The 68,317-nt window shown below is 47.6% G+C and overlaps 4 protein-coding genes across 5 annotated transcripts; 2 read left to right on the plus strand and 2 right to left on the minus strand.

The window, feature by feature from the left end:
• Nucleotides 1-2,642: 2,642 nt before the first annotated feature.
• Nucleotides 2,643-27,278, plus strand: GUCA1A (guanylate cyclase activator 1A). Of its 2 annotated transcripts, XM_030795864.1 has the most exons (6): nucleotides 2,643-2,859; nucleotides 10,717-11,264; nucleotides 21,359-21,833; nucleotides 25,203-25,352; nucleotides 26,020-26,113; nucleotides 26,465-27,278. In XM_030795864.1, exons 3-6 carry the CDS (start codon nucleotides 21,633-21,635, stop codon nucleotides 26,623-26,625), a joined length of 606 nt encoding a protein of 201 aa, XP_030651724.1. In that variant the 5' UTR covers nucleotides 2,643-2,859; nucleotides 10,717-11,264; nucleotides 21,359-21,632; the 3' UTR covers nucleotides 26,626-27,278. The 2 variants fall into 2 exon arrangements, with proteins under 2 accessions (XP_030651724.1, XP_003266317.1); XM_003266269.4 differs by lacking the exon at nucleotides 10,717-11,264.
• Nucleotides 2,672-11,216, plus strand: LOC115830859 (uncharacterized protein 114841037). Its single transcript, XM_030795865.1, has 2 exons — nucleotides 2,672-2,859; nucleotides 10,717-11,216. Exons 1-2 carry the CDS (start codon nucleotides 2,806-2,808, stop codon nucleotides 11,044-11,046), a joined length of 384 nt encoding a protein of 127 aa, XP_030651725.1. The 5' UTR covers nucleotides 2,672-2,805; the 3' UTR covers nucleotides 11,047-11,216.
• Nucleotides 27,279-30,817: 3,539 nt separating the features above from the next.
• GUCA1B (guanylate cyclase activator 1B) lies at nucleotides 30,818-42,522 on the minus strand. Its single transcript, XM_030796365.1, has 4 exons — nucleotides 42,235-42,522; nucleotides 35,826-35,975; nucleotides 32,895-33,012; nucleotides 30,818-32,157 (listed from the first exon to the last, which is right to left on the minus strand). The coding sequence occupies exons 1-4, from the start codon at nucleotides 42,439-42,441 to the stop codon at nucleotides 32,030-32,032; spliced, it is 603 nt and encodes a 200-aa protein (XP_030652225.1). The 5' UTR covers nucleotides 42,442-42,522; the 3' UTR covers nucleotides 30,818-32,029.
• Nucleotides 42,523-56,116: 13,594 nt separating this feature from the next.
• On the minus strand, nucleotides 56,117-67,442 carry MRPS10 (mitochondrial ribosomal protein S10). Its single transcript, XM_003266267.4, has 7 exons — nucleotides 67,360-67,442; nucleotides 62,501-62,565; nucleotides 62,342-62,414; nucleotides 60,000-60,136; nucleotides 58,689-58,797; nucleotides 56,932-57,021; nucleotides 56,117-56,446 (listed from the first exon to the last, which is right to left on the minus strand). The coding sequence occupies exons 1-7, from the start codon at nucleotides 67,405-67,407 to the stop codon at nucleotides 56,363-56,365; spliced, it is 606 nt and encodes a 201-aa protein (XP_003266315.1). The 5' UTR covers nucleotides 67,408-67,442; the 3' UTR covers nucleotides 56,117-56,362.
• Between the last annotated feature and the right edge of the window lie 875 nt (nucleotides 67,443-68,317).

Raw genomic sequence — 68,317 nt, forward strand, 5'->3', positions numbered from 1 at the left:
TGATGATGCATAAAATGAGATCATCCCTGGAGTTGGCAGGAAAGTCAGAGAAGGAGGTGCCCCAGGAGGCAGGATTAAATCAAGAGTTATCAGGGTTTAGAAATTATAACATAAATCACCTGCACCTACCAGGTAGTAGGCACTGCTCTAAGCTCACAAAGTCCTCATGAGCCTTCCAGGTAAATTCTATTATCATCTCCATTTTGCAGATTAGGAATTGAGGCACAGAGAGGTTAGGTAATTTGTGCAAGTCACACAGCTGAGAAATAGCAGAACTGGGATTTGAAACCCAGGCAGAGTGGGTCTGGAGGTCATCATCTTAACCATTACTCAATTTACCAATGAAATAAGGCAGACATGGCTCATCTGGCCAGGACTTCCTAAAGGCGATCTCCCCAGCCACTGCCTCCTCTTGAGCTCCGCACAGTGAGGCTGACATGGCCTGGGCTGGGTACACTGCTGGCAGGGGCCTCCCACCAAATTCAACGCCTCCTGCCCCACACAAGTTCTCCCCACCTTGGACATCAAGTATCTAAGGTGGAGGGACCTAATGTCCTCATGATACACATAAGACACTGAGCCTGGAGAGGGGACAGGACTTGTCTCAGGTCACCCAGTTCTCCTGGTTATCAGCCCAGCACCCCACCCCACTTTGGCTGAGACAAAGTGCAATGTGTGCGAAGCTGTGGCTCCCCCAAACCCACACCCAGACCCTGGGCTCCCTCCCGATAGCTCCTTCAGGCCATTTTCCGCCAGATGCAGAGATGCTGGCGTCTCTGCCCAGAATGCCATGTCCCCAGCCTCCCTTCCAAACAAGACTCCACCCTCCTCAGAGGGCTTGGAGATTGCCGGTCAGAGGCTCTGGCAGGGGAATCCCGATTAATGCTCTGCTGCTCCTTCTCCTTCTCTCCTGGTCCCTCCCAGCCTCCTTAGAAATTAGGGGTCATTACCATCAGGGTGTGAGATCTAGGGACAGCACACAAGTCATCAACACCCCAATTTCCAGTCTGCCTTCGGCCCCAAAGTCCATCTTGTCAGCGTTGACTCAGGGACAGGAAGAAAACAAATAATTCCGGGCCCAGCCCAAGCTGGTGTGGCAGGAAGGCACCCAGTAGCTCTATCTACCTCCCCCTGGAACTCTCTCCTTCCCCTCAACCCAGGGAGAAGCCCATGTCACTCCTACATGTGGGATTTCTGACATTACTCCTGGGAGCTGCCTGCCAAGCGTGGTATTGGAGAGACAGGACCCTAGGGAGGTAGGGGAGCTGATTTTTGAAGATGGGGACAGGACAGCCCATTCAGCCACCCACCCATCAATCCAATTACCCACCCACACATAATCATAGCTGATGTTTACTCAATGCTTGCTCTGTACCAGGCACTGTCCTAAGTGCTTTGCCCAACTCTATTAGGTAGGGACTTTACCCATTTTACAGATGAGAAAACAGAAGCATAGAAATGTCAATTAATTTTCCCAAAGTTACACACTAGTAAAATAGTGCAGCCAGGATTCAAGCTCAGGCATTCTTTTTTTTTTTGAGACGGAGTCTTTCTCTGTCCCCCAGGCTGGAGTGCAGTGGCGCGATCTTGGCTCACTGCACGCTCCGCCTCCCGGGTTCACGCCATTCTCCTGCCTCAGCCTCCCGAGGAGCTGGGACTACAGGCGCCCACCAACACACCCGGCTAATGTTTTGTATTTTTAGTAGAGACGGGGTTTCACCGTGTTAGCCAGGATGGTCTCGATCTCCTGACCTCGTGATCCGCCCGCCTCGGCCTCTCAAAGTGCTGGGATTACAGGCTTGAGCCACCACGCCCAGCCCAAGCTCAGGCATTCTAACTCCCGGACCTGCAATCCTCTATACCACAGCCATCACCATCTGTCCATTTACTGACCATCCATCCATCCACTCACACATGGTCACTCCTATTCAGCCAACTGTCTATCCACCTGTTCATCCATCCCTTTATGTCCCAACCCAGTTCAAAGCAGTCCATGAGAAGGAATGGCATATGCAGAGGCTCAGAGGGGAGAGAGTGGGGCATGTCTAAGAAACTAGCTACTGCATAGAGAGTGAGGGAAAGATAGCAAGAGATGAGGCTAAGGAGATGAGCAGGGCTCAAATCACAAGGGTTGGCCCAACCGCCATCTATCTGCCAACCCAGTCCATCCACCTGTCCATCCACCCTCCCACTCTGGTCCACCCATCCATTCATCCACTCATCTCTGTAATTTGGAAGGCAGACAGATGATAGATAGATGTTAAATAGATGATTGATAGATGGTAGATGATAGATAGATAGATAGATAGATAGATAGATAGATAGATAGATAGATGATAGATAGATAGAATGAAGAGTTGCCAGGGTACATTTCCTTCCTGACAGTGATATTGGGACATGGGGGGATATTAGGACTTCTGGAGGCACCTTGATAATTAGGATGATCTCTTTCCATACACCTCCTGCCCACAGTTTTAGAGTTCTATGGGTTTGTGGGAAGAGGGAATAGCATAGTGGGCCAGTGTCAAGGTTAAAAGACCCTTCCAGGTCCTGAAATGTCAGTCCCCAGCCCTGGCCTCATGTCTCCTTGGGAAGACAGAAGGAATTGTGTTGTAAAGAGGTGTCACAATGCCCCCTGCCCCATACAAGTTCTCCCCACCTTGGCACTCTCAGTATCCTGCCAAGAGTCCTCCCTGACCACCAGAAGTTCCACCTCACCATCAAGAAAGGCCCTGGTCCAGGATGTGCAAGGTGTGATGAAATCACAGGGCTGGGGAAGGTCAGCTCGGGGTCACAAGAAGCCTGATGGACAGGAAAGAGCATGAAAGCCCCAGCCAGCCTCACCTGTGTGGCTGGGAGGTGGGTCCTCTTACAAAAGGCTTAGTTGGGTGCTGGTGCCACTGCCTGCCTTGTACTCCCCAGCTGTCCTCTGCTATCTCCCTGGCGAGATGGAGAGAGGGAACAGGACACCCTCCATCTTGCTTCCTCTGCCCCTTCACTGCTGCAAAATGTGTCCTGGACTGTTTGGTTCGTGTTACCCCATCTCCAAGGCAAACTTGAGATAAGTAATAATTGTAGCTAAAGTTTGAATGCTTAAGAGCTCTAGGCACCTTACATGGACTAGCCCATTAAGTCCTCACATTAACCCTATGAGGTAGAGCTCTTGTTATTCCCACATCGTACCTGGGAAAATTGAGGTACAGAGATTATAATTTGCCTAAGGATGAGGCAGCTAGTGAGTGAGAGGGCTGGAATTTTTTTTTTTTTTTTTTTTTGAGACTCGCTTTGTTGCCCAGGCTGGAGTGCAGTGGCACAATCTCGGCTCAGTGCAACCTCTGCCTCCTATGTTCAAATGATTCCCCCGCCTCACCCTCCCAAGTAGCTGGGATTACAGGCGTGTGCCACCATGCCCAGCTAATATTTTTGTATTTTTAGTACAGACGGGGTTTCACCATGTTGACCAGGCTGGTCCCGAACTCCTGACCTCAAGTGATCCTCCTGTCTCTGCCTCCCAAAGTGCTGGGATTACAGGCGTGAGCCACTGTGCTCAGCCATTTTTTTTTTTTTTTTTTAAATTGAGGCGGAGTCTCGCTCTTTCTCCCAGGCCGGACTGCAGTGGCACTATCTCGGCTCACTGCAAGCCCCACCTCCCGGGTTCACACCATTCTCCTGCCTCAGCCTCCTGAGTAGCTGCGATTACAGGCGCCTGCCACCGAGCCCAGCTAATTTTTTTTTGTATTTTTAGTAGAGACGGGGTTTCACCATGTTAGCCAAGATGGTCTCAATCTCCTGACCTTGTGATCCGCCCACCTTGGCCTCCCAAAGCGCTGGGATTACAGGAGTGAGCCACTGCGCCCAGCCTTTACTTTTTTGTAAAATAGAGATGAGGTCTCTCCATGTTGCCCAGGCTGGTCTTGAACTTTGGAGCTCAAGCAATCCTCCCACCTTGACCTCCCACGAGATTACAGGTGTGAGCCACTGGGCCCTGCAGGGAACTGGAATTTGAACTGGGGTAGCTGGCTCCAGGCTCCCATGCTACCCAGCCACATGAGGAAGCTGAGGCCTACCCCCAGCCTCCCTAACCGCTCCCTTCAAAGCCTCTGTGCTCCCCCAAATGGAAATGTGCTCTCCCATAGGTTCAGACCGGTGTGTGTGTGAAACCACAGTGTAACTGCCCGAGGGGCTGATAGTAATGACTGTTTGCACTGTGGCTTTACCGTTCCCAGCACTCACGGCACCCCACCACAAGCTGGTGAATTAGATAGCCTTATTATCCCCATTTTGCAGATGAGGCCCCTGAAGCTCAAAGAGGCTCAGCAACTTGCGGAAGGTCGCCTGACCTGTAAGGGCAGGGTCAGGCCCAGAGCTCAGACCTTCAAACACCAAAGCCAAGGCACATTCCACAGCACCAGGTGCCCCTGGGGGCCCTCACCAGCCTTCACACCCAAGTGCTATTTGCATTTCAATAAGGCACAAGGCCTTCCCCCAGAGTGAGGAGACTACAGGTGGAATTTCTCACTGGGCAAGGCCATGTGCCTATGGTCCTGGAGGATTTGAGAGGACAGGGTGCCTTCCTAGAAAACCTGTAGTAATATCACAGATGAGATCTTCTTGCCCTACTCAGAAAGCCCCACTCTTGAGTCACGCACTTCCCCACTCTAAACCCCGGCACAAGGGACAAACACATATTAGTATATATGTACATATTAATACATGAGTACTGTGCATCTAAGAGGCCTTTGTGGGGTCTGCCTGTGGGGATGGGGGTTATGAAGGGATATTTCTTTTTTCTGAGACAAGGTCTCACTCTGTCACCCAGGCTGGAGTGCAGTGGCGTGATCTCAGCTCTCTGTAACCTCCTCCTCCCTGATTCAAGTGATTCTGCCGCCTCAGCCTCCCAAGTAGCTGGGATTACAGGTGTGCGCCACCACACCCAGATAATTTTTTTGTATTTTTAGTAGAGACAGGGTTTTGCCACATTGCCCAGGCTGGTCTCAAACTCCTGGGCTCAAGTGATCTGCTCACTCAGCCTCCCAATGTGCTGGGATTACAGGCATGAGCCACGGTGCCGGCTCTTTTTTTTTTTCTTTTTTTTTAATAGAGATGGGGTCTCACTATGTTGGCCAGGTTAGTCTTGAACTCTTGGCCTCAAGCAATCCTCCTGCCTTGGCCTCCCAAAGTGCTAGGATTATAGGCGTGAGCCACCACGCTGGCCCAGTGAGGGATAATTCTATCTAGATTCCTTCTTTTGGCTTTAGCTTAGAACCCAAATGAAAATAGGATCATGGGATTCCCAAGGGAGGGGAGGGGCTGGTGAGAATCTCTACTTGTCCTGTAACTTCATCACTCCCTGTAGAATGGAAACAAGGGAAGCAGGTAGGGGAGATGGGGCTTCTTCCTCAACCCTCTAAACCAGGGTTTCTCAACCTTGGCGCTTTTGACATCGGACGCTGATGATTCTTTGTTGCGGGGGCTGTCCATTGTAGGATACGTAGCAGCATCCCTGGCTCCTACCCGCTGGAAGGCAGTAGCACCCACCCCACATTGTGTGACAACCCAAAATGTCTCCAAACATGACAAATGTCCTCTGGAGGAAGAATCACCCCTGGCTGAGAACCAATGATCTAAAGTCACATACACAGTGTGTGCACACCCAGCACACTTGACAAGGAGCACGTGAGCAAAGAATAGCCAGTTAAAATAAACCAATGTTAACCTGGAAAGTATGCAGTCAGGCCCCACCCTCAGCCAAAGCTGGCTGTGCTAGGCCCTGGGGGAGGTAATGGGGTGTCCTCAGCCCTCTGAGGTTAGTCTCTTGGAGGCTGGCTTGGCCCCTAGAAAGGGCAGGGGAAGGCTAGTGCTGCCTGATTCCCTCTTCCTCCTCCTCCACCTCTTCCCCTGGACTGTCTCTGTCCCAGTTTTTGTGAGGGCTTCATCCCTGGATGTTCCAGGGACCCTGGCTGTCCCCTACCCCTGCTGCCCCAGAGTCCTGTATATTGCAGCAGCAGCATCCTACACACAGCTGAGGTGTGGACCCAGGGCAGGTGGGCCCAAGCCAGGGCCTGGGCTAGGGCAGAAAGGGAGGAGAGAGTTTGAATCCTGCTTCCCACACTAACCAGTTGTGGGACTTCTGCAAGTTACTTACATGCTATTCTACAAACTGTGAACTCAGACAAATGCTTCGCTGCCTCTGAGCCTCAGTTTCCTTATCTGAAAAATGGAGGCAACGTCTCAAATGGCTCTTAGGAGCTTTTGCAGAGCTGAGTGGCTAATGCCTGACATTTGGCAGATCCTCAATCCTGTGAGTAAAGAGTGCCACCCTTCCATCTGTGGGCTGCTCTCTTCAGTTCCCCAGCCATTCCGAAAGCACCTGCCTCTGTCACCCCTGGCCCCAGCCCCATAAGCCCAAGATGGCCAAGAGGCTGATGCAGCCTTGGGGCTGAAGGGTTAGTGGGGAGCAGGGATGGGGGATGGGGTCTCTGCAGCTGCCTCATCTTCATGGCCCTTCTGTGGTGTCAGGAGGACAAAACCCACAAGCAAAGCCGGGCGCGGTGGCTCACGCCTGTAATCCCAGCACTTTGGGAGGCCGAGGCGGGTGGATCACGAGGTCAGGAGATCGAGACCATCCTGGCTAACATGGTGAAACCCCGTCTGTACTAAAAAAATACAAAAAATTAGCCGGCTGTGGTGGCGGGCGCCTGTAGTCCCAGCTACTCGGGAGGCTGAGGTAGGAGAATGGCGTGAACCCAGGAAGCAGAGTTTGCAGTGAGCCAAGATCGCGCCACTGCACTCCAGCCTGGGCGACAGAGTGAGACTCCGTCTCAAAAAAAAAAACTCGCAAGCTTAGACTCATCCTTAACACGAAGAAACCTAAGCCACTTCTTGCAGCCCAGGAAAGGGAGCATTCTCTGGGCCAGGATGTCAGCCTCTACCAAGGATAAAGAGATTGCCATGGGTCCTATGGCACTGATTGTCACTGCCCTCGGGGGACATTGGGCAATGACTGGAGACATTTTTGTTGTCACGACTGGGAGAGGGTGCTACTGGCATCTGGTGGGTAGAAGCCACCACTGTAATCCTGCAAGATACAGGACAAACCCTCTAACAAAGATCATCCAGCCCAAAGGGTCAGAGGTACCCAGGCTGAGCCACTGTACTCCACAGGGACCCTCTTGTGCTCAGGCGTGGTGTCTTTGTCACCTTCACACCAAGAGCCTGGCATCCAAGAGGTGCCCAGGAATGGTTGCGAATGAATGAATGAAGCAACTCATGTCCTATCCTCAGCTCTGCTAAGAGATGGTGATTCATGGCATAGACCTCACACTTCCCAGTGTGTTGTTCTGTCCATGCAAGGCCCAAGAACCCAGAACCCAAATCCAGCAGTCAAAACCCCACAGTGTTCTTGCCAGACTGGGAAATCTGGCTGCCCCGCCCTCCAGTGAGCTGGAAGCTGTGCAGGGCAGCCTTGGCTAACACCTGCCACCCAGCACACCTGGCAGGAGCTCAGTGGGTTGACGGAATGAGGACAGAAAGAAATAGAAGATGCACAGGCCCCTGGCAGGCCCTGCTCACATAGAGCAGTGGGCACAAGACATGTCATGGAGCACAGGGTGTGGAAAGACCTGGGTTCAAATCCCAGCCTTGCTCCTTACCAGTCATGTGACCCTGGACATGGGACTGACCTCTTCAGTTTTTTTCAATTACAAGTGGGGCTAAGAATAGTAACACCTTCCTCAAAGGGTTAATGTGAGGATTAGAAGAGGTAATCCACTGACAGGGTTTGGTGTGGTGCTACAAACTGAAGTGGAAAAGAATCTTTTTTTTTTTGAGATGGGGTCATGATCTGTCACCCAGGCTGGAGTACAGTGGTGTGATCACAGCTCACTGCAGCCTCGACCTCCTGGGTTTAAGCCATCCTCCTGCCTCAACCTCCCGAATGGCTAGGACCATAGGTGCATGCCACCATGCCTGGCTACTTTTTAATTTTTTTTATACAGACAAGGTCTCCCTATGTTGCCCAGGCTGGTCTTGAACTCTGGGCCTCAAGTGATCCTCCCACTTCAGCCTCTCATGGTGTTGGGATTACAGGTGTGATCCACTGCACCTGGCTAGAAAACAATCTTTGATGGCCACTATCGCGGTTCATTTCCAGTGCTTGCCCCTCTGCCTGTAAGCCCCTGTGCCCTGGGGCTGAGCCTGGAAGAGTCTGGGAAGGCTGTAGAACACTTGCTCATTTCCTGTGGCTGTGCACCAGCACTGGGGTAGGCTCTAGGGACAAAGAGATGCATAGGACGCAGTCCTGACTGCTGGAGTCATTTACAGCCTATTGGGACTTTAGCAAAGGACTATGTTGGGACTAAGATGAGACAAGACTGCAGCAAGTGGTCCTAGTGCACTTGTAGGACTCTGAATGACGACGTCTTCAAAACGTGTGTGCCTGACTCATCTTAGTCCCTCCAGCAAAGGAGCACATCCTGAGAGGGGTCCAGAAGGCACAGAAGAGGACAAGTTGGGACAGGGGCTGCAGGAGGCTTCAGGGGTTCCTGGAGAAGGTTTCAAGTCTGCTGCTGAACTTGGAAGAATAGGAAGAATTTCGAAAACTGCAAATTTGCAAAAACATATATACCTGGGTAGGAACCAATAGGAACAAAGCCTGCTTTGGAGGAAAGCCCTGGACAAGTTTGGGCTGGACAGATAGTTTGTAAATTAAACCCAGAGGAGGCCAGATGAGGTGGCTCATGCCTGTAATCCCAGCACTTTGGGAGGCTGAGGCGGGCGGATCACCTGAGGTTGGGAGTTTGAAACCATCCTGACAAACGTGGAGGAAACCCATCTCTACTGAAAATACAAAATTAGCCAGGCGTGGTGGTGCATGCCTGTAATCCCACCTACTTGGGAGGGTAAGGCAGGAGAATTGCTTGAACCCAGGAGGTAGAGATTGCAGTGAGCTGAGATTGCACCCTTGCACTTCAGCCTGGGTAACAAGAGCGAAACTCCATCTCAAAAAACAAAAAACAAAACAAAACAAAACACAGAGGAAATACATCATGATTTGAGCAAAGGAGACTTCTTTTGTAAGAGGGCAGGAGCTCAACTTCTACTAACCCTGTACCTAGGGGTTCTCTCACAGTGCCTAGAGGCTGGAGGGCTGTGAGGCTGGGGGAGAAGAAATGGATTCCCCTGACCGCTGAAGCCTGGGGGAGCAGAACAGATCCAGCCTGACACACACACAGGTTGGATGGTTGCCTACAGATGCCTCATCCTTTGGTGGTGCTGTCACGGTGAGGACAGTCCCTAGTAAAATGTACAGCTGGTACCTGAAACATGGTGTGGGGATTCGAAGGTGAACAGGATAGCTTGGTCACAGGAAGGGTAGTGACAGAGGAATAAATAAATGTCAATGTGATATGCTAAATGTGGCAATGGGGGCCTCCTAGAGATTGGGCAGACCCCAATAAGTAATCAACCAAGAGTGGTGGTTAGGACGAGGTAGGTATGGGTGAGTAGGAGACACATTTGGTAACAATGAGATATGTTCTAAAATAGAATGGGCTGGCTGGCTGGAAAGTGAGTGGGTACCCCTTACTAGAATTCAGTTCAATTGATCCAACATTTATCAAGCTTTCTCTAAATGCATTCGTCTGGAGTAAAACAGTAAATAGGATTTTGGAGGCTGTTATGTCAAGGGTAAGAGTATGAGGTAGTTGCCCTTAAGGAGCTGAAGCTCTAACGGGAAAGACAGAATTTCCCTAATGCACAGAAGGGAGGGCATGCAAGGCTGGGGAACACCTGAGCCAAGGTACAGGCTCTGGAAGTACTGGATGTGAGCAGGGAACAAGAGGTAGACTGTGTGGCTGAAATGCAGGGTGGGTGGAGGGATGGAGGGACTGGAGAGTGGAAGCCACATTCTTTTTTTTTGAGACAGAGTAGGCTGGACGCAGTGGCTCACGCCTGTTATCCCAGCACTTTGGGAGGCTGAGGCAGGTGGATCACCCGAGGTCAGGAGTTTGAGACCAGCCTGGCCAACATAGTGAAACTCCGTCTGTACTAAAAATACAAAAATTAGCCAGGCATGGTGGCGGGTGCCTGTAATCCCAGCTTACTCAGGAGCTGAGGCAGAAGAATCGCTCGAACCCAGGAGGCAGAGGTTGCAATGAGCCGAGATCGTGCCATTGTACTCCAGCCTGGGCGACAAGAGCAAAACTCTCTCTCTCTCTTTTTTTTTTTTTTTGAGATGGAGTCTCACTCTGTGAGTGTGAAGCACAGCGTGACCAAGCAGGAGGGTGGGAGACAGGAAGCCCTGGTGGAAGGCAAGCTGGAGGGGCCCCACAGGATAGAGAGGTCAAAGGCCTGACGGAGCGGTGGCAGAGAAGAGGGAGGAGAGGGCCACACAGGAGCCATACGAAGGACATGGACAGACGATTGGATGCGGGGAAAGGGGGTGGGGAGGGACTGAAGACGATCCCCAGGTTCCCAGCCTCTGGGAGCTGGCAGTTGCCTCTGGTAGGTAGACAGAGTTCTGCAGCAGCAGGGGGCCAGGGGACCCTGATGGCTCTCCCCTGCTCTGGAGGTCCCTGGCTCCATGGTCAGCAGTGCTCCAGAGCGGCTCTGGAGGCTTCTGAGCAGCGGCTCCTTCTCCTCCCTTCTGCCCCTGGCATAGCAGTTGAAGTCCCAGTGTCCAATGCCTCAGCTCTCCCCTTCTTTCCCCCCTCCCAGGACTCACAGAAACCCTCTGTACCCAATCATGGGCCAAAGACACCGTCATGCAAGGGGGTGAAGGCTCCACACCTGTCCCTGTCCCGGGCGTGGAAGCAGGACCGTGAGCAGTCTCTGGCAGCAGCCTATGTGCCGGTCGTGGTGGACTCTAAGGGGCAGAATCCGGACAAGCTCAGATTCAATTTCTACACCTCCCAGTACTCCAACTCCCTGAACCCCTTCTACACTTTGCAGAAGCCTACCTGTGGCTACCTGTACCGCCGGGACACTGACCACACCCGCAAGCGCTTTGATGTGCCTCCTGCCAACTCGGTCTTGTGGCGCTCCTAGGCCTGAGCCAAATAGAAGCCCCCCGACCCTTCACCCTCACCCCTGTGACCTCAGGTCCCCAAGGGGAAAGGCTGCTCACTGCAGGAGGAGCGACCTGTATTCGGGATAAGACAGCTGTGCCATGCCCACCTATCGACAATGATAAAGGGAGGTCTCTCTTCCCAGCAGCAGTTAAAGTTTGTCCTTCCTTTCCCTGGCATCTGAATGGGTGGCTGTGGGTGGGTAAACAGGCCATGGGGACGTTATACAATAAGGTTATGTCTGGAGGTTCCTGAAGACTTGGAAGGACTTGATTTTCAGTTCCCTAACCCCAGAAGTAAAGTCCCAAGCAAAGCCCATCTTAGCTCCAGCCTCCCGATGGTCCAGGCTTGGACCCCTCCAAAAATAAGGAAGAGAGGGTGGGTGTGGTGGCTCACACCTGTAATCCCAGCACTTCAGGAGGCCAAGGTGGGCAGATCACCTGAGGTCAGGAGTTCGAGACCAGCCTGGCCAACATGGTGAAACCCCGTCTCTACAAAAATTAGCCAGGCATGATGGTGGGTGCCTATAATCCCAGCTACTCGGGAGGCTGAGGAATGAGAATCGCTTGAAGCCGGGAGGCAGAGGTTACGGTGAACCGAAGTCACGCCATTGCACTCTAGCCTGGAGACAGAGTGAGACTCCATCAAAAAAAAAAAAAAATTAATTAAAAAAAAAGAAGAGATCCATCAACTGGCCATGACTCCTGCTGTCTTACAAGGTCATCTTACCCTGGTTGGAGCAGCTGCTGCAGAATGAAGAAGAATGCAAGGAATGAACACAGTCTCCAGGTCCCCGCCCAGACCCAGTTTTACATAAAGCTGCTGCTTCTGACTTGTAGTTTGTTGGTGGGGGAAGGATTTCCCATCCTTGCTGTCTCCTCTGGTCTAGAAGAGCTGGCTCTGAGGCTAGTTGAGCTCATGGGTCATTGGGCATGGAAGAGGGGGATGGAGGCAGAGGGCACTGGATTCACAACAGGGGCCTGAGTGAGTTCCCAGTCACTGCCATTCAGAGGGTACCCCAGTGGTGTGCTGGAGCCAGCTCGTACTGGCTTGTAAGAGCTGGTTGTGCCCATGTCTTCCCTACTCCACAATCAGTGACTTCCTTTTTTTTTTGAGATGGAGTCTCGCTCTGTTGCCCGGGCTGGAGTGCAGTGGTGTGATCTCAGCTCACTGCAAGCTCCGCCTCCTGGGTTCACGCCATTCTCCTGCCTCAGCCTCCTGAGTAGCTGGGACTACAGGTGCCCACCACCACAACCGGCTTTTTTTTTTTTTTTTTTTTTGTATATTTAGTAGAGATGGGGTTTCACCGTGTTTGCCAGGATGGTCTCGATCTCCTGACCTCGTGATCCGCCCACCTCGGCCTCCCAAAGTGCTGGGATTACAGGCGTGAGCCACCGCGCCCGGCCCACAATCAGTGACTTCCTGTTGGCACTTTGAAATCAGCTGTGGTGGGAGCATTTACACCACAGAAGTGAGCAAATGCCTACAGATTGGAGTTTCTTTTTTCCAGAGAGCTCATCATTAAACATTTACCAGCACACCACAGGGTGAATTCAGCTGGTTTCATTCCTAGGAGTCTCGTCCCTCTGTAGGTATGGTGGTGTATTCTGTGGGGCATAATTCCTGTGCAGGAGAGGTTGGGGTTGGTGTGGGAAGGAGAGACAAGTGTCCGGAGACCCCGACAAGCAGCCCGCAACACAGGCCAGGCTGTCATGTGGAGAAGATGGTAAGCAGTGTGGAGGGAAGTGGAGACCCCTTGAGGCGACCCTAACAGCATGGAATCCGCGTTTTCCTCTTGGCTTGCTGTAGGCTCTCTTTCGAGTTAGAGGTTTTCCTCAAATGCCTGATGAGCCTTGGCTGGCCTCAGACCATCTGGCATCTGTACCAGGTCTCTCCTTCTGCTTGGTCATCAGTGTTCAAGGAGCCAGCCAAGGGAAGGAGCTGGGGTGGGGGAAGGCACGTGGTGGTTTTCTCACTCTCCATATGTAGACTTTCTTTTAACGCTCCATTTACAGAATGGCAATGTCTCTTCCTGAGGCTGTGCCTAGAGACTAGGGCCTCTCTGGCCCAAATCTCCAGAAGAACCTTCAATCAGGGTCCGGAGGGGACTGATGCCGGGAGATGCCTGTTCTGCCGCCTCGCGGAGGGCATCGGAGAAGCTAAGTGTTCCTTACACAAACTTTGGCCAGTCCTATTTTCTGCTCCACATGTGCTGCATCCCAGCCTTCAGGGGCACCTGCTACCTCTGCCTCCCTATTCCTGCGGCAGGAATAGGTTTGTCCCGAGCTCCGCAGCCTCCTCCTCTTTGAAAGCATTTAGGTTTCGACTTTCTCTACTCTCATAAGAAAGTTACCACTTGTCCATCTGTCTTGTTTTCCAAAATTTTATTAGAACCCCCATATCTGCTGTCTTTTTTCCTCTCTTCTTTTCTTTCTTTCTTTTTCTTTTCTTTTTTTTTTTTTTGAGATAGAGTTTCACTCGTTGCCCAGTCTGGAGTCAATGGCGCGATCTTGGCTCACCACAACCTCCGCCTCCTGGGTTCAAGCCATGCTCCTCCCTCAGCCTCCCGAGTAGCTGGGATTACAGGCATGTGCCACCATGCCCTGCTAATTTTGTATTTTTAGTAGAGACAGGGTTTCTCCATGTTGGTCAGGCTGGTCTTGAACTCCTGACCTCAGGTGATCCACCTGCCTCGGCCTCCCAAAGTGCTGGGATTACAGGCGTGAGCCACTGCGCCCAGCCCCTTTTTCCTTTTTTGAGACGGAGTTTTGCTCTTGTTGCCCAGGCTGGAGTGCAATGGCGCGATCTTGGCTCACCATAACCTCCTCCTCCCAGGTTTAAGCGATTCTCCTGCCTCAGCCACCCGAGTAGCTGGGATTACAGAAATGCACCACCACGCCCAGTTAATTTTTGTATTTTTAGTAGAGATGGGGGTTCCTCCATGTTGGACAGGCTGGTCTCGAACTCCCGACCTCAGGTGATCCGCCCGCCTCGGCCTCCCAAAGTGCTGGGATTACAACAGGCGTGAGCCACTGCGCCTGGCCTCCTTTTGTCTTTAAAACATGCATTTATTCATATTTTAGTGGGATTTTGAAAAGAAGCAGAGATAAGCAGAAATTTTCAGTCTATGTATAACTACAAGTCTTGCTCATTCAATCAGTCAGTCACCCAACAGACCCTGTGGGCTGTGGGCTGGGTCCTTAAGATGCAAAGATATTAACAGGAACCGTCCCTTCCCTCCCAGATCCTACAGCCTGTGTAGGGTGAGGGGCAGGGTCCCCATGAGGAGTCTTCACTCCCACAACAGACGCCTCTTCCCCTGCCCTGGAGAATGGGCTCCCTCTTGAGGTTCACCTTGGTAATGCAGCCTCCATGGACGCCCTTAGAAACCCTTTAGAGAAACTGGCCAAGGTACCACCTTGATTTGAGTGAGATAGGCCCAGGAGGCAACTGAACCTGTGCTCAGGGTCCGTGTTTCCGTGGAGTGGAGGGGCAAGCAGGCAGCCTTGTGGGGGGATTAGTCTGGCCTGGATCGCTGCCCCTCCTGTCTCTTCCTGACTTGTCTTCCTACCTCTCTGCAGCTGCCCCAATCACTCCCTCCCCTCGGCCCCATTCCGCCAGGTGGAGCCTCTTCCTGTGATCTGGCTTCTGTCCCAGGAGGGATTCCTGCAGACAGAGCAGCCGGGGAAGGCAGGAATCTTTCTCCCTGTGTATGCTGGGTGACCTGTACTCTGGCCCTCCATGCCCTCACGCATACCTTGTGCATACTGCTTCCTTGGGGTCTTGGTGTTGATCTCCGTCCTCCTTGCCTTGGCATCCCTGTCTCAGGGGATTCCGTTCCCACCCTGGGCTGGAGACAAGGGGTGGGGGCCCTCCTCCCTCAAAGGGAGCAAGCTGTCCGTCAATGGAATTGTTGGGCAGAGGGCCACAAGGGGAGGGCTGAGGGAGATGGTGCTGGAGCGAGGGGCTCATGGGGTCCCCCTGGCTCTATCCAGCCCTTCTGCAGGGTGTGAAGGCTTAGGAGAAAAGCATGATGATGAGGTGGGAAAACTTTGGTACCACCACTAGAAGGCTCGTTAACCTGAGCAGGTTATTTAAATAACCTGAGCAGGTTATTTAAATAACCTGAGCAGGTTATTTAAATTTTCTGCCCCAAGCCCCCTTTGTCTCACGTGGCAATAATAATACCCACCCCACAGGACTTGTGTACCTATTCAACAAGCATAGTTTCATCCAATTTTAGCTTTTTAAGAATTATTTCTTTTTTTTGAGACAGTCTCGCTCTGTCGCCCGGGCTGGAGTGCAGTGCTGTGATCTCGGCTCACTGCAAGCTCCGCCTCCTGGGTTCACGCCATCCTCCTGCCTCAGCCTCCCGAGTAGCTGGGACTACGCTGCCACGCCTAGCTAATTTTTTTTTCTTTTTTTTTTGTATTTTTAGTAGAGACGGGGTTTCACCGTGTTAGCCAGGATGGTCTTGATCTCCTGACCTTGTGATCCGCCCACCTCGGCCTCCCAAAGTGCTGGGATTACAGGCATGAGCCACCGCGCCCGGCAAGAATTCTTTCCTTCTTTCTTTTTTTTTGATTCGGAGCTTCACTTTTGTCACCCAGGCTGGAATGCAATGGCACGATCTCATCTCACTGCAACCTCTGCTTCCCAGGTTCAAGCGATTCTCCTGCCTCAGCCTCCAGAGTAGCTGGGACCACAGGCGTGAACCACTATGCCTGGCTTATTTTTGTATTTTTAGTAGAGACAGGGTTTCGCCATGTTGGCCAGGCTAGTCTCGAACTCCTGACCTCAGATGATCCACCTGCCTCCGCCTCCCAAAGTGCTGGGATTACAGGTGTGAGCCATCCTGCCCGGCCTAAGAATTCCTTTCTTTTCTCTTTTCTTTTCTTTTCCTTGACGAAGTTTCGCTCTTGTTGCCCAGGCTGGAGCACAATGGCGCGATCTCGGCTCACTGCAGCCTCCGCCTCCTGGGTTCAAGCGATTCTTCTGCCTCAGCCTCCAGAATAGCTGGGATTACAGGCACCCACCACCATACCCAGCTAATTTTTGTATATTTAGTAGAGACGGGGTTTCACCATGTTGACCAGGCTCGTCTTGAACTCCCGACCTCAGATGATCCACCCTCCTTGGCCTCCCAAAGTGCTGAGATTACAGGTGTGAGCCACCGTGCCCGGCCCCAAGAATTCTTTCTTTAATCATATGTGCGGGCCGGGCGCAGTGGCTCAAGCCTGTAATCCTAGCACTTTGGGAGGCCGAGGTGGGCGGATCACGAGGTCAGGAGTTCGAGACCATCCTGGCCAACATAGTGAAACCCTGTCTCTACTAAAAATACAAAAAAATTAGCAGGGCGTGGTGGCGGGCACCTGTAGTCCCAGCTACTCGGGAGGCTGAGGCAGGAGAATGGCGTGAACCCGGGAGGCGGAGCTTGCAGCGAGCCGAGATGGTGCCTCTGCACTTCAGCCTAGGGGACACAGCCAGACTCTGTCTCAAAAAAAAAAAAAAAAAAAAATCATATGTGCATGCATGCACTCAATATTTTACTGGGCTCAAGCCCGTCAGTCTAATGTTACTCTCAAAAAGGTAATTTAGGAGAGTTTATATGACAGAGAGGTGGGCATAGTAAAGGGAATGGTGACGTACCCACACAGTAGCGAGAGGGAAGCCCTTATCATGCTTGGCGGGACAAAGGGAAGGAGCCGTGATTACAGGAGCCCAGAGAGCTATGGCAGGAGCGGTGGTTGAAGGTGGAAGGAAATAACCGCTGCCACAACCCTGAACTGGCAGGGAGGAGTGAGGACAACAAATGTCCCTGCCCTTCTCCCTCTCCACCCTCCAGTCTTCCTCCAGCTTCTCAGTGGATGAACCCAGCCTGAAACCAGAGGGCAGCAGAGTCTGGGTGATGCAGTCTGTGGGGTCAGTCTCTTGGGGCTCAGAGCTGGAGGAGAAAGGTGGAGAATGAGTGGGGGCGGGGCAAACAGAACAGCTAGCGCACGACTGTGTGGAATGTGTGGTGCCAGGAGCTGGGGGCAGGCAAGACACAAATAACACAATGGTCTCCACCCTCTGTGAGCTTGCTGGGTTCCTTAGAGCAGGCTGGCAAGGAAGAGTTGCCTATAGAGTACTTCTGGAAAGAAATGAATGTTATGTCCATGTTATTGTAGAAGAACAAATGTCATAATAGACCCTAAGGTGACCCCAGTGATTTCTACCTCCTGTTGTTGCTGCCTTTGTAAAATCCTCTCCCTTTGAGTGTGGGTGAGGCCCGTGACTTGATTCTAACCCACAGAATATGGCAAAGGTGATGGGACATCACTCTGTGGATTATGTTAGGTTATATAGACTTCAGCAGATTGCAGAGAGACTCTTCTCGCTGACTTGATGAAATAAGCAGCGTGGTGAGGAAGTTGGTGTAACAAGGAACAGAGGGCAGCCTCTACGACCTGAGTGTGGCCCCCAGGCAATGTCAAGTGAAAAGCCAGCTCCCTTGTCACATAGCCACAACAAAATGAGTTCTGCCAACAACTTGAATAAGTTGGAAGTGGATTCTTCCCCAGCTGAGCCTCCAGATGAAAATACAGCCCAGGTGACACCCTGAGAGCAGCCTTGTGAGACCCTAGGCAGAGGACCAGCTAAGCTGTGCCTGGACTCCTGGCCCATAGAAACTGTGAGATAATAAATGTGAGGCCAGGCACGGTGGCTCGTGCCTGTAATCGCAGCACTTTGGGAGGCTGAGGCGGGTGGATCACCTGAGGTCGGGAGTTTGAGACCAGCCTAAACAACATGGAGAAACCCCGTCTCTACTAAAAATACAAAATTAGCCGGGCGTGGTGGTGCATGCCTGTAATCCCAGCTACTCGGGAGTGTGAGGCGGGAGAATCGCTTGAACCCAGGAGGCAGGAGGTTGTGCTGAGCCGAGATCACATCACTGTGCTCTCGCCTGGGCAACAAGAGCGAAACTCCATCTCAAAAAATAAATAAATAAAATAATAATAATAATAATAATGTGTGTAGTTTTAAAACTGCTGACTTTGTGGTTGTTATGCAACATAGAAAACTAATATAACACACACATTAACCAGAGTTCTTCAGAGAGATGAGCCAATAGGAGATATATAGAGGTGTGAGAGAGGATTTATTAGGGGGATTGGCTCACATGTTTATGGAGGCTGAGAAGTCCCACAATATGCCATCTGTAAGATGGAGAACCAGGGAAGCCAGTAGCGTGGCTCAGTCCAAGCCTAAAGGGTTCAGAGCCAAGGAAACTGATGGTGTAACTCTGGGTCTGAAGCTGAAGGACTGAGAACGTGAGAGGGGGGAGGGGTTGCTACTGGTGCAAGTCCTGGAGTCCAAGGGCAGGAGAAGGGTGTCCCAGCTCCAGGAGAGAGAGAGAGAGAGAGAGAGAGAACTCACATTTCCCCTGCCTTTTTCTTCTTTCCAGGCCTAAGCCAATTGGATGGTGCCCACCCACACAGGCTGAAGGCAGATTCTCCTTACTTAGTCTATGAATTCAAATGCCATTCTCTTCGGCAGGCACCCTCACAGAAACACCCAGAAACAAAGCTTTACCAGCTTGCTGGGTATCCCTTCATCCAGTCCTAAAATTAACTGTCACAACACATAAGCAAAATGTCAGTATGCTGCGGGAGGAAGATATTTGAGAGAGATTTGGGAAGGCTTCACAGAGGAGGTGGCATTTGTACTCATACATGAAGAGTGAGAGGGATTTAAATAGAAAGGGAAAGATGAGCTGCTGCTTTGTCCCCAGCCTCCTCATTTCCCAATCTTGAGCCTGAGAGGCCTCAGCAAGGACACATTTTCCAGCTGGGCCCCAAGCAAGTTCACAGAAGGAGTCCTTCTCTCCCCATCCCTTAACTTGTTGCAGAGAAGCTGACTGAAGCAGGGAGAACCCAGCTCCCCACCCCCGTGTACCCGCCGTCAATCAATTCATGTGGAGTAGAGGTACAACAGTCCCAGTTGGTCTCTTTTTCAAAAATAACTATCCTCTTTGATTTTGTGAGCAACATATGTTCATTATGAACAATTTTTTTTTTTTTGAGATGGAGTCTCTCTCTGTCACCCAGGCTGGAGTGCAATGGCGTAGTCTCAGCTCACTGCAAACTCCGCCTCCCAGGTTCAAGTGATTCTCCTGCCTCAGCCTCCCAAGTAGCTGGAATTACAGGCACCCACCACTACGCCTGGCTAATTTTTATATTTTTAGTAGAGACGGGGTTTCATCATGTTGGCCAGGCTGGTCTCGAACTCCTGACCTTGTGATCCACCCACCTCAGCCTCCCAAAGTGCTGGGATTACAGGCGTGAGCCTGGATCTGATAAGGCTTTAACAAAGGCCTCCACCTTCCCTAGGGCCTGACTACAGCTGGTAGGTGGCCTGTGTGAGGCAGGTTGGATGTCTGTTCCTACACATAGCCCTCCTAGCCGTCCAGGGCCCAGAGTGAATAGGACTAAAGGGACAAGAGCACGATTGGCTCTAACCTAGGGATGCTGCTGTGTCCAAGATGCAGTATAAGTGCACCTAGATTGTAGTGAACAGCACATCTGACATGCTGCTGTAATAGATACAAAATCATAACATCATAGCCAAGATTTATGGAGCACTTACTCTGGGTCAGACCTTGTTCTAAATGCTTTTCTTATATTAACTCACATACTTTTTTTTTTTTTTAAATAGGGGTCTCGCTTTGTCATCCAGGCTGGAGTGCAGTGGTGTGATCTTGGCTCACTTCATGAATTTTAGTAGAGACGAGGTTTCACCATGTTGGCCAGGATGGTCTCGAACTCCTGGCCTCAAGTGATCCACCCGCCTCGGCCTCCCAAAAATGTTGGGATTACAGGCGTGAGCCACCGTGCCCAGCCCCGCTTACTCCCCTTAGCCCTGTCAGATGGGCACCATTAACTTAACAGCCCTATCAGATGGGCACCATTATTCCTATTTTAAGAATGAGGAAACTGAGGTCCAGAGAGGTTAAGTTACTTGCTCAAGGTCACCCAGCCAGTAATGTAAGCAAGAAACAAACTTGTGTTGTTTTCAGCCACTGAGATTTTGGAATGGTCTGTTACTGTATCATAACCTAGCCCATTCTGAGATATGTATGCACATATATTTGATATATGTTATATATTGTATAAATTGTATATTTATATAAATATATTTACATGTAATTATATATTATTTATATAAATCATATAAATTGTGTATCAGTGCACAACTTGACCAAGCGTCCAAGGCCCTGGTGGGGAAAGCAGAAATATGGGCAGTGGTTCCCTCTAGATGAGTTAGGAGACCTGGGTGTGCCGCATATGTAAAGGAGGAAGGCAAACAAGAGAAAAAGACAGGGCAGGGCAAGCGCTGGCTTTAAGCTTTCCTGGCAGCATCCAGGTTAAGTGCACCTGCACCCAAATGCTGGTTCCGTAAATGAGCCAGCTTTTAATGGTGTGGCCAGGGAGTACGCATCCCAACAGGCAGCAGAGAAAGCTGTTGCTGCATAGACAGGCCCCCAGGCTTGGCCTGGGAGCTTTCCAGGACCAGCAGGTAGCAGCTCACCCATGCATCTGTGTGCCTGCACTCTCACACTCACACATACCCCAGGGCACCAGGTGCACACTCCATGTCCCTGCTCTGTGCCCCTAGTAGGTGATGGTGATGATGTGAGGCTCAGAATCAGATGGAAGGATGAATTCAGGGCTCTCAAGATGGGAAAGATGCAACCTTCAGGAACATGAGAGTGTGGCCAGAACAGGATCAGTGTGTATGAGTGTGTGCATGTGTGTGCACGTCTCTGTGTACTGGTGCAGGCTAATGTAGGAGGGGGTTCTCTCTGGCTGTTCAAGGCTTATCTTGGAAGCCCACAAACTCTGTATCCACCCAGGTGCCCTCATATGTTAGCACATCCATGGTATGATTGGACCCCCTCAGTTGTGATGGCCAAGTGCAGTGCACAGCCTGGATAACTGTACACGGCAGCCCTGTCAAGAGCCCACAGTTGGCCATTTCTGGACAAGAAGCCAGCTCTATCTCATATATACCTCAATTCCATGATTGAGGGCAGAATCCAAAACCATTGTGAATCCACTCAAACCAGGAGAAGAAGGTCACAAAGGTCATAGGATCAGAGCAGCTTCTGGCTGACACCCACTCCGTGGTGGTAAGAAGGGATTAGAAGATTGCAAACTGGGTTAAAAAATCCTCTCACCTACAGTTCAAGGCTGTAATCCTAAGGACTCTGCTTCTCTAAGCCTTGTTCTATTTTCAACTCTCTTCTCCAGGGTACAGTCTCCACTGGGGCCGCAAGGATTTAGTGGAGACTCTTAACACCAGTTCTCTGGCATCTGTGAGTTTGAGTGTGGGTCATCATCTTCTGCTCTCTTCCTCTCCACATTTCCCGGTACCATCTGATCCATCAGGCCCTGCTTTGCTCAGGCCTGAAGGACTCAGGCCTGTGAGAGAGGTCGGCCCCGTTGTCAGCCAAGACACCTTTGGGCGAGGAGCAGCGAACAGGACCTGTCCATCTCAGGCGTCAGCCCCCTGAAGGCCTGAGCAATGGGCAACGTGATGGAGGGAAAGTCAGTGGAGGAGCTGAGCAGCACCGAGTGCCACCAGTGGTACAAGAAGTTCATGACTGAGTGCCCCTCTGGCCAGCTCACCCTCTATGAGTTCCGCCAGTTCTTCGGCCTCAAGAACCTGAGCCCGTCGGCCAGCCAGTACGTGGAGCAGATGTTTGAGACTTTTGACTTCAACAAGGTGAGCAGGGGCCCAGTGGCAGGGAGGGGAAGTGCTGGAGGGACCCCTCTGGAAGCCTGACCAGCTGGGGGTGAGGAAGAGCAGAGAGGAGCATAGAAGTGTCCGCTGGGGAGCAGCTTCATTTATACAGTCATTTGTTTATTTGAGGGGTGGGTTTTTGACACTAGGGATTCAATGGATCTAATGTTTGTGCTTTAATGAGCACCAACTGTGAATCAGGCACTGGGGGTTAGAAATGAATCAGACAGTGTCCCTGCCCTCACTTTCTAGGGCAAGACAGAGAGGTCCATACATTAGTGTAATCCGAGGCTGAATCCAATGGCTTCCTCTGCCTCTGCCACAGGCATATCTTGGTTTACTCCAAAACGAGTGTAAACACTTCCAAGATGGTCATTGAACACCTGTGATGTGCTGGTCCTATACGTGGTGCTTTTGCAAACATCCTTTGAAGTTCCCAAGGATGTGGGTGGAGGGGCAGAGAGCAGGGAGCAAGATGATGATTCTCCATCCTCGCTGTCTGGCATGGGCAGGCCACTTACAATGTTCTGTGGACATGAGGATTGGAGACAGACAGGGTTGCCTGGTCCCTGGAGAATCCAGAATGCTCCCAACTTCAAAATACCCAGTGACCTCAGATCACCTTTTCTCAAGTGAGCCTGCAATTTGACAGTGGTCAAATTGCGTCTCCCCAGTAGCCACCTGGACGCATTGGGTAAGGACTTCCTAATTGGTAAGCTAGAGGGGTCACTGAAAGGTGAGTTTGGGACCATGGGTTTGGGTCCCTAGCTTTCATCAGCTGGGTGACCTTGAGCCCATCATCTCCCCTCTCAGTCCCAGTATATTCATGATGCTGTGGCCGTCAGGAGCATTAGTTAAGGTGTTTGTTGGTTTTCATAGTAAATCTTCCATTCATTTGGAGCTATTTGGTCAAGACATAGTTGTGGAAGAACCCAAATCTGCAAACGTGGCTCCCCGCCCTGTGGCCCCTCACTTGAAAAGTGAGGACGCAATGAGGCACTGCCGCATGTCCTCCGCAGACCCGGGAGAGGCTCCTTCCCTCGCTGCCCAGAAGGTCCAGGCACCATCATGGGTGGGGCTTCTTGGGAAAGCTGGGGCTCGGTGGCTATTTAAAACTCACTAATATTTGAGGATGAGGGACCAAAGTAGATTACAGGCTTTGAGTCCCAACCTCAGGTGTGGTATGAGGGAGCCCAAGGGCTTTCCCGAAGTGGGAGCAGGTGAGCAGAGTCCAGAGCCTGTGTACAGAGACTGGGAGGGATGGCGTCATCACATTCAACACTCAAAATGCTCCCGAAGAAGGAATAACTCCTGAACAGGAGAGGAAGGACGAACGGATGGTTGAGCCTCACATCTTACCCCCAAACACTGACATATCTCATCTTCTCACCTGCTAAGAAAACCCTTTGGGTTAAGACGTGTCTGCAGAAGCACCCTTAGAATCACACATATGACACCGGTGGGGGTGGAAGGGCAACCCTGGGGCACATCGACCCTGTATTTGCCTAACCATGTCTTTTTTTTTTTTCTTTGAGATAGAGTCTTGCTCTGTTGCCCAGACTGGAGTGCAGTGGCGCGATCTCGGCTCACTGCAACCTCCGCCTCCTGGGCTCGAGTGATTCTTCTGTCTCACTCAGCCTCTCAAGTAGCTGGGATTACAGGTGCCCACAACCATGCCTGGCTAATTTTTGTATTTTTAGTAGAGATGGGGTTTCACTATGTTGGCCAGGCCAGTCTCAAACTCTTCACCTCAGGTGATCCACCTGCCTCAGCTTCCCAAAGTGCTGGGATTACAGGTGTGAGCCACTGCACCCATCCAGAAGTTTTGATACAGAGAGGAGTTAAATAAAACAGGGATAGGCAAATGACAGCACACAGGCCTGTTTCTGTAAATGAAGTTTTACTAGCACTCACCACATCTATTTATTTACGTAGAGAATTGTCTATGGCTGCGTTCACATAAAATGACAGAGGGTGTTTGGCTGCAAAGCTGCATATTTACTCTTTGGCTCTTTACAGAAAAAGTTTGCCAGCCCTTGCACTAAAAAATGGTTGTATCTTTGGGTATTGCACCAGATGTGCAGGGCGAGGGAGTACAGAGTGTGAGTGGGGAGTGAAACCTGGGGGACAGGCATTTGCTTTGCTTACTTCAAATGTTTGTCTGGGCTTGGGTTTGTCTGACAATCACACAGGTGCACACAAATCAATGTAAATCTCCATCTGCATTTGAGTACTGGTATAGGATGATTTAGGAGACCCAGCTTTCTAAGTGAGGCTTTGTCATTCACTAGCTGTTTGGCCTGATCTCTCTCAACTTTGGCTTTCTCATTCAAACTAGAGACAAAAAATATTCACCTCTTGGGGGTGGCTGTGAGATTAAATGAGTAAAGTGAATAAAGCACTCAGCCAAGGAAGTCCATGGAGAGCACTGAAAAAAGTTAGTATTGCTATATATTTTCATTGAATCTAATGCATACCACAATCTTGAAAAGTGCACACTGTCATTCCATTTTATAGCTGGGAAAACGGAGACTCAAGGTCATGTGACTTATCCAAGGTGATTTAGGTCTTTCTGGCACAAAAGTCCACACCTTTTCCATTGCCCCTTTTAAGACAAAAAAAAAAAAAAAACCTGCAAAAGCAATCCAGCTCATTGTAGAAATTTCCAGCAATACAGAAAGATAAAAAATGAAGAGCAAAATTATCCTCACCCGGTGTCCCCTCCCCAAGAGGAAACCTCTTTAGCAGTTTTCTTGCTTATTCAAGCAGTGCTGTCTAGGGGCCTCTCTGGGCTCTGTACTGATGACAGTCCTGGGAAGTGGGTTGGGACTGAATGAGCCCACTGTGGGGTTCAGAGTGGTTAAGGCCTTCCGGGGGCCTAAGCCCCTCAGGCAGCAGGGTGAGAAACTCCCAAAAGCTCACCCAAACCACGCTCCCATCCCTGGGGGTGCAGTTCTTCCTCCTCCCACCTACGCGCACGTCTCCCATTTCCCCTAACTGGAAAGGCTCATGCTTGACAATCACAGGGAAGCAGGCAGCGCTCGCTAAAACCCAGATGCCTGTGAACAGACAGCGCCAGCCATTCACACCCCAGTGGATGCTGGCTTATTAGATTTGATTGGCAGCCTCTGGGGTAGGAAGGGTGGGCTATACAGGGCGTCTAGGAAGACAGATAGGTCACGGCGGAGACAAGGCTGGCCTCCCTAGCCGCATCTCCGAGGGTCCGGGTCTCCCCTCAGCATCTCTTGGGGCTTGCCGAGATGGGCGGAGCCTTGGGTTATGATGGGCGGGGCCTGAGGCTGGAGTGGGCGGGGCCCCGGTGGGCTCACGGCGGCCGTGCCCCTCGCCCAGGACGGCTACATTGATTTCATGGAGTACGTGGCGGCGCTCAGCCTGGTCCTCAAGGGGAAGGTGGAACAGAAGCTCCGCTGGTACTTCAAGCTCTACGATGTAGACGGCAACGGCTGCATTGACCGCGATGAGCTGCTCACCATCATCCAGGTGCAGAGGGCCCGGCCAGGGGTGGGACCCGGAGCTGAGAGCCCAGGGTTAGAACAGCAATCTCAAGATTGAGACAGGATGTGGGACTGAGGATCCTGGTGGCAGCTGTGGCCCTCACCAGCTGCGTGACCCAGGCCACGTTCCTTCCCTTCCTGGGCCTCAGTTTCCTCATCAATACCAAAAGACGATAGAAGTTTGACTCTTGGCCGAGCGCGGTGGCTCAAGCCTGTAATCCCAGCACTTTGGGAGGCCGAGGCAGGTGGATCACGAGGTCAGGAGATCGACACCATCCTGGCTAACACGGTGAAACCCTGTCTGTACTAAAAGTACAAAAAAATTAGCCGGACGTCGTGGCGGGCGCCTGTAGTCCCAGCTACTCCGGAGGCTGAGGCAGGAGAATGGCGTGAACCCAGGAGGCGGAGCTTGCAGTGAGCCAAGATGGCGCCACTGCACTCCAGCCTGGGCGACGGAGCAAGACTGTCTCAAAAAAAAAAAAAAAAAAAAGAAGTTTGACACTTGAGTTCCAGCTCTGCCTAGGCCCCCGGGTACCCTGCACTCTACTCCTCACTGCTCTTGGGAGCCAGACAAGCTCTGACCGTCCCCACTCCCACACCCGAGATAGGATAAAGATGGGCCTCTCTTACTTCTGACACTTCTTCCCTCCCAGGCCATTCGCGCCATTAACCCCTGCAGCGATACCACCATGACTGCAGAGGAGTTCACCGATACAGTGTTCTCCAAGATTGACGTCAACGGGGATGGTGAGGGGGCCGAGGAGGGGCTCCCAGGGGAGGGGTCGCCATGGATGTGGGGTCACCAGGGGTGGAAGGTCACTAGAGGAGAGGAGGAGGAGGGGAGGAGGGGAGGAGGAGGCCCAAAGGCCACTGTGCTGGTCACCTCCTCCACCTGCCTCTGTCCCAGCCACAAAGTTTCTGGTCCAGATTCTGGCCCCTGGACCAGAATCTGGGCTCTGGGTTCCTCTGCCTGCTGCACCCGCGGGTCACTTCTCCTCACGTGGGCTCTGTCCCTGCCCCTGGCAAGAACCCGGTTCTGTGCTCTAGACTGCAAAAATGAACACCCTCCTCCCCCGATTCCCTTTCTCTCTACCCCAGGGGAACTCTCCCTGGAAGAGTTTATAGAGGGCGTCCAGAAGGACCAGATGCTCCTGGACACACTGACACGAAGCCTGGACCTTACCCGCATCGTGCGCAGGCTCCAGAATGGCGAGCAAGAGGAGGAGGGGGCTGACGAGGCCGCTGAGGCAGCCGGCTGAGCGCACCGCCCGGCTGCTTCTGCACTAGCGGGTGGGGTGGTATGGCGGTGCCTGTTGGTGGCGTTCTTGTCTTAACCCTAGATAGAATCTACTGAACTCAGAGGCTTAGCTCACCTCTTTGGGGTCCATGGTGGCAGCAGAAAGGCAGGAGTGGGAGTCCAGAGCCAGGAACAGTGAAGGATGGTTCCTGGCCCCTCTGAGTGACAGCTGGCTGCAGCACTCCTTGCTGGGGGGCACTGTTCAGCATCCCTCTGCTGTCGGGTGACCCCCTAGCCCTTCTGGCTCCTCTCCCAGCTTTTCCGAGCTTTCCCCACTGAGCTTCTCCAGTCCATGCTCTTCTGGACGTGGACTCTCTGAGGCAGAGCTGAGCTTTCCCAGGCCTGTTATGGAATCCTGCAGATCCGGTGGCTGCAGCTTCAATCCCAGTGCTGCAATCACACATCTCTTCTGCCCCGGGGGACCCTGGAGCCTACTTGTGTGCTTTGCATTTCATTGATTGACACCTCCCTTCAACAAGCATTTACTGAGCGCCTACTATGTACTAATGCTATATGTTAGATGTACAAAGAAGACAGTTTTCATCCTCAAGGAACTCATAGGCTAATGGTGAGACACACAGACAAACATCACTATAATAAAATATGCTAAGAGAAGTTATGAGCAGATTTCTGTAGAAGACACCTATGGGCATCTGACTCAGGCAGCATCACAGAGGGGACCTTTGACTTGGAACACGAAAGAGTGCTTTGGGGCCGAATGTAGAGAAGAAGGTGATGCATGTGGGGTGGTTGGAGGTGCATTCTCTGTGATGTATGTGTCACATGTTGGGGGCTGTGCGATGTGGACAGGAGCATTCTTAGGTGCAAATTTGGGATATCCCTTGGGATTTAAATTTTACCAAATTTAAAACAGTAAGAATCACCATATCTGTTTTTAGGGAGTACCCCAGTAAGGGAAAACAAACAAACATAGCTCCTTCAAGAGATTTATAATCCTACTAGCAAGATAAGGATGGAATGTTTTGCCAGGTGTGGTGGTAAATGCCTGTAATCACCAATACTCAGGAGACTGAGGTGGGAGGATCACTTGAGCCGAGGGGTTCAAGACAAACCCAGGCAACATAGTGAGACCCCTCTTCAAAAAGAAAAAAGGGGGCCGGGAGCAGTGGCTCATGCCTGTAATCCCAGTGCTTTGGGAGGCCGAGGTGGGCAGATCACCTGAGGTCAGGAGTTCGAGACCAGCCTGGTCAACATGGTGAAACCCCGTCTCTACTAAAAATACAAAAATTAGCTGGGTATGGTGGTGTGCTCCTGTAATCCCAGCTACCTGGGAGGCTGAGGCAGGAGAATTGCTTTAACCAGGGAGGCAGAGGTTGCGGTGAGCCGAGATCACACCACTGCACTCCAGCCTGGACAACAGAGTGAGACTGTCTCTCAAAAAAATAAACAAATAGACAAATAAAAAGAAAAAAACGGTGGAATATTTAGATGACAATGTAGATCTGAATCTGAATGTATGTGCGTGCATTCACTCTGGGAAGGTTTGGTGTTGGCCAAAAAGTGAAAGAGGGTGGGTGGTTCTGCAGAAAATCCTAATTTCTCGAGAAGAAATCCATACTTTTTCAGAAGAGCCTGCGCAAGTCCCTCATACTTCCCCTCCTTGGTGACATGTGGTGCTCCATGGCTCCCCACAGATCTGCGACTCATCGCTAATTGCAAATAATCTATCCCTGGTCTAACCTAAATCCCTCTTGCTGCAGTGACACCTGATACCAGTTGGGAAGTGAGACAGTCTGTTACAGGTGGGCTCCATCCGCATCTTTGCACATCTGAACTTTAAGAATACCCAACTCAGGCCGGGCACCGTGGCTCATGCCTGTAATCCCAACTCAGGCCAGGCACGGTGGCTCATGCCACCTGTAATCCCAGCACTTTGGGAGGCTGAGGTGGGCAGATCACGAGGTCAGGAGTTTGAGACCATCCTGGCTAACACAGTGAAACTCCGTCTCTACTAAAAATACAAAAAATTAGCCAGGCGTGGTGGTGGGCACCTGTGGTCCCAGCTGCTCGGGAGGCTGAGGCAGGAGAATGGCATGAACCCGGGAGGCGGAGCTTGCAGTGAGCCGAGATCGCGCCACTGAACCCCAGCCTGGGTGACAGAGCAAGACTCCGTCTCAAAAAAAAAGAATACCCAACTCAGAGATCTACCTGTCCAAGGCAGGTTTTCTTGGCTCTGTCCCTGGTTGCTACAGGAACCTGGGGAAACATACAGGCTGGAGAAGTTGTGACCATTTTTTCAAAGATGCTCTTTCTTCTGGGCTTTGAGTCTTCACTTCAGCTGGGTGTGGGGGAGGTGTGGGGAGTAAACGAAAATTCCGGAATGGAAGCCAGGTGTAGTGGCTTACGCCTATAATCCCAGCACTTTGGGATGGGTGCTGAGGTAGGCGGATCACTTGAGCTCAGAAATTCGTGACCAGTCTGCCCAACATGGTGAAACCCTGTCTCTACAAAAAATAGAAAAAGTAGCAGGGAATGGTGGTGTGCACCTGTGGTCCCAGCTACTCAGGAGGCTGAGGTGGGAGGATCGCTTGAGCCTAGGAGGCAGAGGTTGCAGTGAGCCGAGATTGCACCACTGCACTCCAGCCTGGGTGACAGAGCCAGATCCTGTCTCCAATAAATAAATAAATAAATACATTCAGGAGTGGGAGGGAGAAAATGAGGGGAAAAATAAGTAAAATACCAAGTCAGAGAGTGCCCCACTAGGCGGATGAGGGGGTGCATTTTGCTCATGTCCTGTCCATCACTTGGACCTCCCCAGACAAGGAAGTCAGCCAGGGACTGAGCGACAGACATGGAGGGAAGGTAGAGGCTGGTGCTGTGCGCAGCCAGGAAGAAAAAGGGAGTTGACATTTCTGCTCCTTTGGCTGGCTGCCTGTCGGGAAACCCTGAAGGTCAGAGTTGGGAAGGTGTCTGCATGTAATTAGGACATCCCTTGATGTCATTCACATACCTTCTTCATGATTTGGGGCATATCTGTGTCCCACCTGGATGTATATATATATATATATATATATAGATATATATATATATATTTTTTTTTTGAGATGGAGTTTCACTCTTGTTGCCCAAGCTGGAGTGCAATGGCACAATCTTGGCTCACTGCTACCTCTGCCTCCCGAGTTCAAGAGATTCTCCTGCCTCAGCCTCCCCAGTAGCTGGGATTATAGGCGCATGCCACCACACCCAGCTCATTTTGTAGCTTTAGTAGAGACGGGGTTTCACCAAGTTGGTCAGGCTGGTCTCAAACTCCCGACCTCAGGTGATCCGCCTGCCTCGTCCTCCCAAAGTGCTGGGATTATAGGCATGAGCCACCGCACCTAGCCTCCTGGCTTCCTTCCTTCCTTCCTTCCTTCCTTCCTTCCTCTCTCTTTCTCTTTCTTTCTTCTCTTTCTCTCTTCTCTTTCTCTCTTTCTTTCTCTTTTTTTGACGGAATTTCATACTTGTTACCCAGGTTGGAGTGCAATGCCGTGATTTCGGCTCACTGCAACCTCCAGCTCCTGGGTTCAGGTGATTTTCCTGCCTCTGCCTCCCAAGGAGCTAGGATTACAGGCACCTGCCACAGTGCCCAGTTAATTTTTTTTTTTTTTTTGTATTTTTAGTAGAGACGGGGTTTCACCATGTTGGTCAGGCTGGTCTTGAACTCCTGACCTCAGGTGATCCACCCGCCTCGGCCTCCCAAAGTCCTGGGATTAGAGGTGTGAGTGGCTGTGCCTGGGCAATATTTTTCTCATCAATTATTTTTTACCTAAAATTGATGTCTAAAGGAAATTTTATTTTATTTTATTTTATTTATTTTTATTTTTTTGAGACGGAGACTCGCTCTGTCGCCCAGGCTGGAGTGCAGTGGCGCAATCTCGGCTCACTGCAAGCTCCGCCTCCTGGGTTCATGCCATTCTCCTGCCTCAGCCTCTCCGAGTAGCTGGGACTACAGGCGCCCGCCACCATGCCCGCTAATTTTTTTTTTTTGTATTTTTAGTAGAGACGGGGTTTCACCATGGTCTCGATCTCCTGACCTCGTGATCCGCCCGCCTTGGCCTCCCAAAGTGCTAGGATTATAAGCGTGAGCCACCGCGCCCGGCCTGTCTAAAGGAAATTTTATATGAATATCGTGAAATAACACATCTATAAAGTCGCAGGTTTAATAGGTTAGTTTTATTTCTTATACACCAACATAAAAACCTATCTATTCAAGGTAAAGCAAATGTTTTTCCAGGTCTCACTTTAAACTGTCTTATAGGAGTAACAGTGACCCAGGGCACTGGTTTTCAGTTTGCTTTTTTCAGAGGTGCCTCCAGTTCCAGAGGGTACTCAGCCCCCCTTTCAACCAGAGAGACTCCCTTTTAATGAAGTTTCTATATTGGGGTTACACATAAGAGTTTATATAACAAAAAATAATTCCACATCTAAAAACACAGTAATCCAAAACTGTTCGCCTAGTCTGACGTGCTCACTGTGCCGCCGAGACATAACCGAGGTTAGGGAGGAGAAGTGGCTGTCTTGGGTCACACAGCAGTTAGAAGCAAAGCCCAGCCCAGAACCCCAGTCAACAGTCCCCCAATTCTTGCCAGAGACAGAGAGAAGTTTTCTCCATCCTTTAAAGAGAAACATTCGGATTATGGCTGGGAGTTGTGGAAGGTCCATTCTGGGGGATGTGGATGGAAAGGGAGGATTGTTGGGGGACTGGTGGGTTGGCGGCAGGGGGTCCCGGAGCAGCACCCAGGCAGAGCCGAAACAGCCCCTTTAAGCACAGCCGACCCTTCCAAAGGCAGAAAGACCACAGCCTGCAGTGTATTTGCTACCATTTTTCCTGTTGACACCCCTGGTGAGGATGCCTTGGGGAGAAGGAGGCCAGGGTCCTCCCCATGAACGCCCCTCAGCATCCTGGAAGTTATAGAATTATTGTTGCCCCCTGCCCCCCAAAACTCCTGCCTTTTCTTCAGTCTCAACACCCTCCCACCCCTGCCTCCTACCAGTCTTTGTGTTCTCATTTCTGATTTGGTCTGTGGGACCCTCACCCCTCAGTTGGCTCTTGTTTCCAATTGAGAACACCTAGAAACCGTGGGAGCCCCACGACCACCCAGCCAAGGCACAGTCCTCCCAGGAGCGGCTGAACGGGAAAAGTAACTGAATTCCCTTCACCATCCCAGGGAATCCTCCAAAATGGACTACGCCCTGTTGGCCACTTCAAACCCAGCAGCCCTTCCCTATCCCCACTCAGTCCTGCACAGGGGGTGCCAGGAAGTCCACACCAGGGGAAGAGTGGGCACGAGCAGGCTAAGCCAGGGACGCTCCCACTACCCTGGAAACCTGGGTGAACCTGGAGTCGTGGAGCGGCCCCAGACCCCTCAGAACATGGCACTTTTCCGTCTCTGCTGAGCGAGCCAGCTGCTGGGATTCATGTCCATCTGCAGCATCTTCATCACCCACTTGTCCCGACGGGCACCTTCAACAAACTCGTTCAGAGACAGCTGGCCTGAGCAAGGGGGAGGAGAGGCGGTCATGCAGAAGAAGGGGAGACCTGGGTCTGGGGGCAGGAGGAGAGACCTCGCTCCCAGGATGCGCCTACACCTCTTATGCCAACTATCCTGCAGTCTCAGACCCCAAGCTTGCAGCTTGTCAGGTGTCTGAATCTCCAGGAGTCTCCTGCCACCTTTAAGGGGCTTTCTTTGCTGACAAACTGAAGTTTTACTTTTGTGCACGGTACCATGAAAATGCTGGGTGGAGCTGAGAGACCTGGAGGGCTCGTGTGTGTATTCCAAGCCAGCTCTCTCCCCACACAGCCCTGGGGCTGGGCACTGGGCTACAGGGAGGAGAGCCCAAGCAGCCTGAATGGAGGTCTACCCTATGCCTGCTCTTAAACACATTATCCTGTTCATTCCTCTCAACCACTATTATTATCCCCATTTTCCAGATGAGGAAATTGAGACCAGGATGAGAAGCTCAATATATCACTCCCTGCCTGACTCCAGAGTTCCTATTCTTTCTATTCTGCGTGCCTGGCCTCCATCAGCAACTCCTGTAGGACTTTTAGTCGCTCCTACAAACACGTGCTCATGAGTCCCTTTGTTAGTTCATGTCATCTTCTCCACAGCCTTCTCACAGATGAGGACCCCAGGGTTGGAAGGTGGAGGGCCTTGCCCAAGGATGTGCGGCCAGAAAGTGGCGGTGATGCAGAGTGGACAGCACTCCCCCCATCTCTGCCCCTCTTACCATCTCCATTCTCATCCACCAGGAGGAAGATCCTGTCCACGACCTCCTCGGGCGTGAGCAGCTGGCCTTGCTCAGTTTGTAGCTCTCGCCGGCAGGCTTTCTTCAGCTGGTAAATTCCCTGCCAAAGAAAACTCAGCTGCATTGACGGGAGACCCTGCAAGCTCCACCCTCACCCCAGTGACCCACATACCTCAGCACCACTTCCCCAGTGCTGGCTTCCCAGGCTGTGCGTCTTAGGACCACATAATCTGGATCCAGATCAAAACAGACCTGTCCTAAGGCGATGCTCTCAGAATCCCACTGGCCTAATTCCAGCTGAGTTTCCGGCCTCACACCCTACCTGACCCCAACACCATTTGCATTTCCACTGAGAGCTGCAAAGCCCAAATCCAAAACCTCTAATGAGGGAGGTTTAAGTCACCTTGACAGTCTAAATCGCATTCTACACAGGAATTAATAGAGATGCAGAGAAGAAAATTCAGTGTATCTATATATGTGTGTCTGTATATGTGTGAAACAGAATGATGGGGATACACATGTTCCCTCCTCATGGACTGGAGGGAAAAACCCAGGTTTCTCCTTTGCCCTGTTTCCTCTCCCAGTGAGACTATGTTTGTGAAAGCACCATGTAGGCTGGGCACTGTGGCTCATGCCTGTAACCCCAGCACTTTGGGAGGCCGAGGCGGGTGGATCATTTGAGGTCAGGAGTTCAAGACCAGCCTGGCCAACATGGTGAAATCCTGTCTCTACTAAAAATACAAAAATTAGCCAGGTAAGGTGGCGGGCACCTGTAATCCAAGCTACTCAGGAGGCTGAGGCAGGAGAACCGCTTGAACCTGGGAGGTAGAGGTTGCAGTGAGCTGAGATTGCACTGCTGAATTCCAGCCTGGACAACAGAGTGAGACTCTGTCTCAAAAAAAAAAAAAAGCAAGCAAGCACCATGTAAATGCAGAAGAGATGGACACATATGACGGTTCTCCTTAGCTCCCGGGCTGGTGCTCCCTGAGGACAGAAGCTGTGTCTTATGCACCTCTATGGCCTCACTGCTCAGCCCAGTGCCCAGCACAAAATAGGCCTCATTGACGTGTCTTGGGAGACTGAGGGGTTAAATCCAGGCACTTCCAGGTGCCGATTACAGAATCTCTATGAAGCAGCTTCTTGTTCTGTGAAATAGGGCTAACGATGCCTGCCTCATAGCACAGGTCTGGCTAACGCAGGAAACGCGCCAGAGTCTGGGATGTACTAGGCACTTCTTTTCTTCCTTAATCATTCTTGCTAATAGAGAGTGATTGTTAGTCTTTTAAAAGAAATAACTTCTGATCTTCTTGACTTTTCCTCATGCATTTGTGTTTTCTATTTTATTGATTTCTGCTATTTATTTTCTTTCTTCTACTATCTTCGGATTTATTTTATTTTATTTTTTTGAGACGGAGTCTTGCTCTGTCACCAGGCTGGAGTGCAGTGGTGCAATCTCGGCTCACTACAAGGTCCGCCTCCCAGGTTCAAGCGATTCTCCTGCCTTAGCCTCCCGAGTAGCTGGGACTACAGGCGCCCACCACGACGCCCGGCTAATTTTTTGTATTTTTAGTAGAGACGGGGTTTCACCATGTTAGCCAGAATGGTCTCGATCTCCTGACCTTGTGATCTTCCCGCCTCGGCCTCCCAAAGTGCTGAGATTACAGGCGTGAGCCATTACCGTGCCTGGCCAAGGGTTTATTTTACTTTTTTTTTTTTTTTTTTTTAGACAAGGTTTCACTCTGTTGCTCAGGGTGGAGTGTGGTGGCACAATCACAGCTCATTGCAGCCTCGACCTCCCAGGCGCAGGCAATCCTCCCCCTCAGCCTTTGGAGTAGCTGAGACCACAGGTGCATACCACCACGTCCAGCTAATTTTTTTGTATTTTTTGTAGAGATGGGGTCTTACTATGTTGCCCAGGCTGGTCTTGAACTCCTGGGCTCAAGTGATCCACTCACCTCAGCCTCCCAAAATGCTGGGATTACATGTGTCAGTCCCTGCGCCTGGCCTTAATTTACTCTTCCTTTTTTCTAATTTCCTGAGATGGCTTCTTGGGTCATTGATTTTCTAATATATAAAGTCTTATTTTCTAATATAGTATGCATTTTCTAATTATTTCCTAAGATATATTTTCTTTTCTTTCTTTTTTTTTTTTTTTTTTTCTGAGACAGGGTCTTACTTTGTTGCTCCAGCTGGAATGCAGTGGCACGATCATAGCTTACTGCAGCCTCCAACTCCTGGCTCAAGCAATCCTCCCACCTCACCTTAGTCTCCCAAGTAGCTAGGACTACAGGCATGTACCTCCAAGCCTGGCTAATTTTTAATTTCTTTGTAGAGATGGGGTCTCGCTTTGTTTTCTAGGTGGTTCTTCAACACCTGGGCTCAAGCAATCCTCCCACCTCAGCCTCCCAAAGTGCTGGGATTACAGGAATGAGCCACTGCACCCAGCCTCTATTTCCTAATATATGCATTTTAAGTCTATTTTCTAATATGTACATTTTAAATCTATAAATTTTTCTGCAGGTTCAGCTTTAGCTGCATTCCACAAGTTGTAGTATGTCATGCTTGCATTATTTTTCAATTTAAGATACTTGTCCTGTGTGTGTGTGTGTGTGTGTGTGTGTGTGTGTGAGAGAGAGAGAGAGGGAGAGAGGGAGAGTATTTCTTTGATCAATGGAGTATGTGAAGTCTGCTGCCTAATTTCCAAACAGATGGGGATTTTCTAATAATCTCTTTGTGATTGATTTCTAGCTTAATTCCACTAGAAATTACACACTCAGAATGAGAGCACAGGAAACACACTCAGAATGATTTCAAGGTCTCTTCTTCAGTGCCCGCTGGCCACTTGTGGCCAACCCTCAGAGCTCCAGCAGTGCTCAAGTGCCAGGCTGCTGGCCCATGGGCAGAGACACTAACCTCCACAATGTTGAGTAGCTCCAGGCGGTCGATGCAGCCATTGCCGTCCTTATCATAGATCTTGAAGGTCCACTTCAGCTTGTGCTCCAGGGTGCCCCTCAGCACGAGATTCAGGGCCGCCACATACTCCAGGAAGTCGATGGTGTTGTCCTGCATTAGATGTGGATGCTGCTGAGGGCACAGCCCACCTCTCCAGAGCATAGGCCATTCATCCCTGCAAACACAGGGCTTCTCTTCCTCATTTTAATCCATGTGGCCTCTACATCTTTGCTCAAGCCTTTCTCCACCCTTGGGGTAGAGAACATTCTATTATCTATCTATCATCTATCTATCTATCTATCTATCTATCTATCTATCTATCTATCTATCATCTATCTATCTATCATCTATCATCATCATCTATATCTATCATCTGTATCATCTATTATCTATCTATCTATCTATCTATCTATCTATCTATCTATCTATCTGTCATCTGTCTATTTATTTTTAGAAACAGGGTCTCACTATGTTACCCAGGCTGGTCTCAAACTCTTGGGCTCAAGTGATCCTCCCTTCTTGGCCTCCCAAAGTGTTTGGATTACAGGCATGAGCCACCACACCCAGCCTAGAGAACATTCTCTCTTCTCATTTTCTATGACCACCCAAGCCTACCCAACCTTCAAGGTTGAGCTCAAGGGTCCCCTCCTCCAGGAAGCCTTCATTCTCTGACCTCTTCAGCCATAGTGCTCTCTCCCTCCCCATTCTAACATCCACAGCATCTACTGTCTATTCTACACAGCTCGGGACTTTCTCTGGCATTGTCACTTAACTGTTTCCTAGATTTGTCTCGTTTTCTAACCATGTTATATGCTCCTGGGGAAAAGAGAGGGGTTGACATTGCTTGGGTTTCTCCTCCATGCCTAGCACAGTGCCACTTATGGCCAGAGTTGGAAGCCAATAGATATTCATGAATCAATGAGTCAATGATGGGCTTGATCTGAATTTGGGACTAAGACAGTTTTGAAGGAGTTAGAAAGCAGAGGCCATGTTGAAATTTTCCTCTGCATTCTCATTCACCCCAAGTCAGAGAGAGGCAGACAGGCAGTGGCTCCAGCCCTACCCACTTCTAGGTCCCAGTGGACATTACACCGAACAACAGGCCTGTGCCTCCAGCCCATCCAGGAAGGGTGGGGGAGCGCAGAGCTCAGGTGCTAATTGGGCAGAGGAAGGGGGAGAGGCACAGTCTACTTCTAAGGTGACTCTCACCAGGAAACAACAGAACCTTCTTGTAATAGAAATGCAGCAGCAATAATGATTTCTAAAGCAGTAAATAAAAGAGGATATATTCTTGCTTTCTTCTCCAAATGTGTTTGGGGTGACAGGCTGCTGCTGCCGCTGCTGTTGGTGGCTGCAGTGGGTTAGCTGTGCCAGTGTCTCACTTACAGGTGCTCACTTATTCCAGGGTTGGGACCTCCATTCTCCAAATAAAAAATCTGAGCCATCAGATCCCCCAGGAGTGCCTGTCATTCACATGACTTTGTTATCAGAAATGACACTGATGGCCCAGAGCAGAGCACTTCTGTCCCACTGGGTCAGGCCACTCAGGAGCCCCAGCCCCAGATCAAGGGGTGCCTGGGTGAACAAGTTTTGAGCAACAGAAGAAAATGGCAGAAAAAGAGGGAAACAGCAAGAAGCCTAAGGAAAAACTAAGAAGAAAACAAAACGAGCTTACCTTAGTACCTGAAGTGTTCTATTCATATCTTTTATATAATTCCTATAAATATATGGTCTCTGTACTCCCTGTCATATACTTACCTAATTGAGGTCAGATTATATTTAAAATTTTGTTTCCTTCATTGTCATGTAACATTTTCTCATGTCTTTAAAAATTATGTAAAATGTCAACTTCCATTTTTGTTTTGCTGGGGAGGGGGTACTGAACATTCCCTTTGTTGAACATATTTCTAATATTTTCCATTACACAATGAACTTTTTTTTGTATGTATACCTTTTCTTACACCTCTGGTATTTTTTTTTTAGGGTAGACACGTAGCAGTGGTTGTCAGTTCTTTAATAGGCTATTTTCTCGAGTAGTTGTTATTTATTAAGCTTACCACAAATCAATCTTGTGTTTCTTATTTAATGAGAATGAGTTATTATCCCCATTTTATGGATGAGGAGCCTGAGACCCAGAGGTTCCCAGGCCACCCAGCCAGCAAGTGGCAGAGCTTTTCCAGGCATGCATCTCATCCAGTTCATCAAGTCGGAAAAACTTGCAGTCTCCACTTTTTTTTTTTTTTTTTTTTTTTTGAGACAGAATCTCGCTCTATCGCCCAGGCTGGAGTGCAGTGGCGCGATCTCGACTCACTGCAAGCTCCGCCTTCCAGGTTCACGCCATTCTCCTGCCTCAGCCTCCCAAGTAGCTGGGACTACAGGGGCCTGCCACTGCGCCCGGCTAATTTTTTGTATTTTTAGTAGAGACGGGGTTTCACGTGTTAGCCAGGATGGCCTCGATCTCCTGACCTTGTGATCCGCCTCTCTTGGCCTCCCAAAGTGCTGGGATTACAGGCGTAAGCCACCGCGCCCGGCCCCAGTCTCCACTTAAGATCTATTTCTGTCCAGCAAATGGGCCTAGTGCTTGGGGGTGCCAAGAGAAGAAAAACAAAAACAAAACCTGAAACCACTCACAAATCCCCACTAACTAGATCTCCAGAGTCTTCCTCATTCTTTCTCCAGAGCCTTCTGTTCCTACAACATCCTCTCTCAACATGATTCAGTTTCCGTGACTCCTTGCCTTATATGAGACATATTCCAGGGTGATCTCTAGACAAGTGATCTCATCTGAGAGGTTACTGGAAACCCCAGGACCATTTCTGGGAAATGTCCAGCTGGGACTAATCTCATCTGCTATGCATGGGACCTTGTCAGCTCCAATTACCCACAGAGGCCTGAGAGTGATGGAAATGGCTCTGTCTACTCAGGAATAGGGTGGGCGTGTCACCGGCTCTGTGGGATTATCTGCCCTGTTTCTCCTTGAATTGGCCACATTTGTGCACCAGCCCTGACTTCAATGCATGTTATATAAGAATCCTAAATGACATTTGATCTTCACCCTCCCCTTTCTTCCATTCCAGGCGGTCATAGGGCAACCACCAGAGTTGCAAGGGAGAGTGGCAGAGAAGAGTGGCAGAGATGAGGTGTTCCTACCTCTTTGTCTCCACCAAACCAGTTTGCATCACCTCAGATTTTCACGTGTGAACCAGATCTATAAACTCTTTTGATTTGATTTGCTTTAGAAATCTCAGACCGATTGTTCCGAAATGACACTAATTGATATAAGGGGGAATGGAGTCACGTGTAGGTTTGGAGACAAAGACTAAGTGGGAAAGAAGGCTCAGTCCCTGAGAGAGGAACTTAAAAACACTCTCTAGGGAGGCTCTTCCTTACAGTGGAATGTCAACTAATAAATAGAGAAGGGGTGATGGGGTTAGAAAATTATCAACAGATGCCAAAGCCAGTAGAAAATTTGACTGAACAATAGGATATTTACTTAGTCTCAAGGTATAGCCCTACAAGACGCTTATTAATTATAAAGAAAAAAATAGTAACTTTACAATGTTGAAACATGGCAGATACCACCTTAACCAAGTGATCAAAGTTAACTACGCCAGTGATAGGACAAACTGACATCTTATACCTGATGATATGATGCAGCGAGGATACAACATCACATCAGTGGCAGTTCTGCCAATTTAGACAAACACCAATTGTGGGGTGTCCTACAACATAACTCAGCTGCAGTCTTCAAAAATATCACAGTCAAATAGAAAAGCTGAGATTAAAGGTTCCAAGTTAAAGAAGACTAAGGAGATACAACAAGTAAATGCAATGTGTGATCATACAAAAAAAAAAGAAAAAGGAAGGCCGGGCATGGTGGCTCATGCCTTTAATCCCAACACTTTGGGTGACCAAGGCGGGCGGATCATGAAGTCAAGAGATGGAGACAATCATGGCCAACATGGTGAAACCCTGTCTCTACTAAAAATACAAACATTAGCTGGGGGTGGTGGTGTTCACCTGTAGTCCCAGCTACTGGGGAGGCTGAGGCAGGAGAATCACTTGAACCTGGGAGGTGGAGGTTGCAGTGAGCCAAGATCACACCACTGCACTACAGCCAGGGCGACAGAGCAGGACTCCATCTCAAAAGACGAAAAAGGAAAAAAGAAAGAAAGCTGACCGGGTGCAGTGGCTCATGCCTGTAATCCCGGCACTCTGGGAGGCCGAGGTGGGCGGATCACTTCAGGTCAGGAGTTCGACACCAGCCTGGTCAACATGGTGAAACCCCGTTTCCACTAAAAATACAAAAATTAGCCAGGCATGGGGGTGTGCACCTGTAATCCTAGCTACTCGGGAGGATGAGGCATGAGAATCACTTGAACTCAGGAGGCGGAGATTGCAGTGAGCTGAGATTGTGCCACTGCACTCCAGCCTGGGCAACATGGCGAGACTCTGTCTCTACTGAAATAAATAAATAAATAATACAAAAATTAGCAGGCATGGTGGTGCACACCTGTAATCCCAGCTACTTGAGAGGTTGAGGTGGGAGGAACCCTCGAGCCTGGGAAATCAGAGGCTGCAAAGAGCTGAGATCATGCCACTGGGTGACAGAGCGAGACTCTGTCTCAAAAACAAAAAAGTAAAAGAAAACACACACTGAAATACTCAGGGATAAACGGGCATGATATCTATAGCTTTCTCTTAAAAAAAGTATATGTATATATTATGTATATGTATAAATTATGTATCATGTATATGTATATATACTTATAGGATACATTATATATATGTACGTATACAGAGAGAGACAGAATGATAAAGTAAATGATATTAAATGTAAATAACTAGGGAAATTTGGATAAATTGCACATGGGAGTTACTTGTATCATTCTTATAACTCTTCTGTAAATTTAGAATCGTAGCAAAATTAAAAAGTTATTCAAAAAGGAAAAAACATTGATGAACATGGTATGCTGATTTATAAGGAGAGATGAGGTATAAGGAGTACAACTATATGCCTAAGGGCTTAATCAGCCCTTTTGGATCTTGAATCATGATTGTATTGATTTTTAGATGAATTTGGGGAAGATTGATGGACTTAAATGAGTCTTATTATTTATGACCTGATATATTTGTTTACTTTTCTTACGACATTTAAAAAAAATCATCAATTATTTTAAAAACTCATCTTCTCTCTTTAAAAAACCTGCCTACTAGGCAGGAGCACTTAAAACCTTGGGCAAATCGATTCATTCCCTTTTGCCCAGCTTTCTCATCATTTAATTTGGAATAACAAAAGTCTGCCCCTCCCACCCAGGGTTGCTGCTGACTCAGGGGAGACCTAAGAGAGAGGGAGCGCTGAGAAGTCTGAAACTGGCTCTGTGCCCTGTGGGGTGGTCGATGGGGTTCATCTCTGAGGAGGTTCTGTTGAATTGAAGATGCTGACCTCACCCTCCTGTCCCGGGACAGGCACTGTGGGGATGTGCACTGAGTGGTACCAGCGACAGGATGAGACCTGAAGTGGCATTCCCAGTGATTCAGCTTAGAAAGCTAAGTTCTCCACACACTGAGGAGTGGAGTACTGATGCTTTCTTCAGATTACATTGGTATTTGAGGCAAATCCAGCAGTTTGCAGGATTGCCAGGGCACTGAACTGGATAACCTTAAATAATCAAGGGGTTTTTAACTGAATTGAAATTTAAAATTCAATCCCCTGGTGCATTTACAAGATGTGTTATCTTCTTAGCTGCTAGTGACATTGGGGGCTTAGAGAAACTCTAGTCTGAATGATTTAATGAAACCTTCCAGGACCTGAAGAGCTGAAAGGGGCTTTTGCAGTCATCCGCCCAGTCTCCCAATACATGCAGGAGCCTCTTCCAGCATTCTTGACAGGGAGGATCTGACCAGTCTCAGTTTGAAGAACCCCAACAAGAGGGAGCTCATAGCCCATGCTAAGATACCTTGTCTCATTTGGAACATTTCTTTTGCTCCTAGTGTTTAGAGTGACAGGGGCTCTGGCAGATGCGAAAACCCAGTCACTGGGCTGCAGAGTCTTGGTCAAAAATACAAAAAGAGAGGATCTGGACTGTCTGCCAGTTGCCCTTCAGCTCTCAAGAAGAGGACACAGGGAGCATCAGCCAACAGCTAAGAGATGGAGGGAGGGAAGGAGAGACAGAGAAGACGGAAAGGGACAAAACAAAGAGAAGAGACAGAAGGGTTTGGGGAGTGAGACAGAAAAGGTAAAGAGAGATGGAGGGGAAAGAAGAGCAAAGAGCCGAGGAGTGGGGAACTGGGAGCTCTCCCTGAGGACACTCGTGGAGGAAGGCGCCAGGTGGACTGGCCACTGGTCCTTCCCTTCAGGGTGCCTTACCCCATTCTTGTCGAAGGCTCGGAACATGCCCTCTACATACTGGGAGGCCTCCTCATCGTCTGTGACCTTGAAGAAGCGCTTAAACTCATGCATAAAGAGTGTGCCACTGGGGCACTCCATCACGAACTTCTTGTACCACTCCTGGAGCTCCGCCACATCTATCTCGCCAGCTGCCTCTGCCTCCTCCCAGCTAAACTCCTGCCCCATGCTGGCCCTGAGGAATGTCAGGGAGCAAGGGTCTGTGTCTCTTCCCTGGCTTCTGCTGATGGATCTCTCCAACTAGGGTCCTCTTCCTCCCTTTCCAGGAGGGCTGATCAGTCTCTCCATCATCTCCTGGGTGACTGAACATGATCGGTCGGTGCAGGGGGCAGGTGGCAAGGGAGGTGGGTCCAGGCCAGCTAAGCTGCCCTAAGACTATTAGAAGATTCCCCAGGCGCCCGGGTGTGGTGGCTCATGCCTGTAATCCCAGCACTTTGGGAGGCCGAGGTGCGTGGATCACAAGGTCAGGAGTTCGAGACCAGCCTGGCCAACGTGGTGAAATCCTGTCTCTACTAAAAATATAAAAAATTAGCTGGGCATGGTGGTGGGCACCTGTAATCCCAGCTATTCAGGAGGCTGAGGCAGGAGAATCGCTTGAACCCGGGAGGCGGAGGTCGCAGTGAGCCGAGATCGCGCCACTGCACTCCAGCCTGGGGGACAGAGTGAGACTCTCCCTTGAAAAAAAAAAAAAAGGAGATTCCCCAGGAAGTTCTGACCTCCAGCCTAAACTCCTCCAGCCTCACCCCTTCCCTTAGCCTTGCCAACAAAGCAACCAAGCTGGCCCCGGTAGACTCTGAAGAGGTAGAAGGGGAAGAAGCTGAGAGGTAAGCAGAGAGATGCAGAGTGAAGAAAGAGTCGGGGTGCCAGGCTGGGATCCTCCCATCTCACTCACTCTCTATCTCTTTAGCTGGGCCCCACATTGCTCCAGGGAGGCCCATCTTGGAGACAGGAGACTCAAGTCCAGAGAGGAAGTGAGATCAAGTCCTAGGCCATAAAACAGAATCCACTGGTGATCTGGGACTCGCCCCTCAGAGGGTCTAGTGAAAAGAGGCAGAATCTATGATGGGAAGGGCTCTAGGTGAGCAGCTCTCTTCCCAGGCTAACTCAGTCCCTGACGCAGGATCTGAGGCCGCTTTCCAGATTACACCTTTGATCTTGGGAGCTTTTTACTTTCTGATTTAAACTACAAATCCCTCCCTCCAACCCTTCACACAAGACGTAGGGGTAGTGCTTTTTTCACATTTCCTCCAAAATACTAACATGTGAGAAGGATCTGGGAGCATGGCCTAAAATATCTTTGAAGGCTCTTACTTTTACATTATAGGTCATGTAAATTTGCTTTTGAACAATTACATACTCATGCTTATTTTAATGTAACATAAAAATGACACCTCCAAGAAATCAAAAGACCTGGGACACACATTTTTCTTTTTCTTTGCCTTTTTTTTTTTTTTAATTTTTATTTTTTGAGACAGGGTCTCGCTCTCTCGCCCAGGCTGGAGTGCAGTGGTGCGATCTTGGCTCACTGCAACTTCTGCCTCTGGGTTCAAGTCATTCTCATGCCTCAGCCTCCCGAGCAGCTGGGATTACAGGTGCACAGCACAACACCCAGCTATTTTTTCTTCTTTTTTTTCTTTTTTTTTTAAATTATACTTTAAGTTCTAGGGTACATGTGCACAACATACAGGTTTGTTACATAGGTATACATGTGCCATGTTGGTTTGATGCACCCAACACCCAGCTAATTTTTGTATTTTTAGTAGAGACGGGGTTTCATCATGTTGATCAGGCTGGTTTCAAACTCCTGACCCCAAGTGATCCACCTGCCTCAGTCTCCCAAAGTGCTAGGATTATAGGCATGAGCCACCACGCCCAGTGACACTCATTTTTCTAGAAGACTTCAGAGGCAGCAGTTCCAGTGAATCTGTCCTTAACCTACCCATCCCTCACTGGGTGTTCAGCCTGAATTGTTTTGCACATCTCCAGGGCTGACCTCCTTTCTCACTGTTTTCTGCCTCCAGACGTCAATGAGCTCTGAAAGCTCTTTTAACTTTCTTGCTATTTCTGAAGGAGAAATGTGATTTCTTCTGTCATCCTTTCAAGTGGTGGTGGGTTTTTCTCCCCCACACACACCTCAAGGTCTAGATAACAGGGCTAGTGTCCTCCTCACTTCTCACTCTTGCCTCCAAATGGCCTTTTATTTTTTTCTCCCTAAAAAAGGCCAGTCCCTTTGAAGCCACATCTGACTCCTTGCTACTATTTACTTCTCCTCATTGCCATCATTCACTGGTGACTTCCCTGCTTGTCTCAAAGCATCATGTCAGTCATTTCAGTGACTTTGACCTCCAAGTGGATAAACAGCCCATCCCACACACTGGCCTCAAAGGTCCTTGATCTCTTTTTTTTTTTGAAACAGAGTTTTTGCTCTTTTCACCCTGGCTGGAGTGCAGTGGTGCGTTCTTGGCTCACTGTGAACTCCGCCTCCTGGGTTCAAGCGATTCTCCTATCTCAGCTTCCCTAGTAACTGGGATTACAGGTGCCTGCCACCATGCCTGGCCAATTTTTGTATTTTTAGTAGAGATGGGGTTTCACCATGTTGACCAGGCTGGTTTCGAACTCCTGACCTCAGATGATCTGCTCGCCTTGGCCTCCCAAAGTGCTGGGCTTACAGGCATGAGCCACTGTGCCTGGCCCCAATGAGATGTGTGGGGGGTCACACTGCCCTCTTAGTCTCTAATTGCTGGCAACCTGGCATGGTCCCACATGCATGAGCCACCTCGCCTGGCCTGGTCCTTGGATCTCTTTAGTTCCAAAGAGCTCTTCTTCCACCTTACCTAGTACTTCCATTCACTTGTGGTCCTTGAGCCACAATTGCAGCATCTGGGAGCTTGTTAGAAATGCAAAGTCTCAGGCCCCACCTCAGACCTACTGAATCAGGAACTGCGAGCTGGGGCCAGGAGTCTGTGTTTTAACAAGCCCTCCAGGTGCTTCCAATGCGTACTGAAGTTTGAGGATCATCACCTTAGGACTTGCTGTCACCAATCTCTACTACCTCTGAAACATTCAAACGCTGCCTTCTCTTATCAGCACCCCACCCCTTCCATCTGTTACTCTAATACCTTCACTCCAATAAGTCACTAATCTCATTGCGACTTCCAACCTGCTGATCCGTTTTTAACATCTGTCATCTTGCTCATCTCACTCTCCTTATCTTCATTCTATGGCCCAGCATTCTCTTTATTTTGACTTTTGTGCCCCTCTCTCCTCCTAACGCCTCACTTGGCCTGGCCCTGGTTAAGGCTGTCCGCTAACTATGCAGTAACACTTTGCCTACAGTGGGGAGCCCGGATATCGCTGGAGGACATCATAGATCACGCTGGCTGCACGCACTTCAGATCATGCCAGACAATCGTACTACATACTCTTCCTGCCGAATTCCCTCTCCCTCTCTCTGAGATGACTATTCCACAGCGCTTCCTGCCCTCAAACCTTCCACTCACTCCCACACTGTCGCACACTTCACAGAGACAGATGAGGCAGTGACTCATCTTCCCACCAGTATTTACTAACTTCTCTGTATCTGTGCCCATATCCTCTGCCCCCTTCCGGTCTCAGTGGAAGCAGCGTGCCCTTCCCCTTGTCCCCGTCAACACCGCCACTTGTTTCCTAGATCACATCTCCCTTTACCTACTCGAAAGCTTCATTCCCGCAGTTACTCCCTTTCTCTTCTGCAGCCTCCACTCATCCCTCTCTAATGGATCATTCCCGTCAGCATTCAGATGTACTGTAATATTGCCTTTATTAAAACAAGACAAATAATCCTTCCTTGATCCCACATTCAGGGCTACATTATGACATTCACAGGCCCCACACGTTTTTGCCTTCATGGGTCATGATATAAATATTGAAAAAATATTAAGTAAATATTAATAATTATCACTGGTATAAAAAGGAACATAATCTAGACTGGGTGTTTCTTTTTAATTATGATTTTATTATTATTATTCTTATTTTGAGACGAAGTCTCACTTGTCGCCCAGGCTAGAGTGCAATGGCACGATCTCGGCTCACTGCAACCTCTGCGCCCCCGGGTTCAAGTGATTCTCCTGCCTCAGCCTCCCGAGTAGCTGGGATTACAGGCGTAGGCCACCACGCCTGGCTAATTTTCTATTTGTAGTAGAGACAGGGTTTCACCATGTTGGTCAGGCTGGTCTTGAACTCCTGACCTCAAGTGATCCACCCACTTTGGCCTCCCAAAGTGCTGGGATTACAGGCGTGAGCCACCGCTCCCGGCTCTGATTTTATTTTATTTTATTTATTTATTTACTTTTGAGACAGAGGCTTGCTGTCGCCCAGGCTGGAGTGCAATGGCGCGATCTCGGCTCACTGCAGGCTCCGCCCCCCGGGGTTCACGCCATTCTCCTGCCTCAGCCTCCCGAGTAGCTGCGACTACAGGCGCCCGCCACCTCGCCTGGCTAATTTTTTTGTATTTTTAGTAGAGATGGGGTTTCACTGTGTTAGCCAGGATGGTCTCGATCTCCTGACCTCGTGATCCGCCCACCTCGGCCTCCCAAAGTGCTGGGATTACAGGCGTGAGCCACCGCGCCCGGCCTGATTTTATTTTAATTAATTAATTTATTTCTCCGGAGACAGGGTCTCTGTTGCCCAGGCTGGAGTGCACTGGTGCTATCAGGGCTCGCTATAGCCTCGACCTCCTGGGCTCAAGCAATCCTCCCGCCTCAGCCTCCTGAGTATCTAGGACTACAGTTGTGCGCCACCATGCTTGGTTAATTTTTTGATATTTAGTAGAGACAAGGTCTCACTATGTTTCCCAGTCTTGAACTCCTGGGTTCAAGTGATCCTCTTGCCTTGGCCTCCCAACTGCTGGGATTATAGGCATGAGCCGCCATGCTTGGCCTTTATTTTGGTTTTGAAAGAAATTTACAGTATTGGGCCCTGGGCACTGTGCCTACTGGGTGAACATCCCCTGCTCAGCTATTGTCCTAAATTCTGCTCCCCTTACAACAAAGCCCCTTGTAGATGTATCCTCAGAAAACGGCAGGACAATAGTTCTGGCTTCACGCATTCCTCCCATCAAAGGGAGGAGTCTATTATCTTTCTCTTCAACCCGGAGGAAACTTTCTGGCTGCCTTGTTGCAGATAACTGCAGAAATGACACAATGTGACTTCCAGGGCTAGGTCATCAAAAGTGATAGGTTTCTACCAGGCTCTCTTTCTCAGAACTTGCCCTTGGAACCCAGCCACCATGTTGTGAGGAAGCCCAGAGCACATGCAGGGGTTCTGGCTGAAAGCCAGTCTCAACCACCGGAAAGGGTGAATGAGCCTTCAGATGACTCCAGCCCCAGTTTCTGAGCTACCCCAGCTAATACCACATGGAGCAGACACTATCCCTGCAGAGTCACTGTTTTAAGCTACTAAGTGTTAAGTGTTTTTTGAGGTAGCAATAGATAACTGGGACATTCTCAAACCTATTTTGCATCCTCTTTTTAAATCTCTTATTCTCTCCTCAACTTACTCCAACTGGATGTTCATTCCCATCACTCCACAGAAATGGCTTTTATTGTGGTCACCAATGATCTACTTTTTTTTTTTTTTTTTTTTTTTTACCTAACCTGCCACAGATTCATCACAGTTCACCAAACTGAATTCTTTCTCCAAACACTCTAGGTTTCAAGGACCCACACTCCTCTGATTTCACTCCAGCCTCACTCTTTACTCATTTTCTTTGCTAGCGCCTCGTGCTTTTAACCAAATCTCTAAAAGCTGGGAGCTTTCCAGGCTTGTCTTCAGTACTCTTCCCTTGTTTACCCACACTCGCTCCCTAGATGATCTCATTCATTCCCATGCCATCACACACCATTTACAGGCTGGCAGCTTCCAAATTTGTATCTTCAGCCTGGACCTCTCCCAGGAACTCCAGATGCATGTATTCAACTGCCTACTGGACATCTATACTCAGATTGCAAACTTAGCAAGACCAAAACCAAATTACTGATTTCCTTCCCGAGTCCCACCGTATCGCTTCTCCACCTCAGTAATGGCACTGCCATTTATGCTTAGGCGAAAACCCAGGAATTATCCTTGAATGCTCTTTCCTTTAGATTTCACTTCAATCTACTAGTAGGTCATTTCATCAGCTTTTCCTGCAAACTATATTCTAAATCAAACCACTTCTCCTCACCTCCATTCCTGACATTCTCGCCCAGACCAGCATCATTTCACCTGGTCCACCGCAGCAGATCCCTAACTGGTCTCCCTGCCCTCTCGTCACTCCTCTTTTACCCAGCAGCCACAGTAGCATGCGGCAGATCCTGCCACTCGCCTGCTCAATCCCTCCTTTAGCTTTCCATTTGCTGAGAATGAATCCACACTCCTCCCCATGCCTATAATGCATTACGCGATCTAGCCCCTGCCTACTTCTGTCTTCATGGTCTTCTACACGCAAACACACCAAACTCTTTCTAGAATCAGTGTGTCTTTGCATGTGTTGTTCCTCCTACTTGGACTGCCTTTCCTCCAGATATTTTGTTTGTTTTAGATGGGAGTCTCGCTCTTGTTGCCCAGGCTGGAGTGCAATGGCACGACCTCAGCTCACTGCAACCTCCACCTCCCGGGTTCAAGCGATTCTCCTGCCTCAGCCTCCCGAGTAGCTGGGACTACAGGCACCCGCCACCACGCCCGGCTAAGTTTTGTGTTTTTAGTAAAGATGGGGGTTTCACCATGTTGGCCAGGTTGGTCTCGAACTCCTGACATCAGGTGATCCACCCATCTCAGCCTACCAAAGTGCTGGGATTACAGGCATGAGCGACCACACCCGGCTTCTTCCTCCAGATGTTAACACCACTGCCTCCTCCTCAGAGAGAACTTTCCCAACTCCCCCTCAGGTAACCACTCAAGTAATTCTGACATTATCCCATTTTATTTTCTTCACAGTACTTAATTGCATCTGAAACTATCTTACTTTTTTCTCTACTTATCTGTCTCTCTCACTAGAGTCTATGATCTTTGAGGAGAGGGACTGCACCATATACATTCCAGAATTCCCAGCATTTAGAACAGTGCTTGGCATGTACAGGAAACTCAAATACTTGAGTAACTGAGCAAGGTCCTTGGCACATGGTCAATGCTGAATTAATGTGAGCTATTACTCCTTCATTTTACAAGACAATTCCTCTTTGACTCTGTTTAGTGTCTAGATTAGCAGGTATTTGTTGAGATAAAAATGATAATGGGATTTTAGAACTGGAAGAGGCCTTGAAGATTATCTAGCCCATTAATTTCCAATTACCCATCTCAACACACTTTAAGATAACACATGCCCGTCAGCACCCGTGGCTCTGTAACAGCAGCATCTCAATTGGCTTGGTGTGAAGGTAGTATTATTCCCATCCTTCTCTTCTTTTTTAGACAGGGAGACAAGGTCTTGCTCTATCACTTAGGCGGGAGTGCAGTGGCACACTCTCGGCTCACTGCAACCTCCACCTTCCAGGTTCAAGCAATTCTTGTGTCTCAGCCTCCTGAGCACTTGGAACTATAAGCATGAACAACTATGCCCAGCTAATTTTTGTATTTTTAGTGGAGGTGGGGTTTTGCCATGTTGGCCAGGCTCCGTCCATCTCTTAACACTTATTATTTAAGCAGCATTGAAGACTGATTAAAGGACAGTATCTCTGCCCAAGTTAAGAAATTTTATGAGTGAAGTATAACTTGATTTAGCCTCTGGCTGAGGAATTTAAAATTCAATTGGCTTTTCATATGGGTCAGTTGCCCATGACCTGCCCTATAAATAAACGTCGCTGAGCTACTGAGTTATAAATATATCATTTTAAAGAGGATTAGAAATCCAGCCGGGCACGGTGGCTCACCCCAGTAATCCCAGTGCTTTGGGAGGCCAAGGTAGGCGGATCACTTGAGGTCAGGAGTTTGAGACCAGCCTGGCCATCACGCCGAAACCCCATCTCTACTAAAAATACAAAAATTAGCTCGGCGTGGTGGTGGGTGCCTGTAATCCCAGCTACTCAGGAGGCTGAGGCACGAGAATCGCCTGAACCTGGGAGGCAGAGGTTGCAGTGAGCCGAGATTGTGCCACTGCACTCCAACCTGGGTGACAGTGAGACCCTGCCTCAAAATAAATAAATAAATAAATAAATAAATAAATAAATAAAAATAAATAAAATAATGAGGATTAAGAATCCATAGAGAGAAATGAGAGCTTGAAGTGAGTAACAATGGAACGGATTTAAGGAGGGCAGGGTTAGGAATTGAGCAGGGGATTTGGAAAGAGAGTCCTGGGGATTGCAGTCAGCCATAAGCCTGGCTCCAGGGGCAAAGATGCTTACAAGCGACAAACCCATGTCTTCTGAGCCCTAGTCAGGCTAGACCTGAAGCCCCACTGTGAATCATCTCCATCCGAGTGTTCTTGTGACCGAGTAGGACTCCCCTTGCTGACGCCTAAACTCGTGTTGCCCCCTCCCTCAGGACCAGTCTGAGCAGCGGGACCACCTAAATCGTGCTGTGTATCTTGCTTCTTGCCTTAATTCATTAATTTTTCCTCCCAGTCAATCACTTTACTTCTAAGCTTTAGAGCAAGCTTATCCAATTGGAGGCCCACGGGCTGCATGCGGCCCAGGACAGCTTTGAATGCAGACCAACATAAATTCGTAAACTTTCTTAAAACATTATGAGATTTTCTTTCATGATTTCTTTTTAATTAGCTATCGTTAGCGTTAGTGTATTTTATGTGTGGCCCAAGACTACTCTTTCAATGTGGCCCAGGGAAGCCAAAAGATTAGACACCCCTGCTTTAGAGGAAATGAGTACATTTTGGGAATGTGAGAGGTGAACGAACCTGGAATTTAGCTTTGAATATTCTGCATTTAGTATGTGGATATTTGAGTACCTCATAGCCTGCTTATAAATTAGCTTCTATGGCTGACCCTGTTGCTAACAGCTTCATCTGTAAGCTGAAAGGGTGACTGAGTGGGCAAATAACAACTCTCTAAGCCTTGGTTTTCTGTCCTGTAAAATTCGGACAATGGTAAGTACTTTAGTGTGTTAATAAAAATCAAAGGAATTTTGGTTTGTGGCTGGGCGCTGTGGCTCGTGCCTATAATCCCAGTACTTTGGGAGGCTGAGGCTGGCAGACTGCTTGAGCTTACGAGTTTAAGACCAGCCTGGGCAATATGGCAAAACCCTGTTTCTACAAAAAAAAAGAAAAAAAAGAAAAACCAGCCGAGTGTGGTGGTGCGTGCCTGTAGTCCCAGCTACTCAGAGGGCTGAGGTAGGAGCATCACTTAAGCCCAGGAGGTGGAGGCTGCAGTGAGCCAAGACTGTCACTGCACTCCAGCCTGGGTGATAGAGCCAGAACTGTCTCAAAAACAACTCTAAAGGCCGGGCGCAGTGGCTTATGCCTGTAATCCCAGCACTTTTGGGAGGCCGAGGCGGGCGGATCACGAGGTCAGAAGATCGAGACCATCCTGGCTAACATGGTAAAACCCTGTCTCTACTAAAAAATACAAAAAATTAGCCAGGTGTGGTGGCGGGTGCCTGTAGTCCCAGCTACTCGGGAGGCTGAGGCAGGAGAATGGCATGAACCCGGGAGGCGGAGCTTGCAGTGAGATCGTGCCACTGCACTCCAGCATGGGCGACAGAGCAAGACTCCGTCTCAAAAAAACAAAAGCAAAAACTGTAAGGTAAATGTTATCCCTTCCCTGGAGGTAACCTGAGGTATTTTCCAGATGGTTCTTGAACAGTATAGCACACAAGCATCTAAAGTATCATCGGATTGGTACTGCCATTTACTGAATGTCTGTTACCTACTCAATACTGTGCAAGGTGCTTTATCAGTTATTGAATACTCCAACCTTATTAAGCTGGAGTATTAAATATATGTCAAATGTAAGTATGTAGGTATTATTTCCTACAGACTTATTATGATTTTTACTAATGAGTAAACTGAGGCCCTGACAGGGTTAAATCTCTTGCCCAAGTTTACGGCAGTCAGTGGGTTTAAATTCTTATCTGACTCATGTCTGTCTGACTCCAAAGTCCATGTTTGCTCTATTCTGTTATTTATTAGTGTTGTAATAGAACTTAATAACGTAATGTAGAACAGGGATGGTTGCAGACAACTAGAAATGTTACGAAACTAGACTAATAATTTAAAATGATTGCTTTATGTATTCACTGTGGCATGTTTCAATGGTCATAGGGCCAGGAATATATGCCATTCTTTCAAAGCACTGAAACTTGGCACTGAACCAGTTTAGTCTGTCTTACTAGAGATCTGTAGATACTAAGACTCTTAGATCAGAACATGATTTTATTTAATATGAAGAAAATATAGGCTGGGCATGATGGCTGATGCCTGTAATCTCAGTATTTTGGGAGGCCAAGGCCGAAGAATCACTTGAGGTCAGGAATCTGAGACCAGCCTTGGCAACAAAGTGAGACCCTCATCTCTACAAAAAGATTAAAAAATTAGCCATGTATGGTGGTACATGCCTGTGGTTCCAACTACCTGGGAGGCTAAGGCAGGAGGATCATCTGAGCCCAGGAGGTCAAGGCTGCAGTGAGCTGTGTTCATGCCACTGCACTCCAGCCTGGGCGACAGAGCAGGACCCTGACTCCAAAAAATAAAAAAAATTAGCTGAGTGTGGTGGTGCACACACTGAGTCCCAGCTACTTGGCAGGCTGTGGTGGGAAGATCCCTTGAGCCCATAAGTTCAAGGCTGTAGTGAGCTTTGATTTTACCACTGCACTCCAGCCTGGGCAACAGAACAAGACTCTGTCTCTACAAAAAAAAAAAAAGAAAAGAGAAAAGAAAAAAGATTATCTCACTTCCTACCTGCCTTCTGGTTCATTCTATTTTTTTTTTCCTTTTTTTTGAGACGGAGTTTCACTCTTGTTGCCCATGGCGTGATTTCGGCTCACCACCACCTCTGCCCCTCCCGAGTTCAAGGGATTCTCCTGCCTCAGCCTCCCAAGTAGCTGGGATTACAGGCATGCGCCACCACACCCTGCTAATTTTGTATTTTTAGTAGAGACAGGGTTTCTAATGTTGGCCAGGCTGGTCTCCAACTCCCAACCTCAGGTGATCCGCCAGCCTTGGCCTCCCAAAGTGCTGGGATTACAGGCGTGAGCCACCACTCCCGGCTGGTTCATTCTACTTTTTTTGCCATTATTTTTAATGACAAAAACTGCAATTACTTTTGCACCAACATATATCATCAAATCCACTCTTCTCTCACCATCTCCCATACCCACCATGGGCAGAAAGTGTGACCCAGGCATTAATTCTAATTTTCAAGATATGCATTTTACTCAGAGGCCTAATTTAAAACCAACAAAAGAAAACCAAAAATCTTCTTAGCCTATCAGGATAGCTATATCCTGATAAGCTAAGAAATTATTTTGTTTATATCATTTTTGCAGTACTGTACTTCATGCCAAACTTGTTTATATCAAGAAGCGGGCTTCAAATATGCCAAATACTTTTGTCAAAGAAATACTGCAAGTTTTGGGCCAGGCGCGGTGGCTCATGCCTGTAATCCCAGCACTTTGGGAGGCCGAGGCAGGTGGATCACGAGGTCAAGAGATCAAGACCATCCTGGCCAACATGGTGAAACCTCATCTCTACTAAAAATACAAAAATAAGTTGGGCGTGGTGGCACATGCCTGTAGTTCCAGCTACTTGGGAGGCTGAGGCAGGATAATTGCTTGAACCTGGGAGGCAGAGGTTGCAATGAGCCGAGATTGCGCCACTGCACTCCAGCCCGGGTGACAGTGCAAGGCTCCATCTCAAAAAAAAAAAAAGAAATACTGCTTGTTTTTCTCACGTGCATGTGTGCACATGTAGTTCATTTGCTTATTTATCTTAAGCCGAGGTTCTAACATATAATTGGAAGTCCTAAACTAAGTACTTTGGTTTACAGGTTAATTTGGTCTGAAATAGCTGGAAGTGGATGCACACACCTTTGAAAGAGCTCATATAGAAGTCATTAGAGGTGAGCACATATACATCATCCTATAAATCACTACAAAAGTGATTTCATGTCTGTAAAAAAGTCCCAAAAAGTTTAGGTGTGGATCTACATTTATTTTATTTGTTTTTTTGAGACAAAGTGTTGCTCTGTCACCCAGGCTGGAGTGCTGTGGTGCGATCTCGACTCACTGCAACATCCACCTCTTGGGTTCAAGCAATCCTCCTGCCTCAGCCTCCCAAGTAGCTGGGATTACAGGCGCCCACCACCATGCCCAGCTAATTTTTGTGTTTTTAATAGAGATGGGGTTTTACCATGTTGGCCAGGCTGCTCTCGAACTCCTGACCTCAGGTGATCCACCTGCCTAAGCCTCTCAAAGTGCTGGGATTACAGGCTTGAGCCTCCACAACCAGCCAGGTCTGTATTTATTTTTAAAGAATTATTTCAGATGAAAATGTGTCATAAATTGCTTCTTTGCTACACATAGTTACCATTATGTTGCTCATGTTTTATTGGCTAGTTCTTGATCTTCAGGTACTTATACCTGGTGTAAGTATGCCTTAGGCATTCATGAATGACACCCAACAACTGAGCTGAAGGTCATGGGGCACAAGGCTGTAATTCTTTTAATGGTAATGACAGTAACGTAAGTCTGATACACAAACAGTATGTATTCAACACACTGATACCTGATAGCATGTCAGGAAAAGAGAACAGGCAATGCAGCTTAAGGGCGGAAGAACTGAGAAGTCATAACTACTCCAAAGATGTGAAGGAAACCACAAAAGACATGGACCTGCTTCTACTATAAAAAGAAAATGAAGCACTTCTCTGGGGTTGCTATATCAACTGTTTCAGCCCATTGTAGTCTTGCCTCTTTCAGGGCTTTAGCCACTATTTCATTTCATGGAAAAGCAGACATCTCCTAACAAACAGAGTGACATTTACCAAAAGAAAGAGGGCTTATCAGTGAGAAGCTTAATAAAGAAAAATATTTACCTATGCTTTGCACAATTTTCTTTTTTTTCTTTTGAGACTCGCTCTGTTGCCAGGCTGGAGTGCAGTGGCGCGATCTTGTCTCACTGCAGCCTCCATCTCCCGGGTTCAAGCGATTCTCCTGCCTCAGCCTCCTGAGTAGCTGGGATTACAGGTGCACGCCACCATGTCCAGCTAATTTTTGTATTTTTAGTAGAGACGGGGTTTCACCATGTTAGCCAGGATGGTCTCAATCTCCTGACCTCGTGATCTGCCTGCCTCGGCCTCCCAAAGTGCTGGGATTACAGGCGTGAGCCACCGTGCCCAGCCTGCTTTGCGCAATATTCAAAAGCCATTATTTCTATTCAATTTTGGGTACTTACTATAGTGCTGGATGCAAAGTTTATGCAGTAAAAGCTTACTGAATGAATGAACCACAGGATAAATAATACAACTAGTAATTTCTTAAGATCATAAATTCCATTACAGTAACCCTGGTAGGCAACTCTATAAAGTTCTGGGTTTCAAGAAGAGGTCAGTGCATGCCATAAATGTGTTTGATCTGCTGTGAAGTATATTCACAGTCTGCAAAATGTGATGCTTAAATGAGATAAAATTGGTTGGTTACCACCCCCAAATTAGCATATGCCAGCCTGCACAAAGGTAAATAGCAAAAACTTTAACTGCTCAATATGAATTACCAAAGATTCCTTCTAGGAATCTTAAAAAAAAAAAAAAAAATAACGGTGTGAACACTTCAAGCACTTATTTTCAGATGCATCAACTGACATAAATTAAAAATGGTACAAACTAATAATTGAACACCAGTAGCAAAACAAAATAGAATTTTCACTCTTTCCGCTTTGAGTCAAAGTGGTTTGCTCATGTTTGTTGAAATCAGAACTGAAACAATGACCTGTATAAAAAGAATAGATAAAAGTGGTTCTTCCATTAAAGTTCCATTCCCTGCTCTCAGCTGATGAGGGCAGGAGAACTCAATGGAGCAGTTAGGGCGGACTCAAATCATCTCAGCTGGAAGCACTCTCCACTTAAACATACTCATCTGGCCCACCCTCATTTCAAATTCAGGCAAAAATGGCCTCCCTGAGGCTTTATGACTTGCTTTCTTCTTTTTCTTCTGATAGTGTTTCCCAGATTGGCTCTTTGATGTGTTCTGGTAACTGTTCTAATTGTGTCTAAAAAAAGAAAGAAATAGAACTATAATGTGGATTTAATAGAACTCTTTGACTACAAATCGGACTTATTAATTTGGTCAAATCCTCTTTACGTCTTTTTCTTTTATCCCCCTAGACTTTCTATAGGGTTTTGAAATGGAAAGAAGGAAACTTGATGGTCTATGAAACACTCTCACATATATAATCTATTTGATCCTCAATGATCTTCATGGATTGCCACTTAATGGGATCCCCAAGTCTGGACAACTAATATTGAGGAGGGAGAACTTCACAGATGGTTCACGGGGGACTTGGGCTGAAATGGCAGGATTCTGTTGCAAGGGGTGGGTAGCCCCCAACCACTGTGGCAACTCTGTCTCTCAGTTTGCCACAGGTTAGGGCAAACTCTACTCAGTGGGCCAGGACCAGGCTGCAATGTATCAAAACAACAATACAGATACCACTCCCCACCACCCCCCCGAAAGAGGTAGAAATTAAAGCTATACCTTTGTTACTTCCATAGCAACCCCTTCAGGTAAGTTTCGCTGAATATATTCCAAGTAGACATCTGCTGTGCTTCCAGTTACATGTTCTAACTAAAACATCAAACATGGAAATGGTTCATGCATGCTGTTTGTTAAAGCACACTTTTTTTTTTTTTTTTTTTGAGGTAGAGTCTCACTCTGTCCCCTGGGCTGGAAGGAATGCGATCTCAGCTCACTGCAACCTCTGCCTCCTGGGTTCAAGCCATCTCCTGCTTCAGTCTCCCGAGTGGCTGAGACTACAGGTGTGTGCCATGTCCAGCTAATTTTTTTGTATTTTTAGTAGAGATGGGGTTTCACCATGTTGGCCAGGCTGGCCTTGAACTCCTGACCTAAAGTGATCCGCCTGCCTTGGCCTCCCAAAGTGCTAGGATTACAGGCATGAGCCACCGCGCCTGGCCTCCCGTAAAGAATCTTACATAAAATCCCAATTTAAAAAAAAAAAAAAGTATGAATCCTTTGGTTGACGGCATGGGGGCAACATGGCCCAGAAACCATCTTCCTCCAAAATGCAGCTGCCTTAAAATCAGGGCTCCATGGAACACAATTGGCAAGCATCGTATCAAAGCAGTATACTTACAAGAGGCTCACAAAACAACTGAAGACAAAAGGACTAGATTTTAAGATATAGTTAATATAAGATTTTCTGTGTGTACTGTGAGAGATGTTTCCCTCAGACAGGTGGATAAAATTTAGGTTTTTCTTTTTAAGAGTAGGGACTGGGCAGGCACAGTGGCTCCCAGCACTTTGGGAGGCCAAGGTGGGTGGATCACCTGAGGTCAGGAGTTCAAGACCAGCCTGACCAATATGGTGAAACCCCATCTCTACTAAAAATACATAAATTAGCCAGGCGCGGTGGCGTACACCTGTAGTCCCAGCTACTAGGGAGGCCGAGACAGGAGAATTGCTTGAACCTGGAAGGCAGAGGTTACAGTGAGCCTAGATTGTGCCACTGCACTCCAGCCTAGGTGACAGAGTGAGACTCTATCTCAAAAAGAAAAAAAAAAAAAAAAGAAAAAAGAGTAGAGACCGTGACTTTATTATATTTGTGCCCTCAATGACTAGTACAGTACTTCCCATATAAAAGATGCATAAGTGCTTGTTTTAATATTTACCAATCACTTACTATGTGATCAAAGTATTCTGAGTGCTTACGTTTTCCATTCTAATCCTCACACTAACCTTATGAGATGGGTACCACTATTATTCCCATTTTATAGATGAAGGAATTGAGGTACATGTCACACAGCTGTTAAGTGCCAGGACTTGGATTCTGGCATTGGCAGTCTGACTCCAGAACCTATGCTCTCCTTAAGCACAAGACTGTGCTGGCACTGATGGAAGCACAAATGAGTAACAGATGAATGAAAAACCTAATGCTGTGCATCACTGACATGGAAAATCCAGCTAGTATGTGAAACAGTTATTAGAACTGTGTAAAAACTTCACTAGAATTTTTGAAATATGAGCAAAATTATTCCAATGCTTTCTTTGCATAATCTGCATTCCTGAGTTAAGGTATACACTACTCTAAAGGATGGCTTTATTTGAATTTACTTTTCCTACCATGACACTTCCATAAACACTAAAAGATATTTACCTTCTATACAACCAACAGACACGGGCTTGCTGAAAGAAGTCAATCTAGTCAATGTTAAAGTTATATGCTAGTGGGAATTTCTGGTATTTCAAAAACGCCAGAATTTCTCACATACACTCACCTCTAAACACCTGTAAAGTGTTCTCATTTCATACTGAACTCTGTGCTTCTTGTAAATATGCACTGATTTGAGAAGAGTAAATCGCTCTGTTTTCCTTGGAGGTTCGTGTCTGAAATTAATGGACAAAACAAAACCTGAGTCACTATGATAAAGCATAATTCCATAATTTTGTAGGTCAGACTCACACTCAATTATAGGCATTAGCTACCATTTGCAGACTTCCATTTGCCCAAACTGTCATCTGGAACAACAACTGCTATCATAAAACTCAGGCCAAAATAAACACTGCAGACAGCAATAGAAACTTTTTCCCACAGGCTCAAAAATAAGCCCTGGCATGTCAAGTGTGCATGCATACACACACACCTGCTGCTTTTACACCCTTCAGTCTTTTATTGCCCAAATATATGAATTGTGAAGAGTAGCACCAGTGTGGTGGAGGACATAGTTGTAACACCTGTTATATGTCTGTTGTTTTAGGAAAATCTACGGATAAATCAAAATAACAAAACTATAGTCTGTTTTGGGAAACTGTGGCCTTCTGTTTTTGTCAGAAGGCCAGACTGCCAAAGCCCCAGATGGGGCCTCATTCAACAGCAGAAGGAGCAGATGACAAGACAAAGGAGACAGTTATGCTTGACCCTGCAATGACTCCAAGGCTATTTGAAGCTTACCTTGTTCAAGCAAGAAATTACTGGGTAAGTGGTGTTTCTTAGGGAAGATTTGAAATGATGGATGTATTAGCCAAAAATCATCGCATCCAAAGGGTCGAAAACGATTGTTCATTCACCTACTCTACCTCCCTGCTCCATGCAGACCCCAGAAACATGGCAGGAAGGCATGATCCTGATTAGGATAACATATGACAAGCTTAAACTCTACCCACCAAGAGTTTCTATCCCACTTTAAGAGCTCAGACAGGGCCAGGTGCGGTGGCTCATGCCTGTAATCCCAGCACTTTGGGAGGCCGAGGCGGGCAATTTGCCTGAGCTCAGGAGTTCAAGACCAGCCTGCGCAACACAGTGAAACCCTGTCTCTACTAAAATACAAAAAATTAGACGGGCATGATGGCGTGTGCCTGTAGTCCCAGCTACTTGGGAGGCTGAGAACTGCTTGAACGCGAGAGGCAGAGGTTGCAGTGAGCTGAGGTTGTGCCACTGCACTCCAGCCTGGGCAACAGAGCGAGACTCTGTCTCAAAAAAAAAAAAAAAAAAAAAAAAAAGAGTTCAGACCTTCCTGGGATGAGCACTATTTTCCTGGTTGATCATATTATGGCAGCGAACAGGTCGGATCAGGAAAGGCCATACTCACACTTTAATAGAGATACCAAGTTCTTTAGCAGCAAGCACAGCAAAATATTCATAACTGTCCAATACAGCCTTATCATGACTTTTCACTAAAACTGACAGGCGCTTATATAAGGTGTCTGGTTCATCAGAGATTGTTATCTAAAATCCAAAAGAAAAGTTTCAGTTTTAGTTCCTCTTATATTTATAACTAGCAAATTTAAAACATTACCCTCAATTGAACAACTTCAGAGTTTACTAATAAATGAGGAGAAAAACACTGAGTGACAGCAGTGTTAGCTAAAGTGTCTAAATACTTTCATGTTCAGATCTGGACAACGGGCCTCAGAATCTGTTAAAATACAGTGTAAATCAAAAGAATTTTCAAGGCAACCCATAAAATTACTAAAGGAACTTTCCAACTTAAAATAATTATTCAGCTTCAAATTCACAACGAGAAAGGACTTCAGGTTCTGCTAATAAAAAGAGCCTGGTCAGAAGACCTGGACTGAGAATTAAACTCTGCTAATGGTAGCTGAATGACAATGGACAAATCATATCATCTCACTGCACATTAGTTTCCTCACATATGAAAAAGGGTAAACCTATGCTATCCCTCACAGTATTTCTCTAAGAAAAAAATAAGAAAACACAGATTAAAGTGCTTATTAATTATAAAACATTATTATACAAAGCCAAGCTAGTTCTATTCATATTTTTTATTAGGTTTTATTCACATATGTTTTGCCTGCCCTAATAAACAAATTACTCATTTCTAATTAAAATGATATGACACTGACTGTACCTATATCTTCAACCTCTTCCACCCTAATACCTAAAGACCTTAGAAATAATGGGTTTGACATTTCTGACTTTCTTCCAAGAGGTGAATTACCTTCATTTCATTCATCCATTAAACCAGTAAATTATACTACTAATCCAATGATTCAGAGTTAAATCACTTCACTCCTGAAAGATTTACTTACTAGCCAGAAAGCTAGATATCCACTCTTAATTACTCCAAAAAGGGTTGTTGGAAGAACAGAATACACTGATAGCCTGTGTCCTAAGTTGAGGGATAAGAAGGGGGAATATAGCCTCAAGATGTGTTCTGACTGATCCCTACAAGGTGTTAAAAGATACTTTGAATTTGTTAGGAATATTAAAAATCAGAAAATTTCACAAGAAAATTTGGATTTCAGTTTAGCTTGGAAGATTTAGACAGGCTGGCATCACTAGGTCTGATTTCCCACAGGGCAACAAGTGGCTAGAATAAGTAGCTGCTGTCGTGCTTATAAAGACAGTGGCACACCATGCCAATTCTGCCACCTCTTCTTATAGGCCTGGCTCCTGCAGGCATATGAGTTGCAGACTGGGACTTAAATGTACTATCATAGCAATACATCCAGTACTGGCCAGGTGTGGTGGCTCATGCCTGTAATCCCAGCACTTTGGGAGGCTGAGGCAGGCAGATCACTTGAGGCCAGGAATTTGAGACCAGCCTGGCCAACATGGGAAAACCCCGTTTCTACTAAAAATACAAAAATTAGCCAGGCATGGTGGTGTGTGCCTGTAATCCCAGCTAGTCGGGAGGCTAAGGCATGAGAACTACTTGAACCCAGGAGGCTGAGGTGAGGTGAGCCGAGATCATGCCACTGCACTCCAGCCTAGGTGACACAGCGAGACTCTGTCTCAAAATAAATAAATAAATAAATATCCAATATCTATTAAGCGATAAGTTAGAAAAGAAAGAGTAATAAACTAGACATGTGCACAAAGTGAGTACCTACAGACAAATGTCTAGAACTGTAATCCCAAACTGTTAAAGGGGGTTATTTTTGAGGGGTGAAAACAGAAGGATTTTTAAAAATTACGAGTAGCACAAAAAACTGGATTGATGAAATCATAGCTTCTACAGGGTTACCGAGTTCCTTCTAGATGTTTATTATTTGTGCTAATGCATTTTATCACTGTGAACAAAAAAGCACTGTCCAGGCCCAGGCTCAATACACAAAATGAAAACAAAGACTTGAAGGTTACAAGAAAAATACTTTTCCATAACATAACATCAAGTATTCTACATCACAAATTCTGACAAGTCTTCCATTATGCCAAGCTAAAAGCAAGAGACTACTAATTAACACAGTTATTTGGGGGTAAATAATTTACTCCTTTAGAACTTACTTTGATACCCTGAAGATAATACAATCCAGGGAGTTAAGAGAATATATGCATTGTGCATTTGCCAGTATTCTAGGACAAAATTTTTTTATTCATAGAGTGTTTGGGGGAAAAAACCCCAATGAAATAATAAGGAAAACGTATTGCTAATGTAGCTCCTTATACCAAGAAACAGGGAGTACGTACCACAGGTTTGGTCAAATCCTTTGGAACATCAACGTGTAGGTTTGAAAACTGTACCCACTTCATATTGGTACTGCTATGTGTGGGAAAAAAAGAGAAACCTAAGTAAAATAGCACAAGAACCTATTTTGTTCAATTTAGCATATCCAATTGTATACTTACAGAAGAAAGCCACCATTTTTGACTGTATTGCCCTTAGAAGTGTTTACAGAAAAATTCCCCAATCCCTAAAGAAAAAAAAAAGTAGGACATGTGTTAGAATTAAAGTCAACTACCAAACCATTCATAATTTCCACTAAAAACTAAAAGGTTACCTCATTATTTCAGATGAAGATACTGGGGTAATTAAAATGGCCAAATTAGATTTAAAAAAAAGAGGACAATGGTAGAGTTGATGATAAAAAAAAAGCAGTCTCAAAATATTAGAGAATCTCTATTTTAAAGTTTAGGAATAAAAACTTTTTCAAAGAAACAATTCTCATATTTAAAAAAAGCTATGAATTATGTGGACATCAAGGAAAAAAATGTAACTTTATTTTCCCATTATTTTTTACAAATTAATTGTACTTCAGTATAATACTTATTTTGCCTGAATATTTTTAAGCAATAAAATATATTGTTTTTATAATTTGTTAAGAGTTGGAATAAAAATTCTAAAGTACTCCTCTTTTGGTGCTTTCATACATCTTTTAAAGCATACATATTTCTTAGCTTGGCCGGGATAACTAGCTTATAAATGAACTGAAATATGTGCTGTGACTTCCACCCATCATTAACTACTGTGCCACATGCTACAACAAACCCGCATTTCCAAATCCTTTACTGTCAGCTCCCCCTGGTGGAACAAGACTTTCCAGTTTTAGGAAACAAACAATACTACTACATATAACAGCTGTTTTTTCCTCTGAACTTTTCTGAGATTTTAAACTGTAACCTGAGACAGTGGAAACACAATAGGATCCTTAAAAACACAATGAAGATGAAAATAAGGCCAGGTGCCGTGGCTCACACCTGTAATCCCAGCACTTTGGGAGGCCAAAGTGGGTGGAGTTGTGGTCAGGAGTTCCAGAGCAGCCTGGCCAACATGGTGAAACCCTGTCTCTACTAAAAATACAAAAATTAGCCAGCCCCATTTGTCAATTTTGGTTTCTGTTGCCATTGCTTTTGGTGTTTTAGACATGAAGTCCTTGCCCACGCCTATGTCCTGAATGGTATTGCCTAGGTTTTCTTGTAGGATTTTAATGGTTTTAGGTCTAACATTTAAGTCTTTAATCCATCTTGAATTAATTTTTGTATAAGGTGTAAGGAAGGGATCCAGTTTCAGCTTTCTACATATGGCTAGCCAGTTTTCCCAGCACCACTTATTAAATAGGGAATCCACAAATGGGATCTAATTAAACTAAAGAGCTTCTGCACAGCAAAAGAAACTACCATCAGAGTGAACAGGCAACCTACAGAATGGGAGAAAATTTTTGCAACCTACTCATCTGACAAAGGGCTAATATCCAGAATCTACAATGAACTCAAACAAATTTACAAGAAAAAAACAAACAACCCCATCAAAAAGTGGGCAAAGGACATGAACAGACACTTCTCAAAAGAAGACATTTATGCAGCCAAAAAACACATGAAAAAATGCTCATCTTCACTGGCCATCAGAGAAATGCAAATCAAAAACACAGTGAGATACCATCTCACACCAGTTAGAACGGCCATCATTAAAAAGTCAGGAAACAACAGGTGCTGGAGAGGATGTGGAGAAATAGGAACACTTTTACACTGTTGGTGGGACTGTAAACTAGTTCAACCATTGTGGAAGTCAGTGTGGCGATTCCTCAGGGATCTAGAACTAGAAATACCACTTGACCCAGCCATCCCATTACTGGGTATATATCCAAAGGACTATAAATCATGCTGCTATAAAGACACACACACGTATGTTTATTGCGGCACTATTCACAATAGCAAAGACTTGGAACCAACCCAAATGTCCAACAACGATAGACTGGATTAAGAAAATGTGGCACATATAAACCATGGAATACTATGCAGACATAAAAAATGATGAGTTCATGTCCTTTGTAGGGACATGGATGAAACTGGAAAACATCATTCTCAGTAAACTATCGCAAGGACAAAAAACCAAACACCGCATGTTCTCACTCATAGGTGGGAATTGAACTATGAGAACTCATGGACACAGGAAGGGGAACATCACACTCCGGGGACTGTTGTGGGGTGGGGGGAGGGGGGAGGGACAGCATTAGGAGATATACCTAATGCTAAATGACGAGTTAATGGGTGCAGGAAATCAACATGGCACATGGATACCTATGTAACAAACCTGCACATTGTGCACATGTACCCTAAAACCTAAAGTATAATTAAAAAAAAAAAAAAGAAAACTAAAAAAAAAAAAAAAAAATTAGCCAGGCATGGTGGCGGCACGGTTGTGATCCTAGTTACTTGGGAGGCTGAGGCAGGAGAATCGCTTTAACCCGGGAGGCGGAGGTTGCAGTGAGCTGAGATCGTGCCACTGCACTCCAGGGTGGGTGACAGAGCGAGACTTCCTCTCAAAAAAAAAAAAAAAAAAAAAAAAAAAAAAAAAAAAGTAAGTTTAGCATAAGTGAAGTTTCATTAATACAAATGATGGTCACCGAAGTATGTTTTTGTTTGTTTTTTCAGGGTTTTTTTGAGACAGGGTCTCACTCTGTTATCCAGGCTGGAGTGCAGTTGCATGATCATGGCCTGGACCTCCCAGGTTCAGGTGATCCTCCCACCTCAGTCTCCCAGATAGCTGGGACTACAGGCACGGGCCACCAGGCCCAGCTAATATTTTGTACTTTTGTAGAGATGGGGTTTCGCCATATTTCCCAGGCTGGTCTTGAACTCGTGGGCTCAAGCGATCCTCCAGCTTCAGTGTCCCAAAGTGCTGGGATTTCAGGAGTGAACCACCACCTAGCCTCGTTTTAAAAGCCTATTCTTAGCTTATTGTCCTTCCTCTCCTTACCCAAGATAGAGACAAATCATAACTCTATAATCTTCTTTGCACCAAAGGGGAAAAGGAAAAAGGAAATCAGGTACAATACAAAGTGGTAAGAGGTATGTGCCATTCTTCAGACAAAATTGCATAGAAAATTCCCTCCCAACAATTACACCAGTGACCCCACAATCGAGTTGTGCAAGAGGAACAAGAATATTACACTTCTCAGTCACGTTCTCCCACTATAAACCTCTGCTTTTTTTTTCTTTTTGAGACAGAGTCTTGCTCTGTCGCCCAGGCTGGAGTACAGTGGAGCATTCTCAGCTCACTGAAACCTCCGCCTCCTGGGTTCAAGCGATTCTCCTGCCTTAGCCTCCTGAGTAGCTGGGATTACAGGGGCCCACCACCACACTCAGCTAATATTTTGTATTTTTGTAGAGACGGGGTTTCGCCATGTTAGCCAGGATGGTCTCGATCTCCTGATCTCGTGATCCGCCCACCTCGGCCTCCCAAAGTGTTGGGATTACAGGCATGAGCCACTGCACCCGGCCAAGAAGTTTTTAAATTGCATTTTTTCTTTGTATTTCTTGAGAGAGAGAGAGAGAGAGAGAGAGAGAGAGAGAGAGAGTGTGTGTGTGTGTGTGTGTGTGTGTTGGGGGAGTGGTGGTTTGGAAGGGAGGGCTGTCTGGGTAAATTTGTCTTAATAAAGCAGTTCAAAAATTTCAATCTCTAATACCATCTGGCTTTTCTTAAGAACAGTGGTTTTCAGGCCGGGTGCGGTGGCTCAAGCCTGTAATCTCAGCACTTTGGGAGGCCGAGGCGAGCGGATCACTTGAGGTCAGGAGTTCGAAACCAGCCTGACCGACATGGTGAAACCCCGTCTCTACTAAAAATACAAATATTAGCTGGGCATGGTGGCGCATGACTGTAATCCCAGCTGCTCGGGAGGCTGAGGTAGGAGAATCACTTGAACCCGGGAGGCGGATGTTGCAGTGAGCCGAGATAGTGCCACTGCACTCCAACTTGGGCGACAAGAGCGAAACTCCGTCTCCAAAAAACAAAAAACAGTGGTTCTCAAAGTGTAGTCTGAGGACGTCTGTGGGGTCTCTGAGACACTTTCAGGGAATCCGGGAAATCAAAACTATTTTCATAAAACCAAGACGTTATTTACAACTTTTCCACTCACTCTCTTACCAGTGTACAGTGAAGTTTTCCCGTGACAGCCTGAGGTGTGATATGGGAAAAGATTAAATACAGAAGCAGATTTGAATCTAGGTTTTATTAAGCCAGAAATTAAAGAGAGCTGCAAAAATGTGAAACATTGCTCTTCCTTACTCAGTTTGTTCGGAAAATATATTTTTCATAAAGTGTTAGTTGTAACATGTAATGAGTTAGTGTTACTTTTAAATCAATACATATTCTTAAGTTTTATTTTCCAAAAAGCTAAATATAGACAGCTAAAACCCACAAAAGCAAAAGCTCTCTGGAGTCCTCAACTCCGAAAGTGTAAAGTGGTCCCAAGGCCAAAAAGCATGAGAACTGCTGCTGAAAAGTTTTTGCTCCTCCTCCAAATAACTGCGCAGAGGATATCTAACCCACTCCTCTGCCTTGAGACCTTCATCTAAATCTGGATGCCAGGAAAGCATCTCAATTTAGTTCCATGGGAAGAGTTTGAGATCTTGCACCAACTCAAGCCTCTAATTTTCGCGAAGCAAATTTCCTGTCTTCTCTGAGCCTCAGTTTATTTTGCAAACGTGAAAGGAGGGGTTTTGGAACATAGGAAGTACAAAATCTTTTCCAGCTCTGACATTCTACGATTATTCTTGTTCCTATTTTTGCCTGGACTCATTAACTTATGTTTAATTCCATGAGAGAATTCTGATAAAACCAGCCCCTTTCTCGTCACTTTCCTGTAAACGGCGCGAGGTAAGGGATAAATATCAGGAAAAATCCTGATGGGCAGAGCGGCTGGTGTCAGGACAACTTAAAAGCAACTATCCCGGTCAGCCCTCCTAGTCTTCCCTAGCCCATCCAGTACCTGCCAGAGACGCCAGCCCGCAGCCCAGAAGCCTATCCGCGCCGCCATCTTGCCGGTCCCGACCTCTCAGGATTGCTTCCGGGGTTACAGCGGCGTCCTCAGACCATAGAGTTCCGCAAAAGGAGAGAGTACATCCTTATGTTCCGACGCTGGAACAACCATAGAGACGCGATCCTGTGCTTTTTCGGGGTGGATAGTTACCAAGCCCCATTAATGTTTTCACCTTTAAATTGTTGTGTGTGTATACACACACACACACACACATATTTATTTATTTACTTATTTTTCCCTTTTAGAGACTGGGTCTCATTCGGCTGCCCAGGCTAGAGTGCAGTGGCACAGTCATAGCTCACTGCAGCCTCAAACTCCTGGCTCAAGTGATACTCTTGCCTCAGCCTCCCAAGTAGCTGGACTATAAGTGCGTGCCACCACAGCCGACTAATTTTTTGTTTTTTTAATTTTCTTGTAGAGACAGGGTCTTGGTATATTGCCCTTGTGGCCTGGTCTTGAACTCGTGTCCTCAAGGGATCCTCTGGCCTTGGCCTCCCAAAGGACTGAGATTACAGGCATGAGCCACAAAGCCCAGACTGAAACTAATGTATTGACACCATTTACTTCAGTACTGGAATAATGGGTGATTTATTTTCCTATTTTTGCATTTTTCAATTTTTTTTGCATTTTTCAAAATTTTAACGAAATCTATATTTAATAAGAAAAAGAAAGGTTGGCCACTACCATTGGGTCCAGTTGCCACTCAGTTACCTTACTGCAACGGCTTTCTAATTATGGTTCTTAATCCTTTCTTCCTTCCCCATGCCAATTGGAATTCTTGTGCTCCATCCATTTTGTATACCACTGTCTTACTGATCTTTCTAAATTATTCATTTCCTTATGTTACTCTGGTATTTAGGAATTTACAATGGCTAGCTTCACCTACAACAAGCCAAAGTGTTTTGTC

This window comes from Nomascus leucogenys, chromosome 17 (assembly GCF_006542625.1).
Source record: "Nomascus leucogenys isolate Asia chromosome 17, Asia_NLE_v1, whole genome shotgun sequence".
NCBI lineage: Eukaryota > Metazoa > Chordata > Mammalia > Primates > Hylobatidae > Nomascus > Nomascus leucogenys.

What these genes read in the sequence shown, in the direction of transcription:
- LOC115830859 (XM_030795865.1), top strand. Translation starts at nt 2,806, where the DNA reads ATGGACAGGAAAGAGCATGAAAGCCCCAGCCAGCCTCACCTGTGTGGC. An exon ending in CTCACCTGTGTGGCTGGGAG is followed by an intron (nt 2,860 to 10,716) that starts GTGGGTCCTCTT and finishes CCCCCCTCCCAG; the next exon opens with GACTCACAGAAACCCTCTGT.
- GUCA1A (XM_030795864.1), top strand. Translation starts at nt 21,633, where the DNA reads ATGGGCAACGTGATGGAGGGAAAGTCAGTGGAGGAGCTGAGCAGCACC. An exon ending in AGACTTTTGACTTCAACAAG is followed by an intron (nt 21,834 to 25,202) that starts GTGAGCAGGGGC and finishes CCCCTCGCCCAG; the next exon opens with GACGGCTACATTGATTTCAT. An exon ending in AGCTGCTCACCATCATCCAG is followed by an intron (nt 25,353 to 26,019) that starts GTGCAGAGGGCC and finishes CTTCCCTCCCAG; the next exon opens with GCCATTCGCGCCATTAACCC.
- GUCA1B (XM_030796365.1), bottom strand. Translation starts at nt 42,441, where the DNA reads ATGGGGCAGGAGTTTAGCTGGGAGGAGGCAGAGGCAGCTGGCGAGATA. An exon ending in GAGCCTTCGACAAGAATGGG is followed by an intron (nt 35,976 to 42,234) that starts GTAAGGCACCCT and finishes CATCTAATGCAG; the next exon opens with GACAACACCATCGACTTCCT. An exon ending in AGCTACTCAACATTGTGGAG is followed by an intron (nt 33,013 to 35,825) that starts GTTAGTGTCTCT and finishes TTTCTTTGGCAG; the next exon opens with GGAATTTACCAGCTGAAGAA.
- MRPS10 (XM_003266267.4), bottom strand. Translation starts at nt 67,407, where the DNA reads ATGGCGGCGCGGATAGGCTTCTGGGCTGCGGGCTGGCGTCTCTGGCAG. An exon ending in CGGGCTGGCGTCTCTGGCAG is followed by an intron (nt 62,566 to 67,359) that starts GTACTGGATGGG and finishes TTTTTTCTTTAG; the next exon opens with GGATTGGGGAATTTTTCTGT. An exon ending in AAAAATGGTGGCTTTCTTCT is followed by an intron (nt 62,415 to 62,500) that starts GTAAGTATACAA and finishes TCCCACACATAG; the next exon opens with CAGTACCAATATGAAGTGGG.